Source organism: Chelonia mydas, chromosome 1 (genome assembly GCF_015237465.2).
Source record: "Chelonia mydas isolate rCheMyd1 chromosome 1, rCheMyd1.pri.v2, whole genome shotgun sequence".
NCBI classification, from domain to species: Eukaryota; Metazoa; Chordata; order Testudines; family Cheloniidae; genus Chelonia; species Chelonia mydas.
Genome location: NC_057849.1, coordinates 118,544,618 through 118,616,706, shown reverse-complemented (window position 1 = coordinate 118,616,706; position 72,089 = coordinate 118,544,618). Strand labels below are relative to the sequence as shown.

The window sequence follows — 72,089 nt, the reverse complement described above, 5'->3', positions numbered from 1 at the left end:
TAAGACACGAGAAGTAGTTCTTCCTCTCTACTCTGTGCTGATTAGGCCTCAACTGGAGTATTCGGTTCTGAGCGCCACATTTCAGGAAAGATGTGGACAAACTGAAGTCCAGAGAAGAGCAACACAAGTGATTAAAGGTCTAGAAAACATGACCTATGAGGGAAGATTGAAAAAATTGAATTTCTTTAGTCTGGAAAAGAGACTGAGAGGGCACATGATACAACCTTTTATGTACTTGAAAATGGTTTACAAGGAGGAGGGAGAAACATTGTTCTTCTTAACCTCTGAGGATAGGACAAGAAGCAATGGGCTTAAATTGCAGCAAGAGAGGCTTAGGTTGGACATTAGAGAAAAATTCCTAACTGTAGGCAATTCATTCTAGTGCTTAACCACGCTGAAAGAGGTTGTGGAATCTCCATCATTGGAGATTTTTAAGAGCAGGTTAGACGAACACCTGTCAGGAATGGTCTAGAAGATAATACTTAGTCCTGCCATGAGTGCAGAGAACTGGACTAGATGACCTCTTGTGGTCCCTTTTATGATTCTATGAATACAATAGGGCACATCATAGAACCAGAAGGGACCTCAAGTGTCAAAGGGAGGGTATTAATTGTTGTGCAGCTCTGTTGCACTTTGGCAAGAGGATTCCTATTAAATATTCTTTTCCTACTTTTTAAAATTGATATTAATTCAAAAACACAAACTGTGAAGAAAGAGTTGAGTTTGTTAAAAGCAATTCAACCAAGGTCAACCCCTTTTCAGTGACAAAGGTGTTTTTACAAAATAATTATTCCTCCTTCTTCTTCCCCCCCACCCCCCCCCCCCCAAAAAAAAGTGGTTGGCAGTTTTCCTTCTGTGAAGACTATCTAACTGATTTTTCTAAAGCAATATATAAAATGCACAAAACAATACAGAAGTGTCAAGGTTCCTTCCACACTCTGAACTCTAGGGTACAGATGTGGGGAGCTGCATGAAAACCTCCTAAGCTTACTTTTATCAGCTTAGGTTAAAACTTCCCCAGGGTACAAACTATTTTACCCTTTGCCCTTGGACTTCCACTGCCACCACCAAACTTTATCTGGGTTACTGAAAAAATGTAGTTTGGAAAGGTCTTTCCTCCCAATCTTTGCACCCCACTTCCTGGGGAAGGTTTGGTTAAAAATCCTCACCAATTTGCATAGGTGACCACAGACCCAAACCCTTGGATCTGAGAACAATGAAAAAGCATTCAGTTTCCTTTCAAGAATTCTTTTAATAGAAGTAAAAAAGAATCACCTCTGTAAAATCAGGATGGTGAATACCTTACAGGGTAATTAGATTCAAAACATAGAGAATCCCTCTAGGCAAAACCTTAAGTTACAAAAAACACCCAGAAATATTCATTCTATTCAGCACAGCTATTTTCTCAGCCATTTAAAGAAATCATAATCTAACATACCTAGCTAGATTACTTACTAAGTTCTAAGACTCCATTCTTGTTCTGTCCCCGGCAAAAGCATCACACAGACCCTTTGTTTTTCTCCCTCCTCCCAGCTTTTGAAAGTATCTTGTCTCATCATTGGTCATCTTGATCAGGTGCCAGCGAGGTTACCTTTAGCTTCTTAACCCTTTACAGGTGAGAGGATTTTTAAAGGGGTTTACCCTTCCCTTTATATTTATGACAAGAAGTAATGACTCACTAGGTAGTATTCAAAATGCCAGACATACATTCTGGGACTACAAGGCCCCAATTCAGCAAGTTCCTTCTACATGTGCCTAACTTTAAGGATTAAATCCTGACCCTACTGAAGTCAATGGGAGTTTTGCCAATGACTTCAAAGGGGGCAGGATTTAACCTTCTGTGTGTGCTCAGAGTCAGATCTGCTCATGTTGCTGACAGCTTAAGTTTTTACTCTAGTTCCCCCCAGCAGCAAGATTCTTCTGGGCTCTCACAGTAAATGCCAATGAATGAACTGAAACTTCTATCTTCCATTTCCATTTGTAGTTAATGGAATATGGTAATACGTCATGTTTATTGGTGTTGGATAGCATCCTGTGTGGCAGGTAGTATTATTTATTCTCCTTAATTTCCTCAAATGAGGAAACTGAGACAAAGAGGTCAAGTTCCAAACCTCACAGCAAGTCAGTGGCAAAGTCAGGATTGGCATTCTCTATTTCCTGGCTCAAAATCCTGTTCTCACTTCACTAGACCTGCCTCTCTCACAAATGATAGTGAAAGTGCTAGGTTCAGTTTTGTCAAGACAATAGCATCAAGCAGGAATAAAACACTGTTCTCTTGCCTGGATCTTAGGGGAGATCGGGACTAGCCTCTAACTTGAATTCTCTCTATTCCAAGGAAGAAGACTGTCAAGACTTGAAGAAACTATTCTTTCTTATCTATAAATGTAACAGTGAAAGGTCTTACAGGCTCTTTGGAAAGGAATTGGAGTTCTAGGACCAGATGTGCCCATTCTGTTATTTTTAGCACCATGGGTGTCCATACGAAGTAAGACGTGGGCAGTAGGGACTTAGACCCATATTATCAAAGGTATTCAGGCATCTTATGCCTATTGATTTAAATTGGAGTTAAGTGCCTACAAACTTTTGAGGATCAGAGCCTTTGGCTGTAGCAGCTTAGGGGGATTCTCTCTAGAGTAGGCGTAAGCCTTAGACTTCAGGAAGGAGATAAGATTCTATTCTATATGATGTCTGTTTTCTCAGCAGTCCTTTTGAGTGTCAGACATGACATAGATTTCTTCTGCCAAATTATCAGTTAGCAGTATGTGACAGACTGTTCAGGATATTTCCAATCTTATGGAATCAAGATAAACTTATTGAACTAAGTTCAACCTTATTGAATTAGGGTTAATACTTTTGAGGTACGCTGTATTAAAAAATGCAATTGCATGCATGTTGTGGTATATGTACCTTCTCTAGTAGGAGGAGGATGCTAATGTACTACTTCTGTTATCAGCCCTCTGAAGCCACCAAAGTCAACCCCTTTTCAGTGAGAATAAGTTTTCCAAAATAATAATTCCCCCCCCCCCCCCCCAAAAAAAGTGGTTGGCAGTCTTCCTTCTATGAAGACTATCTAACTGATTTTTCTAAAGCCATATATAAAATGCACAAAACAATACAGAAGTAATGACTCACTAGGTAGTAGTCAAAATGCCAGACATACATTCTGGGGCTACAAGGCTGGATTCTCTAGGACCAACAGACAAAAAAGGATTTATTTATTTTGATAAATAGCCTGGTTTTTAAATAGGCTCAGGGCCTTCTTCCTGATCCAGCACATGGACAGGACCCCGGTCAGTGGAGGACCCCAGTTCTTAGAGCAGGCTTGGACTGTAGTGGGCCTACTGAGGCCTCATAAGACTGGGTGCTTGTTCTGAATTGAAGCTGTGATGAACTTGTAACCCCAAGAAATCAGGAATTTGGGGGTTGTTCAGCTGATTATCTAACACATGAGCTCCCAATATGACCCTGTGGCCAAAAGCGCTAATGTGATCCTGGGATGCGTAAACAGGATACTCTCAAGTAGCTGTAGAGATTTTTACTTCTGTATTTGGCACTGGTGTGACCACTGCTGGAACACTGTCTAGTTCTGGTGCCCACCATTTAAGAAGGATGTTGATACACTGGTGTAAGGGGTCAGAGAAGAGCCATAAGAATTAGAGGATGAGAAAAGGGTGATTTGATTGGTCTATAAATATCTACCTGGGGACCAAATAATTAATAATGGGCTCATCAGTCTAGCAGAGAAAGGTATAACATGATCCAATGGCTCAAAGTTGAAGCTAGATAAATTCAGACTGGAAATAATGTAAAATTTTAATGGGGTGAGAGTAATTAACCATTGGAATACTTTTCCAGTGGTCGTAGTAGAGTCTCCATCTCTGACAACTTTTTGAATCAAGATTGGATGTTTTTCTAAAAAATATTGCTCTAGGAATTATTTTGGGGAAGTTCTGTGGCCTGTGTTATACAAGAGGTCAGACTAGATGATCCCAATGGCTCCTGGCCTTGGACTCTATGAATCTAAATAATGAATATTCATTATTTTGATAGACATTCTTTCCCTTTGTTTCTTAGGGAGCATAAGCTCTTACATGCACAAAACAGCCATGTTGGCATCATTGATTCTAGTTTTCTAACATCAAGACCAGAAGCCTTTCAATCTTACAGAAGACAGAAAGATGATTCCCTATATCATGGCCTTCCCTTCAGCATTTTTCTGGGTCATTCATGTCTATTTTTGTTTTGTTTTTTTTTGGTGAGTAAAAATCTGTTCCTAATGTCTCATTGGTATTCTCTCCATGAAGGGCAACTTGTACTGCTGATAGTTATGGGAATAGGTTCTAAAGCTTAGGGTCCTTCCAGAAAACACTCTATAATTAGACCCCTTTCTTTTAAATCAAGGTGATTCCAGCACAAGCACTTACGTTGACTGCAACTGTGTCAGTATGACATGAGGGGGGAAAGAGGTGATATCTGAAGTAGGCAGTTGCCAAGACATTATGGGCTATAGATCAAAACCAACTTCTCAATGCCACATAAAAACCAAATCAGAGCATGAACTAAAAGAAATAGAGCAATTTTCTGACTGTATTAGAAACTGAACTATTTGAAAAGAAATGGACCAAGTGCAATGAGAGGATTTTAAAAAATGGATATAACTTTTATAATACCATAAATAGTAACTCAATGGCTGGAACCTACTGTATTCCCTCTTATATTAGGGCAAGTCTACACAACAAAATTAAGTTGACCCAAGTTATGTCGATGTACAGCCACCGCAGTAATTAAAGTGTATTTGCATGTCCACACTGTGTGCTCCTTGTGTCAGTGGTTTATGTCCTCACCAGGAGCACTTCCACCAATTTAACTGTCAGTGTAGGGCATTGTGGGGTGGATTCTGAAATGCAGCAATAGTCCATGTAAGCAAGGTAGTCTTCTACAGTTGCACGTTAAGTAGAATAAAGAAAACAGATGAGGAAAAGCATGGGGAATAGCAGACTGGATTTTCACCAGAGGATTATACATCAACCATATTTTCACTTTACAAATAATTGTCAAAGAGCACTGAATGGCAAAACCTGCTCATTGTAAACTTCATAGATTTTTAAGAAAGTCTTGTACAGCCCCGTTGTGATTCACTGTGGAACATCCTGAAATGCTAAGATGTTCCAAGAAAAATAATTCACCTCATCAAGGCTTTTATGTCACGGTGAAACTTGCACAGTTAAAGCAAATGCAGATGTAAGGGAATGCTTTAACATAGGTGTCAAACAAAGATGCATTCTGTCACCTTTCTGTTTGGTATTGACACTCACTGCATTAGGAGCAAAAGTATAGATGGATACAATGTAGGCATCACATGTCTTAATAACAGTAGTCTAGAGGATTTAGCTCATTAGACATTTGGTTTAGTTCTAATTGGAAACACCAAAAATTTTGAAATTTGCCAAGAGAGAAAACCCTGGGGTCTGCAACTCTGGGGCAGTCTGCCTGGTTGGCTCCCTGGAGCCATGGACCCTAGAAGTCCTGGGAACCTGAACTTGGGATCAGGTCACCTGGATGGCTGTCCCCAAACTGCAGACTCTGGATTCCCTAGGGTCATGAATGCATGAAGCCCTGTGTCCCAAGCCCCACAGCCATCCACCTAGCCAGCTGCGGTGTGGCCACAGACCCTGGAAGGCCTGGGGTCCCCTGCCTTGGGGCAGTCCATACACTAGACTGCCCCAGAACCCCAGAGCCTAAAAGCCTTAGCAGTTTGCCAGGGAAGCTGCTGAGGAGCAGAGTGGGTGAGCAAGCAGGCTTCCATTGAAATAAGATGAGCTAATCAGCTTTACATAGAGCCACTTAAATTCATATGGTGATGAATGGAAGTTCACTGGTGTCACAGGTCTAGATGAGTGCCCCCTCCTGACTGCTCACCAGGCCATAGTGATGGGACTCAACTGCTGAATTCCAGGTGTTTGGAATCTGAATAGAGCCTCGGCACTGTCCTTATCTTAGGACTTCTGGATGCCCTTTCAGGGTGCAGATCTTCTAATTGGCATCTTCTCCTGAGAGCTGCAACCATGTGGTCTTCTGCCCAGCCCCAGGAACTAATGATGAGTCCTCAGATTGCCCTGATAGGTTAAACACACCTTCTCGCAGAATTCCACCTGTTTAGCCTTCTGGGTTACCTCTTCAGGGCACCTGCTAATGTAGCATATAACACATACAGACTTCACCCAGGATTCTAACACATTATTGCTCTTTCTTGAAAAGAACTAACCCTACACTCATTTCCCTGCCTCAGTTTCCTCACTGCTCCAGACCATTCTTTGGGCAAGAGGCAAGATCATCTGGGGCCCTCTAACATCCTTCTGCTCCACTGCATAGCTTGGGTTCTGAAACATGGAACTTTGTTCCTCTCTTCTGACCATGGAGGGTCCCTTCCCCTCTTCTGCCCAAACTTTCAGTATGCCTCTCTGAGGGCTTGTCTTCACACACAGTGCTATAGCAGCTGTGTAGCACAACAGGAGAGCTTCTCCCACGGGTGTAATTAATCCAGCTCCCCGAGAGGTGGTAGCTATGTTAGCAGGAGAAGCTCTCCTGCCGACCTAGTGCTGTCTACATGGGGATAACTACGTTGCTCAGGGGTTTGGATTTTTCACACCCGAGTGGTGTAGTTATACCGCTATGGGTCTGTGGTGTAGACCTGGCCTGCGTCTCCCTAGGTGTTATATCCCACCACCAACACCACTGTCTTTCTGTCTTTCCAATTTCTGCTCTCTCCCCTTTCCCCCTCCCTTCAGACAAGAGGAGAAAGTATCTTCTCCCAGCTCAAGCAAACCCATTGTCCCATGTTGCTTTACTCTGAATAGATTGTCTTTGAGTACTAATGACCCACCGTTGTCTCTGATCTGGGATGTACATGCTTAAGGCTTGTCAGCAATGGTGGATACATATAGAAAGAAGGGCATTCACGATGCAGCAATTTTCATGGCAACATCTTCATAATTTAATAATATCAACCAGCATTCATAAGTCATATGTAAGGCTACATTTTAGTCATGGGCATTTTTAGTGAAAGTCATGGACAGGTCACGGGCAGCAAACAAAAAGTCAAGGCCCGTGACCTGTCCATAACTCAAACTTGGGAGGGGAGGGTGGCTCAGGGGCAGCCCGGGAGGCTCCGTGGGTGGGTTTTTTTTTGGGGGGGGGGGTGGCCTGCGGGCATTGTGGGTACTGGGGGGGAGTACATCCTGGAGGGGCACCATGGGTGTTGGGGGAGGGAGGGAGGGAGGGAGAGTGGCATGGATACTGGTGGTATGTGGCCCAGGGGGCACCACAGGTGCTCAGGGATGCACAAGCTGGGGGGGACCACTGTAGGTGCTGGGGAGGTGTGTGACCCAAAGGGGCACTGCGGGTGCGGAGGGGTGGCGGGTCTAGGGCAGGTTCCTTACCCAGCTCCTGGGAAGCGGCAACCTCCAGCTCCTAGCTCCACGTACTGCCTCCGCTCCACCCTAAGCCCTGGTTCTGCAGCTCCCATTGGCTGGGAACTGCAGCCAATGGGAGTTGCGTGGGCGGTGCCTGCGGACAGAGGCAGCATGTGGAGCTAGGAGCTGAGGGAGGGGAGTTCCTGTTGCCCTTCCAGGGAGCCCCCACCCCAGGTAAGCACTGCCCCACACCCAATCCCCAGCCCTGAGTCCCCCCACACCCAAACGCCTGCCGCTGGGGAGCGGCAGGGCCTGAGACTGCCCCAGCAGCAGCCGGTGTAACTGGCCAAGGGGCTGCCCGAGCTGCTCAGGTGGCTCCCGGGCCAGCCATACGGGCAGCTGCAGAAGTCACGAAGGTCACGGAAAGTCACAGAATCCATGACTTCCTAGACCTCCATGACAAACATGGAGCCTTGTCATTTGTACATAGGTTCCCCAAATCCCCACAACAAGTAAAGCATGTGGCTGTACTTCTCTGTGCCAAGCCAAATGATACCAAAACCATGGCTATTTCATTGGAAGAGAGAACTTTGGTCATGCCAAGAGAGATTATAATGCAAAGAGATAGATGGAGGAGTATCAAGTTTATCACAATTCAGGAAAGTTGGAGACTACAGTTAGCTAAAAAGGGCTCTTTTACCGAAGAGCAAATAAGCATTGATTCCAAAGAAAAATCCTGCAACCGTACTCTTTGTATATAGCCTTCAAGCTAGAAACAATACACTAAAAATACATCTGCTGATGAGGTCAGCAGCACTATCCCCTGAGAGGGTCATAAGGACGGGAATGAAATAATAATGCAAAATCAGAAAGAAATGATTGCAGCGCTGGAAAAATGCCAAGATCTTTTGTTGATATTTTCAGCTTTCCTGACCCCATCAAGAAGAGATCTCTGTTCTATTCCTAAGACGCCAAGAGCAGCTGCGTGCTCTCTACAATAAAACATTATTATGTCAGACAGGGGAACAAATCTTATTTTAAAATAAAAATGTATTGGAAAAAACAGTTTAACCGCTATTAAACAAAAACATTTTGAATTTTTTTTAATACTTGTAGAAATATTGTTTCCCAGGTTAAGACAAAGATTTTGTTTTATTCTGGATAATGATGACTAATGAGTTCCTCATTAGACAATTATGTCTGTATTTGTATGTGTGGGTGGGATTGGGCTGTCCAAACTGAATGCAGGGAACCGTGTTTAGCCCATCTGCTGCTAGAACCCTTGATTCATGCCTGACTTGTGCCCTGTTTTCTGAGTAATCCAGCCAGAACCCCTTACGAGAAAGGAAATTTTAGCAATTCAGAGCCCTTTTCACGTAGTGTAGGATACTTCACAAGAGCTGTGCTCCTAGATGTTTCCAAAGAGTAGTAAAAGAGGCATTATTGCTCTGGTGAAGTCAAGAGTTTCCAAGAAGAGTGAAGAAGGGAGTCTGGTTAAAACCTCTGATTGCTTTAAAGTACAAAGGGTTCCATGAGTGTGTGGGGTTGTCTGCAAGTTTATATATGTGCATAACCTCCTTTACAAGGGGCACCCTGAGGCAGTAAACAGCAGGGGAAGAAATAACCTCTGACAGTTCAGGATCTAAGGAAATTCAATCTGCAGAATCATTTAGTTTTATGGGTGAGTGAATCCAAACTATCATCTGTTTAAGTGTCAAAGGAAAAAATAAACTGGGCTTTTCACTTCTGCCACTTTTACTGCTTTCTTCTAGGGCAAAAGCTGCCAATGCGTGTTGGGTTGGCACAGCCTAGTAAAACTGTTTGCACAGTCTAGTCTGTGCTTGGGTGACAACCTGACCTTACTGACCCTAGTTGTCAAGAGGAAAGGCACAACGTCATTTTCTTCACTAAAAAGACACACATGAGGCTAAAACATTGCACCACCCAATGCGAGCTTCTGGAACTGATGGGGTCCTATCCATACTCTTGTGGGCTTACACCTGTGGCAAAATTCCCAGTGACTTCAACTAAAGCAGGATCAGGTGCCTTCTCGGTAACAGTATTGCCAGCCCTAAATGTTCAAAAGTCATGAGTCAGGCTCACCAAAAATCATGAAATCAGATTTAAAATCATGAGATTATGTAAAAATAATAGATTTGGTTTTCTTTTTATTTGCCTTCTGCTTTTTGAGCCTTTAGGGTGCACTGGGGTCACATATTGAAGCTTTCTTCACAGCCACAAGGGCTAGAAACTTACTTTTTGTTTAAAAATGTAGGCTGAAATCATCACATATCCATGTGACTCCAGGAGCTGGGACTTTAAGGAAAACAATAATTATCAGGAGACTCGTGACAAAATCATGAGAGTTGGCAACATTGCTGAATAAGGTTGCAAGAGAGCAAGTGCCCATCCTAGAAAGGGAAAAGCATTTAGAATACAATATAACAGATTAATTGCTAAAGAACCCTGGGTATTGGGTTTTTCAGTGAGACTGGGGTTATTATTTTGGGTGGTTACACCCTTGATTTTCTTTATCTCAGCTGCCCTCCTGATGAGACAACGCTGCTCATGGGGAGCTCAAAGGATACCCTAGCAAGGAACTAACTGGCAGATTCGAAAACAGATGTTTTTAAGTCTGGGTACTTGCTCTTGGGTTTAAGTGTTTGTTTCATTTTTGTTGGTATTTTTTGGGGGGCTGGGGGTTAAACTCACTGAATCCTATTGGTTTGCTAAGTAGAACTAACAATGTTAATAAAAACCAGGCAATTGTGGTGCAGCTTATATCATTGATATTTCCTATGATTCAGAGCAAGATGCTAAAAGTATCCCTGGCATAACACACTGACTTCAGTGGAGTTACAGAAAGGATAAATTTGGTCAAGAGATTTTTGTTTGTTTAGTCACTGCTTTTTAGCACAAAACTATTTTATTTAGAAACATGTAAAATGTTTTCCAGCACCACCAAAATTAGGCTAGTTTGAAGCTTCTACTGAATGAGTTATGTATTCTTTATATTGCTCTGGGTAGTAGTAGTCTTCAGAAAACAGTTTTATTTGAACCAATAATTATTTTACATTAGAGGAACAAGGCTGTGTTTGTTTGAAAATCCAGTGTTCCCATTATTGGGATGAATGAAAGCTAATTACACAGATTTCAATATTTCCTACTTTAATTAAAAATCATCAGATCAGCAGTTTTATTTTAAAAGATTTTTTTAGAATTTGTTTTCTAACAAATTATTTGTTACATGTGAAATTGAGTGATAATTTGAATAAACGTTTTTCTTCAGCTACCTGAAAGAAAGAAAAAAAAAAATAAACCAGGCCCACTCAAAGATTGTTCTTTGTAGATGGCCATCCATAGAGCAACTGTATAATTGATCCTGCAAACACCCGTGTATGTGTTTAACTTTAAGCACATAAGAATCACTTTGAAGTCAGTGAAACTACTCACACGCTTACAATTAAGCATGTGCATAAGTGTTTGTAGGATCAGGGCTATAGTCTGTAACTGCTAATATTCTGGAATGGATGGGTGATCCCACTGCAAGTTTGAAGACGGCAGTCTTCTGGCTAGGATACAAATCACAAGGGCAACTGGTCCTTCTGCTTCAAGGTATAAGATAATCATCAACTCTGTTCAGTGTGAAATTTTCCATTTGGGGTGTAGTATTGGTAGTATTGCATAATTAGGCACCCTGGACTTGGTCTAATGCCCATTAAAATCAATGGGAGACTTTCCATTTTCTTCAGTGGGCAGTGAATTAGGGGGCTGGGCTGTAAGGAAGGGATGACGCTTCCCTCTGAAGCATCTGGCCACTGTTAGAGACCGGATACCAGACAAGGCTAGATGGGCTATTGTAACGTTCCTGCATGGCCAATTGCTAAATTCTTTAGATAGACAATTTATGGAAATCGTTGAAAAACATTCGAATTGGAAGCAGCTTCCCCGCTCTAAATGTATTGATTTATTTATTGAGGCATTTAGCTGAAAACAAGATCTTTGTTTTTCAAATTCCATTGCTCTTGTTTCTTATTCTCCCCTGAAATTCATAATCCAGTGTTTGTGAGAGACATTATAATTGGCTGCTCTGGAGGCACTTTGATTTAAAAAAAAAAAAGAGAGAGAGAGAGAGAGAGAGAGGTGGTCATTAATAATAGAGAATGTATAGTTACAGGACTAAAACAAGCACAACTCTGATAACACATTTTATGAAGAGAATCTCTTTCAGTGCTTCCAAATAGGAAAATATCCATGTGACAGAAGACCACCTCCAAATGTGTTGTGGCAAACAATTTTTGCTAACAGGAGAATAGTGCAAATTGGCAAAGCAAGTAAAAGTGGATATTAATGGAATCGGGAAAAGTACTGTAAATATTTACAAAACTCCAAAATGGGCTCAATCTATCCCAGGTAAGGTCAGCATTTATAGTGCTACAATAATTCCTTTATGTCCCTAATATTTATGGCCCAAAATACATGCATATGAAAAATACATTGGCAATGAGGGTGGTGTTCCCTGTGCTAAAGGCTTGGTCTGCACTGCAGACTTGTATCAGTATTACTACATCGTTATGGAGTGTGGAAAACCCACACCCCTGAGCGACTCAGTTATATGGACTGAACTCCTAGTGTTGACAGGAGGGCTTTTGTTGTTCATGACTGCCACCCTCTACTCTCATTATTAAGGATATACGAATAGGTTCAGGATATTAAGGATATATGAAGAGGTACAAATAGGTTCAGTTGAAATACAAACTGCCCTGTACCTTTGGCTAGAACTCCACTCAAACCATGTCTGAAGCAGTTTGGATAAGTATTTCCCTTCTATGCGTCCTGATTCTGGGCAGGGACCAGAAGTGGAAGTTTGAATCCCACAAAAAAATCATTCTTGTGAAACTTCTGATCTGACTGGAAAGTCGGCATATTGGAAATGTTGTCTGAAAAGTCTGAGTTCCTGAGCAGCTGTTTTGCGGACCAGAGAGATTGGGATATTTTGGATAAGTTTTTTGGGATCTAAACTGAAATGAGCCAGATGTACTTTTTCATACTTACCCATATGTTGGCATTACGTAGCTCTGCAGGCAACTTTTCAGAACTGAAGCTGAAATTCAATTGATTTTTTTCTAATATGATGCTCCAAATTTTCTTCCTGTAGCAGATGCTGAGCTCCTGCTACCCAGGGCTAATGGTATCATTTATTTAAACAGGAAAATAATCTCAAGGTTAACACTGATTCATAACTCTGCTAAATGTTTATTGAGCATTGCGAAAATAGCCAAGCATCCCTTTCTTCACATCTGGTTGGAATTTAAGATTGATTTTCAAACACTTATACTATACTACTAAGGCATGAATGACCATGTGTTGGATTTCCTCTGTGAAAAGGTGTTTGATGTAGTTCCTGAGGACTTGATCTAACTAGCCTAAGTCATGTTTCTCTGTAGTACAGTGTGCTGAACACTGTGGGGCAGGGACACCTTTAGTCTTATTCATGATATGCCAATGACTTTCTTGCTAGAGGCCATCAGTCACTCTGCCTCTCATGCCCTGTACAAATCGAAATTACATCTGTTGATATGCTATCTCACTCTATTTTCCCAAGCATATAAACAGACTTAATTTCAATTTTTACAGGGCAAGAGAGTCAGATTGCTTGATATCCTCTGGCAAGAAAATCATTGGCATATCATAAATAACACCCCTCCCCCTTTTCTTCAGCATACTATATTACATAGAAACATGTGGCACTACAGTCCAAATTCCGCTCTACTGTCAGTGGATATAGCACCAATTAAGCTATGTTTTCCATTTTTTATAAAAGGCGGTAATTACTTATTTCATTTAATTATTCCTCTTATTGGTTTCTTTTGATTTGTAATGCACATTAATACACATCTATCTCAGACTCTGAGCATCTTGCCATTACTTAAAATTACAGAATTTGCATAATCTACACCTCAATCAACTTTATTTTTATATTAAGGAAAGCGTCAAAGCCAAGAAAGAACAAATATAAAGTCTCCAGTGCATATATCTCAATCTCTAACAACAGCCACCTTGAATTGCCTCACAGCACTGCCTCCAGCAGAGATAGTCCTCACTTTTTAAGGTGCAGTACACAGAAACAGTCATAATAGTTACATACACCACTGAAGTCAATGGAGTTCCACCCATTCACACCTAGGCAGAATTTAACCCTTTATCTTTAAGTCTGTCTTCTGAGATTTAATTTCTTACATACATCAAACCATGTTAGGTCAACTGACATTAAAAAATGTATTTTTAAAATGTTTGAATGTATCTTGCATATATTTTAAAGGTTTAAATAACTATATCTTGGGCATTTCCAATGCAACTATCATTTTGCTAGTTGGGTGCCAAGAATGGTCTGTATTATAAACTCTATATTATTTCATGCCTGATGCAGATGAACCTAAAAAATCTTTGTTACTTCAAATCGTTACTTTACGTTATGGCCTTTGTAGTAGTATACACCCTTTCTTTCTCTTAAGCGTAAAGGGAATTTGGCTTGTCTGTCCAGCATGCCATCCTGAGTACATGCAGCATGTTTTCATCTCTAGATGTCTCTAGGCAGGCAGTTCAATGTACTGCCTGCCTAGAGACATCTAGGCAATTTGCATGTATAGCCTTTGAATTTGTGCCTTGAATATAATGACATGGGAAAGAGATAGAAGGGTCACTTGGAAATATTCTTTCACTCAATTTCTTTATTTTGGTAAGTTAGATTTTAAATGAAAAGATACAGTATCAACCAGCAAAGGAAAAGCAGGTTCTTTTTTCCCAAACTGCATTCAAAGAACTTATTAAAACAAGACTGTGTCTTTGTGGCTTAGAGTTCTGCTGTTCACTTCAAACTTTTTCAGTGAAAAAGGAACATAGCTGTAGCCACTTTGCCGCTCTTTTTGCAGTCTACTGAGGAAATAATCTTCTTCCCTAGCACTTAAGAACATAAGAATGGCCACACTGGGTCAGACCAAAGGTCCATCAAGCCCAGTATCCTGTCTTCCAACAGTGGCCAATGCTAGGTGCCCCAGGGGGAATGAACAGAAGAGATAATGATCAAATGATCCATCCCCTGTTGCCCATTCCCAGCTTCTGGCAAACAGAGGCTAGGGACATGGTGCCCCTGTGCATCCTGACCAATAATCACTGATGAACCTATCCTCCATGAACTTATCTAGTTCTTTCTTGAACCCTGTTATAGTCTTGGCCTTCACAACATCCTCTGGCAAGGAGTTCCACAGGTTGACTGTGCATTGTGTGAAAAAATACTTCCTTTTGTTTGTTTTAAATCTGCTGCCTATTAATTTCATTTGATGACCCCTTGTTCTTCTGTTATGAGAAGGAGTAAATAACACTTCCTTATTTACTTTCTCCAAACCAGTAATGATTTTATCGACTTCTATCATATTCCTTCTTAGTCGTCTCTTTTCCAAGCTGAAAAGTTCCAGTCTTATTAATCTTGCCTCATATGGCAGCTGTTCCATACTCCTAATAATTTTTGTTGCCCTTTTCTGAACCTTTTCCAATTCCAATATAACTTTTTTGAGATGGGGTGACCACATCTGCATGCAGTATTCAAGATGTGGGTCAACCATGGCTTTATATAGTATGGTATTTGGTATTTTCTGTCTTATTATCTAGCCTTTTCTTAATGATTCCCAACATTCTGTTAGGTTTTTTTTGATTGCTGCTGCACATTGAGTGGATGTTTTTAGAGAACTATCCATGATAACTCCAAGATCTTTTTCTTGAGTGGTAACAGATAATTTAGACCCCAACATTTTATATGGATAGTTGGGATTATGTTTTCTAATGTGCATTACTTTGCATTTATCAACACTTAATTTCATCTGCCATTTTGTTGCCCAGTCATCCAATTATAAGGGACCTGTAGCTCTCAAACGTCACATGGGCCTGCGTGAGTCTCTCTTCCAACATTTGAATAAGGCAAGAAACACTCAGTTCAAAACCAAAGAGAGAGAAAGATTGGTACACAGGCAGATGGATTATATCTATATTTTAAATATTGGTAACCAAGGGTCCAAGCCAAAGCCCACTAGAGTCAATCATATTCTTTCTGTTGCCTTCTGCAGGCTTTGAGTCAGGCCCAAGGAACACGGTGTGAAACCTGGTGGTTTAAATTAGTATGAGCCTAACCAATCATAACACATGAGTTGGGGTATAGGTTTCCTTGGTGTTTGGATTCTGCCTTCTCCCCACCATGTCCAACAGGCCCCTGCATAGGTGCTGGAACTAGGGGTTCTGAGGGTGCTGCCGCACCCCCTGGCTTGAAGTGGTTTCCATCATATACAGGGTTCAGAGTTTGGTTCTGGATGGCTGCTCCCCCTTCTTTAGGGTGACCAGATAGCAAGTGTGAAAAATCGGGATGGGGATGGTGGGGGGCAATAGGTGCTTGTATGAGAAAAAGGCCCAAATATTGGGACTGTGCCTATAAAATCGGAATATCTGGTCACCCTACCTTCCTTGTATCTTCAGAGGACAGCCTAGTAGGCATGCTGCCACCAATGCTTTTTAGGGGTTCAAAGGTGCGGGAGCACCACCTGCATTCACTGCTGTTGGCCACCTGAACAAATCTGGAACCTGAGCAACACTCCTGAACCCTATGTGCTGATAGCCAGAGAAATCCTGGGGTCTCTTCGGGAGGAGAGAATTTGTGTGGAAAGAGGAGGAGGGTCACAGCAGTCCCGTAGAGAAAATGGGGGGGGATGGAGAGAAGGGCAGCACTGCTCCTAGAGAGGGTTTTTAAATGTGGCTAGAAACTCAGCCCAGGTTCCCAAACCTCAGCAAACCTTTTTGCAAACTTCAGGGAGTTTTGTGTTCACAATGGGTATTTCTACACAGCAGTTGGGAGGTGAAATTCCTAGCATAGGTAAACATACACGAACTAGCTCTGTTCAAGCTAGTGACTAAAATAGCAGTATGGCCGTGGTGACACAGGTGGTTTTCTAGGCTAACCATCCAAGTAGGTACCCAGGGGTTTGGGCGGGACAGCTAGCTCAAGCCACGGCCCATGCCATGGCAGACCTACTGCTATTTTCAGCATGCCAGCTTGAGCAGAGCTAGCAGATGCATGTCTACCTGCACTAGGAATTGCCCCTCCCAGCTGCTATGTAGATACACCCAAAGAAATCTGAAACCAGGCAAACCCCATGGCTTTAATTTTCATTATTTTGTTTATCTCTAGTAGTCAAATAAGGGCTTCTGCTTTGATATTATAGTTTATGCTCTCATATATTTATAGTCATTCAGAATTATTATTATTAGTATTCTAGTGAGTGTATTATTTCATTTTGTGTATAAAAAATGAAATCTTAGTACTACAGGCCCTTACTAGAGCATCTTCTATTGAGTCTTTGCTGAGATGGGTGGAGATCACCTGGTCTTTATGTGATTTGAAATTGTGTGGTTTAGAGGCACAGATTTACAAAGTTATTTCTGCACCTAAAGATGCAGACAGGCAACTCGTGGGATTTTCAAAAGCACCAATAGGAGTTAGGCACCTAATTTGCTTAGGTGCTTTTGTAAATCCCATTAAGCGCCTCTCTGCATCTTTGGGTACCTACATGCTTTTGTAAATCTGACCCAGAGTGCCTAAGGAAGACCTGCCGTAGTCTTGAACAACATACTGTAATTGAATCTAGTAGCATATTGAGAACCATTTGTGTTACATCTGCTAACGTCAGAAATGTCCACTGCAGAAGTGGACATATTTGGCTACTGGCAAGTTTCTAATGTAAATGTAAGAGTTTGCAGGTTATCTAAGTGTGAGTTACTGAGGTGCTACAAAAACTAAAGCAGGATAAAGGGTAATACCCTGGCTCAAATGAAGAGCAATTGAGTGATTTCTTTTCAGAGCCCACTTTATATACCATTTACACAATTAAATATCCCAGCTCAGCAGAAGTTTATGGCCCTGATCTACAGCTGCATTACTGTGACACTGTGATGGGAATTCCTAGATGGTGTGGAGCCAGCATAGTGGCTTTTCCTGACCCCCTTCTAGCTCCATTACAGGAGATATGGTCCAGACCCACAAAGGGATTTAGGCATTGCAACACTGAGCTTAACTTTTAGGAACCTAGAAAAAATCACAGGAACAGCACTGTGGTTCACAAAGCCTGAGTTAGGCCGCTAGACTCCCTGTGCAATGGATGAGGTGAGAGAGGTGCCTCAGACTGTGATCCACGAAAGCTGGCATGCTAGGTAGGGAGCCATTGGGGAGATGTTGATGAGAGGGGTGTGTGCTAAACCCTGCCTCTCTCTCCGGGATAGACACTGAAGTCTGGGCAGTAGGGAGGCACCTGTCTCCGCTAGTGATCCATAAACAGGAACCCGCCACTTGCAGTTAGGTGGCTTAGGCACCTAAGGCATTTCTTGAGGGAATGAGTTAGGTACCTACCTTGCACCGCACAAAACAGTTGAAAGAGGAAGAAGAGGAGCCAATGGCATTGGTGGTGATGATGCCTACCTTATAACTTTTAGCTCTGTGGTTAGAGCACTCTCCGGAGAGATAGGAGACCCACATTCATGTCCTTTCCCCTCCCTGGCAGAGAGGGGGAAATTGAATGTGGGTTTCCCACATCCCAGATGAGTGCTCTAACCAAAAGCTACAAGGTGGGCAGCAGCAACACCACCTCCTCCTCCTCTGGATTTGGAATGGGACCAGATCTGGTGGGTGGTCTCTGAGCACGCCTGCTGGATGAGGCCCCACACGTGACTTAGGCAGACCAATGCCTATCTTCCCCTTGTTCATGAATCACTCAGGGGTTTAGGTGAGAGAGAGGCATCCAGTACATAGAGGGAGGCAGTAATGCTCATGCCCAGAGGCAGAAACGGAGGCTCTGAAGGAACTTTTACTTTGAAAACTTAGGCGCTGCATGAGTTTAGGGGCCTATGGGGTTTGGCAGGAATTTTGTGGAGCCAAAACTGGGATTTAGACATCTATAACTGGGATTTAGGTGTCTAAATATCTTTGTGGATCTGAGCCTATATCCCTGAGGAGGGGAACGCATTATGGCCAGAGTACCCTGCACTCCAGCAACTGCCAGCTTCCAGAAGGCCTCTTGAGAACGTGAACCGCTGGGCATAATTTAATGCAGTCTTGGACCTGCTGCAAATTGAGCTATGGGACTGGATTGATCCTGGGATGGGCGAGGATGGCGATTCACATGGCCTGAAAACTAGCACCACAATTTTTAAAGTTGTTTAAAAAATAATTAAAGACCAAGATTTAGTTTTTACTCTCTCACCCACGTATCTTTTAGTACCCAGTCTTGGTCCCTTTGAAGTCCAATGCCTCTAATAAGTATTAAATTTGCATGGGACCACACTTTAATTAACTTTAATGTAACTCACATCAACACAGAGATTAAAACCTCTGAAAGCAAATCACAAAATAATGACATAGAAGCAGAAAGTTCCTACAATTTGGGAAACATAATTTGAGGATGTTATGTTGGTAATAGTTCTAATAATCTGTTACACTGTACCAATAAACCTACTGTATATGTAAGTCTACTATAGGCAGCTTCACTCCTGCAGTCATCCCAAAGACTTTAATACAGGCCAGTCCCAGCACCAGTTCATTCCCTCGAAATTTAGACAGCAAAAAAGAACAGGCTTTGCATCTGAAAATTACATGTTTTCCACCATAGATTTAAGAAAATTGAAAAAGATATTTTAATAGCATGTGGCATAATGGTTCTTCTTACTTTGTATAGTGCATTCAGAAATAAGGCATATTATTTGGCCTGTCATTTCTTTGTACATCAACAATCACGTGCTGCTGATGCAGTCACTTGAAGAGGATTGCCCGATTGGAGAAATGATGATGAAAGGTTTAAACACCACAAACTTATTACGGTGTTCTGGAACTATGGCTGTGTCAGAGCTGGATTAATTCTGGAGGCAATAGGGCTGTGGTCCAAAGTCATCCAGCTACAGAGGTCCCCAGCTTCACAAACGGCCAGCTATAGAGATAGGTGACTTATCTGTTAAAATCTCCAGGGTGATACCGCAAATTAGAAGAGGAATTCACACACTAAAGCCGTCAGTCTAGACAAAATCCAGCACCTTTCTGTGGAATAAATAAACTGTGCTTCATATCTCCATTACAGTCAGTGCCTTAGACTCTGTAGTTCACAGAATGGGTCACATCTATATGTCCTGATACATGCAAAACTCTTATTGAAGTCAAGTGGAGTTTAACTTGTGTAGGTATTGAATAAAGACGACACAGGCGAGGGCCTCAACCAGATATTTAATTAGTTATCCTATATATTTTACTGTATTCTTCTTTTGTGAAGTGATCTAAATATAATCAAAACAAGTTACTAACAGAAGTTAAAATAGCAATTGTGTTGAATCTGGTTCAGTATACTATAGGCCTTGATCCTACACACAGATAGCCAGGTGCTTAACTTTATCCTGGAAGCAAAGTTAAACATATGCATATGTGTTTGTCGCATGGGGGCCTTACATTGTAGCTACTCTCCTCTGGACTTGACTAGTACTAAATAAATATGAAATCTGTATATTATGCAGCAAGAAGTTATGTATATATTGATGGACGGATGGAGAACACATAGCAGCTGAGAAAGCATACACTGCATGCATTATAAGCAGCCTGCCAGCCACACACTGGCAGCAGATAGAAGCCTCCTTAATCATTTATCTTTTGTGGTCTTCTTCAAGCTGATTAAATGCTCATTCACTGCCTGATAACAGCTGACAAATTCCAATATACTGGAACAAAGCACTCCGTCTTATTTAGTCTCATTTTGGAAAGCTGTTTATATTTTTCTCATTTTGATGAACGCTGCCCCTGTAATGAGCATAGTAATTATTTACAACCTAAAGAAGCGGCAAAATATGTTTGGGTGCAGAATTTAATTAATGACAGCCTGACAGCTGGTGTGAAAGGGGGTGTATGATTCCTAACTTTTCACACAAAACCTTGTTACTAATAGTGGATTGTTGCAAGTGTTAATAAATTTATTCTATGATACAGTTTAAGGCAGCTGGTGAACATTGCAAGACATGTAAATTACAGAAGGTGGCATTTTTTTAAGTAGTATATAAAATGTAAGTAACAATAGCATCACGTGGATATGGTTGACAACAGAGAATTAAGAAGAATTAGTACTGGCAAAATCTTTAAATGAGAAACAGTACCAAGTACCAACAGCAGAAGTCAGTATTGAGACATCTCTTACAGCCAGATCCTGCCCCCCTTACATTGAATAATACCTTAGTCTATGAGTAGGCCCACTAACTACAATGTGAGTAAGAGTGGCAGAAGCTGCCCCTTACTTACCAGTGTGGATGACGTTATAAATTCAACTGTCATTAATTTTGCTGACCACACCAACAGTGCAGAGGCTGCAAAAACTCTGGAGGGCAAAAACCAACTTGGTCTGGAGAGACTGGAACAAGCGGACTGATTCAGAGAGCTCAGATTCAGTGCTAATTTGAGAAAAGTCGTGCACTGGGAACAAGAACAAATATAAACTGGGGAGCAGCTATCTGGAAATGAGCAAGCCCAAGATCTATGGGAGATCTAACTGAATACAATCTGAACTTGAAGTTTGACGCTGTTGGGGGGGGAAAAGTCCATGTTATTCTCAGATGTGTATAGAGGGAATCCCACAGAGTGGTGACAGTTAAATTACTCTAGATCACAGTTCCACCACCTACAAATAAGACATAGATACGACTCAATATGCTTAAACCTCAGGGAATGCAGTCCATATTTTGTACACTATGCTGTAATATAACATCAAGATACTGTAAAGCAAACTTCTTGAAGCTCACTTTCTTTTTGAGCATTAGCTGTGACCACATAACAAATAAGGGATTAACAGTGCTCCTCAGTTTAGCACTGGTACAACTACACTTGGACTATTTTGAGCATTTCTAGTCCCCACACTTTAGGAATGTTAACAAGTATAAGGTGTTTTTTATAAATGAAAACACAATTATTTCCATTTATTTGAAACAGATTATATACAACCATCATTTAATTCTTACAGCTCAGTCCCGTAACACTCACAGTATTTTTACTTGGAGGTTATCCAAGATTTCTACAGATGAAGCTGTATCATTAATACTAGTGACATGTGTGCTACTTAAGAAATGTAGGAAACAGTTTGAAATGTAAAAACTTTATATCGTGAAGATGACCTTCAGAGCTGACGCTTTTCATGTTGGATGGTATAGTGAGGCCAAAAGACCTCCCTCCAGTATTGAAAGGGTTAATGCCCTCTGGTGGGTGCAGCCAAACCCACCCCATCCCCTCACAAGAAGTGCTGGGGCAGGGCTGGAAGTATGAGAGAGAGCAGGGCCCTGCAGCTCAGTTGTGGTTGAACCAGGGAAGGAGGCAGACATCTCTCCGTGCCTTCTGCGGAACCTGTGACTGGCCGCCAGGAATGAAGACACATCCCAACCACCAGAGACAGAGGAGCCCAGGGAGCAACTGGATAAAGTGTCGCCTGGCCACCAGACTGAACAGCCGACACCAGCAGCGATGGAGCACCCTTCACAGAAAGCGGTAGGAAGTAGCTGAGGGAAACCAGATCTTGATCCGGTTGTTCTGCTGCGAAGTGAAGCAATGTGCTCCAACGGTTTCCCCACCAACCCAGTTGCGGGACTACCTGCCACTGTTAGGGCCCTGCGCTGGGACCACCCACCACTGCTAGGGCCCTGGTCTGGGACCTGGTAGAGTAAGGTGGGCCTGGATCTCCCTACCCGCTGCTGCTGACTCCACCCCTGGGGTTGGTGGCCCACTCACCCGAGGCCAGAAGGCCTTGCTATAGACTGTTTCCTTGCTCTGACCCACCCAGGGGGCCAGAGTCCAAACTGCTATTAATTGCTCCAGCCAGGAGGCTGTGAGCTATAGACTGTTTTCCTGCTCTGCCCACTGCCCAGACCTACAACCACTTGCCCTGCCAGGAGGGGGCGATCCCAATCCCAAGACGGGAGACAACTACAGATGGGTGGACAGGCAATTCACCAGTGCAACCACTTTTCCAAAAGAACAGTGAACAGCTTAAATCTTTGTTTTAATAGTTCAGCATGCATGGCACTTTGGACTGCTTTCCCTTTGGAAGTATGAAGCCACGGATGATGGGGAACCAAGAAACAGTGGGTTGGATTCCACATGCCTCTCGGAACATTGCAGGGTGAGGTAGGAGTCAAATCTCATACCTGTTCCAGTGGCTGAAAATTTAGAAAGAAACTAGAGGTGTGTGAAGTCACAGACTTTCCTGTCCCCAACATGGAGAAACAATAAGGCCCCATATTTTTATTATGTCTTTGAGTTTCACTGTACACCCCTGTGATGAAGCCAAGGACTGGAGCCTTTGCAAAGTATGTGTAATGCCATTAAAAACAATGGAGCTACACCTTAAACTTTATTTTACAAGCTCTGGTCATTTGGTTTAAAGGATGGTCCCAATGTTTATCCTTTTCAAATAAACAAAATGAGCTTTTTCTTTAAGCACCAAGTTCGTAGCTGGGAACAAAAGAGTTAAAAAGAGGCTGCTTCATTAGAATGGTATTTGCCTAATTACCACTCTGCCTGCCATTATGCAGCTGCTTCTGTCTGCAGGTGTTACACACTGGGCAACAATTTTGCATCAATACTATTTTTTTTTTTTAAAAAAAACCAACAACATTAACACACGTAGTAAGAGGCTACATTTTGAACGTGTCACATTTGGGCCTTCGTTCTGCTCCATCTCTGATCATTTTGTTCTACTTGCTGGTTCCTTTGTAGCCTGGTTTGTGAGTTTGTACATTGTTCTTGTACAACCTGAGTACTTTCTTTATTGTTATGCAGTGATTATAGTAGAAGAACAGAACTATTGTTTGCTTCTGCCACTGACACTCTGTCCTTGGACAAGCCACAACCTCTCTGTGCCTCTCTATGCCATTTATAAAAGGGTATAAATTCCCCATCTTACAAGGGTGCTAAGAGGCTTAATTCATTAATATTTGTAATGCTTGATGAGATATTCTGATGGAAGGTCCTGTAGAAATGCAAAATGATCGTTGCTTAATGTCCATTTTATTTTAAAAGAAAAGTACACACTTTTCATTATTTAAAACTCAATATTCCAAGTACAATAGTGGTTACATAATGTAACCTATTATGTATCATGTACCATGGGCAAAGGGGTTTCCTGTGGGATTGGTGGAGAATGATGACATGAATGACAGCCATGCACCCCTTCCCAACCTGTGCAGCCCACTCCCCTCGGTGAATCCTGTTGAAGGGGTTTTCATGAGCTCATGAGGGATGACTGTATGAAGCTAACACTCCCAAACCCAAACCCACTAGGCCCAGATCCCACTCACAAAAACAGGGGGGGGATGATCTCGCCCAACATCTGTCTCCTTTTATTCCACTCCTCCTCAGTTTTCTTTTCAATATGCCTTCCAGGAAATAATAAGTGAACAAATTATAACATGCAGACAGTCACACATTTAACACAATTTAGGATTCTTTACTTAACTTTGGCTTTCAAATAACTCCTATCACTATTAATATTTCTTCCTTTTGCATTCTTGCCCTCAAAGTTACCACTCCCTTTTTTATTTGTTTCTCAGAAATATCTTATACTCCTTCAAGAATTCACCCAACTAAGTACTATATCAGAATACTCCAGCAATTTGAACATAGGCATGGAGGATATGTATGTAAATCAAACATGATCTACATTTTTATAATGATTTTATGATTTTCTTTGCAGCTTATCAAGATCATGTTTTCTTGCCAATATGGAACAAGGAACTTTATTAGCCTAAGGGAAACAGTATGATCCCTAAAGCTACTCTTTGAGTATGTGCTTCTCTCTATTTCACTGTGAAGTTTCTGCCTAGAACTTTTCCCAGTCTCCCTCTCACCTGCAGATTAAAAGAAACATTACAAATGTCTTCATAGGATCCCACTCTGGGAATCTTATCACCTGCATCTCCAAGCTCTTCAGAAGCTGCTTCTCCACCCCTCAACTCTCCATGGCTCTGCCTGCAGCCACCTATCCAGCCACACTGCCCAGCCTCTCCTTGGAGGGCAGCTCCCAAGTTGCTCCCTGAAGCCTTACAAAGCCTGCTTGCCAGTTCCTGTTTCTGATCTCCGGTGCCATCTGAAAAGTGTTGCTGTTTCTTGGTACTGTGAGTTACAGAGCCCTTTTCTGACAAGATGCTGATCTTCTGTGGTCCATGTAGAGCTGGTCAGAAAATGGGATTTTTTTTTCCTGTGGAAAAGGTCTGTGAACATGAAAAAAAAATCATCAAAATTTTGCATGGAAAAGTTTGACTTTTTCACAAAAAAACAAACTGAAATATTTCAGTTGAAAACCAAAATGTTGCCATTCGGGAATGCTGCTGTGGTGCCCCATGCTTCCATTCGCCTCTATAGACTGGGCTTCCTGGTTGGACTATATATCCCATGATGCACTACTGTCTCCCCACCTGTTAAGGCAGCTGCATCATGGGACTCCCTGGCCAGGGAACATTCTGGGGAACACAGCCCATAGAAGGGAATGGGAATGTGAGGAAACCAATGTACAACTCCCATGAGGCATGATAACCCCTGCAATAGGCCTTTTCAAAATGACTTAATTAGTCAATCGTAGTTTATTGCAATCTTGTATGTATCTGATTGTTTTCTCAAGATGCAATCATGGACATGATTCACATTACACTGAGTTGGTTATGGCTTCAACCTGGTTCTACTTTGCTTTACCAATGCTTGTGTTTACAATGGCTCTGCTATTTGTGGCTTTGTAGATGCTGAGGCCAGTAACTAGTTTCCTGGCATGAATATACGTTCTCTTGTTCCTTGAGGAACTCAGCTTCCCATTAGGCCCTGCAGGAGCTTACATTGAGTCAATGTGTTATGCAAATTTAGCACTTCTCTTACTCCAGGTCTGCATCTGACCTAATTTACACCACCAACATCAATAAATTCCTCTCACAAGCTACATTCTCTTTGGGGGCTAATTTATTCACCGTGGTGTATTTTAGTCACAATAAAATCCTGGGAATAGAATATGTCTTCTTTAACTCTGTCAGACAAGCATTTTGAGTGTTATTAAGGGCAATTTATAATGGTTTTCAACTGAGTTGAGAGCAAGAGTGCAGTAATCTTATATCAAATTGTAAGAGATAATGTAATGATAATGAGGAAGTAGCTTATCATCAAGAGTCAAAATAATATGCAATAGTTTGTTAAAGAAAAAATATCTGAAATGGGTCTGTGACCGGGTGTACCTACTTGCACCAGCCCCAAAAAGGTTAAATGTGCTTTGCAGGCTGAGGAAGCCCCGCCCCTCCAACTCTGGTGGGCATGCTCAGCCTGGAGGCAGAGTATAAAAGGAAGCAGCCCAACTCAGTCTGGGCAGGTTGCTGAAGGGGAAGGATGCAGGCTCTCTTCAGGGAGCTGCTGTAGGCACCAACTACAAAGCCACAGCATACAGTGCTTCAGATGGACTCTAGGCTACCTGACAAGCCTGGAAAAGAGACCACGCTGGCAGGAGCTACACCACTTGAGGATCCCAGGGGAACCATTGCTGAGGGAGAAAGGGTAGGAAATAGCCCACGGGACTTGAACTTTTCTCTGGTGAGTGAACTGGGGAACCACTCAGCATGTTTCAGGAGGATACCTGCTGACTTGGTGGTGAGCACCCCCACCACTGCCAGGGCTATGGGCTGGTACTTGGAGGAGCAGGGAGGGCCCAAGTCCCCCTACCTTGGGCCTCACACTCCACTAGATGGTGACCCACTTCCACAATGAGTCAATAGGCCATATAGTACCCCAGAAGTGGGTGCCTTTATTGACTCTGACCTTTAGGCCATGCTGCCTTGAGTGGAAGGGCTGCTTTATTGACTGGCCATTGGGTCATGCTGCCCTCCCTGTAAAGGGCTGTGTTGTTGACTCTGGCTATCAGGCTCCACTGCCCCAACTGGAAGGGCTGCCCTATTGACTCTGGCCATTAGGCCGTGCTGCCCTGAGCGGAAGGGCTGCTCTACTGACTCTATCCATTGGCCCACGCAGCCCTGTGTGGAAGAGTGACTTTATTGACTCCAGTCACTCGGCAGTACTACCACATTTTTCTAGTAAGGGTCATCCGCATAGGACCTAACTGCGGTACCGCCTCTGCCCTTTCTTTTGACCACATGTGACTCGCCACCCCATGACAGGCTGTACCTACCCTGTGACAAGGTTAATCTTCATTAAGTTTTCAGACTGCATTTAGGGGTACTCTAAATTATACCCTTGAGTTATGCACACAGCTCACATTAACATTAGTCAGATGTATTAAGAGAAATGTGCCCCTGTAGGTGTCACACTCCCTGAAGTGCTATATTGTAACACAGTATTTGTATCCCCTTTTCTATAAATATTGTGTCTAGGATATTCTCTGTATCGAACTGCTCCTGCTGCCATTGAAGTTAATGGACATATTGAGTCCATGAAGGGGAATTTGGGAAAGCCAACAGAATACTGTAGATGTTACAAAAGAACAATCACAATGAGTACGGTAATCAATATGAAGTCTATGATTTATTTATAATAGACAAATGAGAAGTAAAACTTTTTTACAATGCAAAAATAGAAGTGAAATGTGCCTATCCATAATATATATTGAACATTTTACCTTCCACACGGAAGAACTTTATTATTATTCGTTATTACTATTATTTGGTATTAGCATAGCACCTAGGAACCCTGGTTATGGATCAGGACCCCATTGTACAAACTGTAGGAACTGTACAAACACAGAACACACTTCTGTCTATTACCACCTTGAACTACTGGTGTCTGCATGTTTTGTGTTGTATGATGTAGTAGTTAAGTTATTTATTTTTTTTTTCTTCTTTTTAGGCATGCTTTCTTGCCTCTTTTTTTGTTTACAAAGTGACTGACCAGAATGTTTTTTGTTAAATATCTAACTAAATCAATCAATCCTTAATGCACCATGTGAAATTATACCCTGACCTGTTTACATTCTTGTCACTATGAGACGAGCCTTACTCGCCTTATCTACGCTACCCATGTAGGCATTTAAGACAAGCTTATCACCATGGTATCTTAGCCTCTTTCTTGTAGTATATAAGCACCTACGCAGGAATTATAGGGCAGTATGGCTGGCGGAGCACTCATTTGGGAAAATAGGAATTGCCATGCCATACCACACCAAATCAAACCAATGGTCCGTCCAGTCCAGTATCTTGTTCCAACACTGGCCAGTATTGAAAAAATGGACGATTATGGAATAAACTTGCTCTTAGCAGAAACTTTCTTTCTAATCCTAGGCTGTTAATAGCTGATTTATGTCCTGAATTGAGAGATTTTTATGGCTTTGGTAATGTTGTATCTTGCCTTATATATTGATATTCTCATTCTGCATAATATTTAATAATTTTTTAATCCTGCTAAGCTCTTGACCACCAATGATAGTGATAGCAGCGAGTTCCAAAGGTTAGCTATTCATGGTGTAAAAAAAGTTATCAGCTAAGCTTTGTCCTTGAATATGCATGCACAGCTCCCGTTTACTTCAGTGGGGCCCTAATCTGCATATCCAGTGTCAGTTTCTGCAACAGGTGTTGTGGTTGTGGGAGCATGGGGCTCAAAGGAATTCAATTTCAAGATTTCTAGGATAGTGGTTCTCAACTAGGGGTATGAATATACCTGGGGGTATGCAGAGGTCTTCCAGGCGGTACATCAACTCATCTAGGTATTTACCTAGTTTAACAATAGGCTACATAAAAAGCACCAGCAAAGTCAGTACAAACTAAAATTTCATACAGACCATGACTTGTTTATACTGCTCTATATGCTATACACTGAAATGTGAGTAAAATATTTATATTCCAATAAATTTATTTTATGACTATGGTAAAAATGAGAAAGTAAGCAATTTTTCAGTAGTAGTGTGCTGTGACACTTTTTTTGTATTTTTATGTCTGATTGTGTAAGCAAGCACTTTTTAATGAGGTGAAACTTGGGATACACAAGACTAATCAGATTCCTGAAAGGGGTAGAGTAGTCTGGAAAAGTTGGGGGGAGGGAGGGGTTTGTTTGGTTGGTTTTTTTCCCGTAAAATACCTTTAAAAACCAAGTTTACAGGGAATTTATGTATTTATATTAACAAATGTCCCTTGTTTATCAAAATATTCTAAATTCCTTAGTGAAAATACTCGTATATGGACTATTCAGTTTTTAGTCAATCCTGTTTTTTAAAGTTTTCTTAATGACTGATAGTTTATATTTGGTAGGTAAATAGTGACATCTGCTGGTGAAGGTTTGAGAATGAACCCTGAGTACCTAGATTTCTCTCCCAACAAACTCAATTACATTTATAACAATTGTATGAAATCCCATAAGAAATAATCCCATTATTTTTCCTTCTTGGGGACATAAGAGTATTCTTTTCATTTCCATATTTGTTTTTCATGTTTATCTAATAGTTTTATTTTGGCAAAGTCAGATCTAAACAATACTTAATGGTTGGTTTAATGATACAGATCATTAAAACAACACTGCCTTTATGCTATTCATTAGCCTTTATTTAATTCTTTCAAGTGCAGCAAGGTTTGGTGCCTTGATGTTCATTAACCATGTCAGGCCAATGACCCCATTGGCTCAGGAAACTTTATATGGGGCTTCTAATGATGCATGATGAAAGGCTGAGTCCTGCTCATTTAGCCAATCTGTTGCATTCAATGGCTCTGTTCTTTTGCTTCCCCAGAGTAAGAGCTCCTCTGATTTCTTTGTCTCCTTTTATTACATTATTATTTACAATATGGCATATTCAAAAGTGAAGTATCATTGTGGAATTGCTCATGAAAACTACCCTGATGTATGCGGGGGGGCTGGAGGCGGGGTTTGCTACTGAGGTGGGAAGACTCAACAAAAATAATGTAAGCAGCTCCACACAGAAAGCTTGGGGTGGGAACTGAACACTAGCCTCTTCTATTTGGCCCTGAGGCTGGGTTTTCAGAGGGTGAAATGAAGCCCTTTCTCAATCCTTGTATTAACAGTAGTGAAAGCAGGGAGGATCCTGGTGAAGAAAGGACTGTTGAACTGGGTGGCCAGGAAAGGGCCAAGAAATCTGTTTAGCACAGGGAGATAAAACTACTCTTGCTATCAAACAATGCTGCATCGGCAGGACAAAAGCTGTCACCTAGGAAGGGCAGGAGGACTATCAAGCAGCCCTATGCTAACAGAGATGAAGGACTATGAACCCAGGCAGGGCTGAAGGATTGTTTGTGTTTGAGGTTTTTTAATTTGCAGTATTGTCCTCACCCAGCACTCAGAAATCTCATGATTTCAAACATAATTTTGTGGTTTTTTTATTGGCCCTCTGTTTTCTGAGCCTTTTGGGGTTCAGGTGTTTCATGTATTCAAGCTTCTCAGCAATCTTGAGGACTAGAAACTTACCATTTTAATTATAGATGAGATTCTCATGCAGTTGTTTGATTCCAGCAGCTAGGCTTTCAGGAAAAGACCGAGATTTGTGATTTAAATAGCAAGAGTTGGCAGTACTGTATTTGACTCAGAAACGGAAGACTCTGATTTGGCCACAAGGCAAAGTGTCCCTACCAGAAGGGACATGGAAGCAAAAATTAACCTGCTGCCAAAGGGAGACCATTTCCAGGGAGAAAATCAAGGAGGCACCAATGGGGAAACTGAGTCAGCAGTGCCTGAAAAGTGTCTGCTATAGTGAAATCTAGTGTATATGGCTTGCTTTTCAATATTATATAGAGTATGTTTCTCCTCTTCTTCTGCTCCAATCATTTGTTATCCACTTCTAAGCATGAGCTCTTGGTGAGAATATTATTGGGAGGCTAATCAAATTATATTTTTCTGATATGAAATACCTGTAATACTTTGTGTGAGGAGGCTGAATTATCTGTAAAATTTCATTACGTGTGGGTTTTTCAATATGTTTTGTTAGTATTCCACTCTCTATTCATCGCACTAAAATGATGAATTCACATGTATGCTGTGATCACAACAGGTACTCTCCACTGTAGATTTCAAAGTTACTGCACTGCTAGTGAGCACTCACGTGGCTGGAGGGTTGAAGTGATGGTGCAGCACTACTGTTAAATGCATGAACACTCAACTCTGACTGAATCTTGAGACAGGTAACAACACAGCGACTCCTATACTAGCATTACATACTAGTAGCTTGACATGAGTCTTATGGTGACACTTCCATTGTTCTGAGGGGTTTGAGTCTCTCAAATCGGTATAGTAAATAATGCCAAACTAATGTGAAAAGTACTGACTGAGAAATCTGCTCTCTAGCATATCCTGTGTAGATGTATGCACCACAGGTACTGTTACTGTATCTTAACATGTCTAGTCTAGTACAAGTATTGCAGCACTTCCTCTTGGGCAGTAGCTCAAACTTTTTTTTACTGGTGACCCCTTTCACATAGCAAGCCTCTGAGTGCAGCCCCCTCTTAAATATATTTAAAAAAAGTGTTTTAAATTTATAACACCATTATAAATGCTGGAAGCAAAGCTGGATTTGGGGTGGAGGCTGACAGCTCACGACCCCGCCCCCCCCCCCCGCCATGTAATAACCTCATGACCCCCTGAGGAGTCCTGACCCCGAGGTTTGAGAATGCCTGCTCTAGGGTGTACTCTTCACAGATACTATATTCTATGATACATGGATTCTGGTGTGCAATCTCTCTCTCTCCTACAAGGAAGGTCACATTGTGCTAAACAGTTTCTGGCTCTACAAGGGATAAGATCATAATAGAAACCTTGTTAAATGTTAGTGTTCTATGTTACAGGTGTTAGTGGATGGTGACAGCATCACATTATTAAATAGTTCTAAGCATCGTTCAAGGTTTAGTTTAGAGATATCAGTTTGCTAAATTTCATGGTAAACCACAGTAGGAAATTCATGCCAGAGTTTGGAGAGGTATTTGTCCCACTATACGTGAGAAATGGAGCTAAAACAAGTTATAAAGCTCTTTAAAATTGAATCATTATGTAAAACAACTTAAACCAAAACGTTTTTTTTAAAAAGAGGCTATCACTCTTCTATTTTCCTGGACAACCCTTTGTAGTGGGGAGAAAAAAGGGTTAGTGGTGTATCTCAGTTCCAAAATGTGAAAAGTCACTTTTCCTGTTTGGTTTGTTTGTTTGGTTTTTCACACACACACAAAAAGAGACGGGATAGTAAAGGTGAGAGAAATACAGCTTCTGTTGGTGTTCTCAGGATTCCACCTGGCAGGTCAGTCACAAATGGATGCTCTGGATTGGCAGGTCTGCAACAACAGCTGTTCTGGGGTCAAAGTCATCTCCTGGTCTGGGATGTCATCTGGCTAATCTGGTCCCTCTCCTTCATCGGTCTCTCTTAGGCTGGATAGAGCTGGTAAAGGAGAGGGCTGTCATCCCACTGGGCTGATGCCATATGGTACAGTTGACCTCAGGATCAAGTGGAAAGCCAAGAGACCAGACAGGAGGAAAAATAGTGGGGCAGAAAGGAACACACAAGGGAAGGGGAGATAGAGCAGACTCTCATGTGTCTCTGGCTGGAGCCTCCGCTGTTGTGGTGGTGGCCTGGTATCCCCACGCTGATGTGTTGAGGTTTGGACTTCATGATGATGCGATGATTTTCAGGATCCACAGACAAAGTCCCTGCTTCCCTCTCCTCCATGAATCCCTCAATCAGTCCATATGTTCCTGCCCCTCAAATTCTCTTTTTAAGGGCCCCCAATGAGTCAATAGTCCACCTTTTCAGTATTGGGTTCACCAGTTAGGTCTAACTCTAACATGCCAAGTTTGGTCTACTAACTTCCAGTCTCACACTCTTCTCATTTACCAGGTCTGGCCTCAGCACAGTCTTTGAGTTATAGGGGTAAAGACTTTTTGTTTAAACTAACTCCAGTGTTTCTGTTTCTCACTTTTACATAAAATTGTTTATAAAGATCAGTAACAGGGTGAGTTGGACTCACCTTTTCCCATCAACATTTGTTAATACAGGTGATTGAACATTTTGTATTCTTCCATCCAAAGAATAGCAGAAGTAGAAAATAGCACACTGGGAATGTCTAACCTGCAGTTAGACACCTGCAGCTGGCCCGTGACAGGTGATTCAGGCTCATGGGGCTTGGGCTAACAGGCTCTCTAATTGTGGTGTAGATGTTCAGGTTCATGCTGCAGCCTGAGCTCTGGCACCCTACTCCCTCGCAGGGTCCTAGAGTGAGGCTTCAGCCTGAGCCTGAATATCTGCACTGCAATTAAACAACCCCTTAAGCCCAGGTCAGCTGACATGCGCCAGCCATAGGTGCTAAGTTTTCAGGCCTCTAAGGGTATGTCTACACTGAAATTAATTCGCTCTTAGCTTGCCTTTCTGCTCACAGCACTATTGCAAAAAGGGGAGTTGTTTTGGCTGGCTAAGTGAGACTCTTCTTAGACAGAAGGCAAAAAGATAGAGAAGGAAAATGACACTTCTACAGGTCTATTAGCAAAAACCTAAAGTTTACATCCTAGAGACTATTCAAGATTTAGTCAAACCTGATGGGAGGTAGTGCTGTCATCTGGTTCCCTTCCTCTCTGGCCAGGGATGAATACGTCTTTCAGCTACATGGCTGGGAACCTCATCCTATTAAAACTAGCTAATCAAAATACACTCCTTTTGGAGATTTCAACTATAAACTCTTCTCCCATTTCCCCATGCCGAATCTGAGTGAGTGGCATTACAACTTGTGCACAGGGTCATAGCACCACTCAGGTCTGACCTGGCCATACTTCTGTCGTGACAAGGGAGTAATCGGGCCAAAACTGAGTGAAGGTGAGGGGCCCCCTAACTTCCATAGTGCACAGGGTCCTAACATTCTCTAATCCAGCCCTGCTTCTCTTAGCTTAAAAAAAAAAATTCTTTATTTAATTCTATATTTTGGAACAATAGCACCTATTCACAGAAAAACAGCAAAAGCAAGATACTTCTTTGGAAGAGATTTTAAATTGTAAGAACGAAGACCAACATGATTTGTTAACTAGCTATACATATGACTAAAATACACGAAGTATTCAATATCCAGCAGCACTACTGGTGATGAGTGACCAGTCATACAAACAAACAGGACACATTTAAGCAAGAAGATTGAATCTGAGAGACAAATTATACAGTCTTTATTTCAGCTGAAAGAGAACCCTAAGTAAAGAGAATACTGCCCCTCTTTCTTCTGTTTGTGACTACATTTTTTTTCAAGGAGGAGAAGTCTTTGTTGAACTAACAACCAGTCAATAGTAGTGACAGGATGTTTTGTATTTCTAGTGTATGATAATACAGCTCTTGGTTAACTTCAAAGTAATGAGTGAATTTGATGTATATTTGTGCAGTATAATTAACTGCAGATAAGGGAAAAAGCTGGAATTACTGGGAGGTTTTTTGATTATCATATGTTTTGGTAAATTTTCCCCAAAGAAAGCCAATGAAGGACATGTGTAAAATAGAGGTAATATAGTTCCCTTTCATATCATAAATATTTGAATATAAGGAATTGCCTGTGTGTGGTATGATAACCTTGCCTTCCCCTCCACAAGGTAACTTTATTTAGCACATCCAAAATCATAGGCACACCTTCCTTTTTTTTTTTTTTTTTTTTTTTTTTTTTTTAACCAGTGTACAGCTTTCACTATCGGAGGAGTTAGCATGTTAGCTGGGGAAATAATAATACCATTGTTCCTTAACCCTACTTGTATGGGCAATTCATTGCAACCTTTATGGATTTTTATCACTTTTGCATATCTTAAATATTCAACAATACTCCCCTTAAAAATATTACACTGATTTTGGATTTCTAATGGATCTTCAGAACATTTTAAAACTTCATGGTCTCAGGAGGAAATTTCCTCCTTTTAAAAAACAAAAAAAAAAAAAAAAAAAGACTGGTTCTGCAATATTCAGGGCTTGTCTTCTCTAGAACAAGAGATATATTAACCCTGGGTTCCTCCTTGGGTTCACCTCAAGTAGATAACATAAGATACAACTTGTCCTTTCTGCACTAAGGTTTAAAACTTATCACACATGTTTAACTACCATGTTTATAAAATATTTTTATTTTTTTCAGTAAAAGCATCACAATGCAAAACAAAAACCAAAGTTGAACAATATAAACTTAATTACCATCTGTAACATACAGCATACCATAACATACATATGCAAAAAAAACATTTAACAACCTTAGTGTTAAACTATAAAATATATTGTGATTGTATGAGTACAAGATCAGGTTTTCCAATATATCATAGAATATCAGGGTTGGAAGGGACCTCAGGAGGTCATCTAGTCCAACCCCCTGCTCAAAGCAGGACCAATCCCCAACTAAATCATCCCAGCCAGGGCTTTGACAAGCCTGACCTTAAAAACTTCTAAGAAAGGAGATTCCACCACCTTCTTAGGTAACGCATTCCAGTGTTTCACCACCCTCCTCCCCCACTGCAACTTGAGACCATTACTCCTTGTTCTGTCATCCGCTACCACTGAGAACAGTCTAGATCCATCCTCTTCAATCACCTGAAAGGGGGTTCCAAAAGCAGCTATCAAATCCCCCCTCATTCTTCTCTTCCGCAGACTAAACAATCCCAGTTCCCTCAGGCTCTCCTCATAAGTCATGTGTTCCAGTCCCCTAATCATTTTTGTTGCCCTCTGCTGGACTCTTTCCAATTTTTCCACATCCTTCTTGTCGTGTGGGGCCCAAAACTGGACACAGTACTCCAGATGAGGCCTCCTCAATGTCAAATAGAGGGAAACGATCACATCCCTTGATCTGCTGTCAATGCCCCTACTTATGCACTTGCCAGCGTTCAGGGATGTAGCATTTGCTGTACCTGGCTGATCAGTTTCTTGGCTGCATTCTGACACCAGATGTTAAGTGAAGGAATACTGGCCAGGACTGGTAACAGTGCCAATATTATTGGCTTCAACGTGGCTGTGATAATTCTCATGGTATGCTTACGCTGTGTGTCTATTAGTCTAGTGTGGCAGAGTTTTTAACCAAACTGGGACACAATATTTTCCAACTGAATAGCAGACAGTAGCTGGTTTCTGTTCTCGATCTCTTGCTCTACTTTCATAGGACTGGAGGGGACCTTGAGAGGTCATCTAATCCAGTCCCCTGCACTCATGGCAGGACAAAGCATTATCCAGACCATTCCTGACAAGTGTTTGTCTAACCTCCTCTTAAAAATCTCCAGTGATGGAGATTCCACAACTTCCCCAGGAAATTTATTCCAGTGCTTAGGAAGTTTTTCCTAATGTCCAACCTAACCTTCCCTTGCTGCAATTTAAATTTAGTGAGATAGTATTTGTGAGTGTGTGATCTAGAGTATCCCTAGAAACACTGGTGTTGGATCATGTGCCAGCCACTAACCATTCAAAAAGATGTTAAACTCAAGCTGGCTCTGAGCATGATGTAAGTGGAAGCATGTTGTACTTGGTTTCAGTCTCCATTCCTTGCCATATCACTGTTCACGTTCTCTTCATTTCTTTGGAGGTCACTGTCTGTGGCAGGGTCCGTCAGACAAAGTTCACTGAAACTGCCTGCATCCTCCGCTTACATCCAGTCACGTACTCGGTCCACCACTTAGCTCCTCACCAATCTTCCGCAACCTTGCCCCTACACTGGCCTTTCAGGCCAAGCAAATATCATCCGTGTACATGAACCATCTGGAGATTGTATTTGGTTGGTCATGTTGTGGTGATTGGGCCTACGAATTTACCCTAAATGTGAGCTCAACTTACTTTATAAACTTTCTCATATTTTCTTTAAAAAGTGTCACTATAACTATAACCAATAAATGCTGTTGGCAGAGGAAGTGGGGAGTGCAAAAGGGAGACAGACTGAATTCAGTCCAAACAAAAAGGCCTACTGATATAATGCAAGGATTGTGTTAAGATCATGCCTGGTGAAAAAGAGGAAGTGGAAATTAGTGAACCAAAATTGGTATGTTGGAAATTAGACTTCGGTGGTGAACAAAATTGAGGGAAGGTGCTAATCCTGAGAGTTGGCCTGAGCAGACTGTGCCAGAGGGAGGGAGCCAGATGACATTGCCAAGTCTGGTTAAATCCCAAATTACCACCTGGGTGTGAGATGTTTCTCACACACCCCTCCAAGTGTCTCCTTTTTCTTCCCCACCTTATTTGTTTTCTTTGCTCTACCTCCTCTTTTGTCATCTGTCTAATAATAGTCTGGTGTAGCCAGCCAAGACTGCATATTTTGCAACATTGCTGTGAAGGCAGTTAAATGCAATACATTAAACAGCTCGCTGCTGGTACAAGTTTGCCAGTCTTGGAGTAGTTAATAAGACCATGTGCTGTGCTTGTTTTTCCAGCAGAAAGGTTGTAACTGAGAGTCAACACCAGAGACAGAGGCTTCATTTTTTTTACCTTGTTCTTGTCTTTCCCTATATGTGTGTCTCAATTCCATATGTAGGAAATGGAATCAGACTTTAACAGCAACAGCAGGTCCAACCCTTCTTGGCTAACTTGTCTTTTCTTGAAAAGCAATGGTTATAACCATCTTTAACACCATCTAAAAGACTGTCAGGTGGGGGGCGGGGGGTTAGTTCTTCCTGAAAACTCTTCAGCTAAAGGGAAAGAGGACAAGGAATGCTGTTAAAATGACAGCTTTATTTAATACTTTAACTGTTTTTTTCTTTTCTTTGTTTTTAATAAAATGTTTAAAGGATTTTTAATGGGGTTTGCCATGGTACTAAGCAAGCTGAGATCTCTATATACCAAATCACAAACATAATTCAAAGCTGTTGAATGTTCAACAGTCCATTCTTCTGGGATCTCTAGGTGCTGATATTATGGTGAAGAGCCACCTGAAAACATCAAGTCAGTTGCCATGACAACCTGTCTAGGAAGAACTCTTGACATCTTGTCCAGCGTAAGATTGTGTCAAATGGTGTCATAGACTGTTGTAAGGTCAAAAAAAAAAAAAAAGACCACTCCAGTTTTCTTTTTCTCTTATAAAATCAAATCAGCCAATGCTTTACAACAAGGGGGAGGTCAACACAGACAACACAGGTGGGGGAGTACAAAAGCAGGGCGGTGGGGGGGAAGGGTGGAGAAAGAAGGGAAGGAGGTCTGGACTGGCCATTGGGCATTCCCTAGTCAAATGTTTCTAAAATTAGAGCGGTGAAAAGTGACCCTAAGTCAGAGGTCAAAATACCATTATTTCATTCTGTACACTGATTTACTTTTCCACCTCTACAAAATCACTTGCTTCGTGATCATGGCTGCTCTTGGGAACCATGAACACTGTGCTGACAAGGGACCAAAATTTGCAGGTAAATATCCTAATGCATAATCTTATCCTAGTTTAGGCAGGCCCTCAGAAGAAAAAGCCCTTGGTGTACCATGAACAGTACTGATAAAATTCAGTTGCATTGCTTTATTTTATATAATCCAGTCCCTCAAAGCCCAAAAATAGTGCACATAGATTGCCCTTGGGAACAAATGATCCAGTACAAACTTAATAAATTGTGGCACAACTACCTCTAGAGGTTTGATAGTTCCAGTCCAGAATAATCTACTTTAGACGGTGGCCAGCCTTGCAATAGGCTCATAAATAAACCTTCACTTAGAATATTGTTAAGACAACAAATAGAAAACGCTGTTATCCAAGTGTTATTTGGATGGGACTAAATGTTTCATACGTATCTGAAGCTTTGTATTAGGGGATGGCTATTTGGTTTTATCTCTGGTTGACATGATGATGAATGAGAAGAGGGCAATGGAGAAAATGCTAGTGCCAGCTAGGTTAATGCCATGCGTTGGTGAAAATATAGAACAAAAAATTACTTGCAAATGAGCATAATTACAAATTGGGGTCACAAATGGGAGAAAACTGATAGCTATTCTGCTGATGTCTTATACTATCCAGTTAAGATGGTTGAAATAATGTCATTATTGGGTTTTGACTTTTCTAAAATACAAAAAAATCCCCAACTCCACTGGCCATAGGCAACACAAACTATGCCCCAGCCCTCTGAGTGTCTCCCTGGAGTGTCCAGCCCTTGTTCCTCTAGACACTCGCAGTATTCACAGATTCGTCGCTTCCAAGGAAAGAGCGCACCTCTTACCCATTCCACCTCAAAAAGTGATTTAACTTTAAAATTAGTCATTAAATATTCAAAACCACTGGAAAGATCTGGTGTGAATGAAACAGCAGTTAAAATTGGCATGAACAAAGATTGGATGAACATGGATATTATACCTAAAATTCTTAAATATTACCAGCTTGTATAAGATTAATTCAGTCTCTTGACCTTATGTAAGCCTGGATCAGACATTTGAACTCAGAGTTACAATCTGTGGCTTCTATCTCCAACTTAGTCTCAGAGGTTCCTAGAATGTATGTGGGTTTTTTTTTTCACCTTTTGAGTTGTTTGTTTTGAAGAGGCAGTTAATGGACTTTGAAAATCAGCCTTAAAAAGAATTATTGTAGGTGTTTTCCAGTTTAACTCTGAGGATTACAGTAAGGAAAATACTATAAGGAAATGAACACTAATCTTGTAGAATGTGAATGAACCCTGAAGCTTTGGTTCATTGGGTCAGGATTGCTTATGCCATACTCTGAACTCCTCTTTCCCCATCTATCAAAGTATGATAACTTAAAATCCTCAGTAAAACTGACAAACTATGTAACAATATTAATACAGTTTTTCAAAACAGAACTTGCAAACACTTCTCCCAAACTTAATTACTACTCTTTAACTGGTGAAAGATAAAAACACACACACAATGTACTGACTAAGGCACACAAAGAGTACTTTTGTTGAAAAGCAATAGTGCAAATTATGGTCTGTTGTGCCAGCTGGGCACACTGCATGGAAGAGGCAGTGCAGAGGCACACCCACCCCATTGAATGTTTTGGGGAGGAATTTGAGGCATAGTTGCCCAACACAGAGCTGATCTGTTGCTACACTCATTTATTGACATGCTCATGTGCATGGGATGGGTCCTGTTCCCTAAACTGATGCTAGGGTGGAGTTGGGGGAACAGGGCAATAGCCTCACATATCGTCTTTGCCCGCTATTTAGGGTGCTGTTCACTCCTGTGGGTGTAAGGAAGGAGCTGACCCTTCATCTTCCTGAGTGCAGTCACTGCAACTGTTCTTAGCCCTTGCAGAGGGTGAGATGGAGGTCTCCAACATGGGAACATGTAAAGACAAGGTTGAGTCTGCCACTAATGCAGACAGAAAACTCTGCAAAAACATGTATCCAGACTGTCAGTGTAAGATGGTGTGCAGTGGGTATGAAACCTGCTTCACAGAATTCTCTTAACAAATTTCAGACCTTTCTTCTATGGATTCCATAGAAGAGAAAAGTTCCACTTTAAAAAAAAAAACAAAAAACTTCATGCTTGCATAGTTAATGCTTTTCCAGAGCACTACCAGTCTTCCGCCCATGTGAGAAAATACCACCATGGCCTCTGTATGAAGATTCTTCTGAGTTTTCCTGAACTCTAGAACTTTCTCCCAAAAGCATCCACAGCTAAATCAGCAGAATTGCATCCACCAGCAGAATTTTTGAGTTGCAAAAAATGTTTGGATCGGGCTCAAATTTCAGGTGCCCTTTAGAGAATTTCTTCTCCATTCATCCCCACATGATGCTTTTGAGTCTACTTAGCGCATGACTCAGCCTCCTCAGCTACACATGAGGCCAATGGTTTAATGATTCAACAAGCATAACCATCCAATCTCCAGGAGGTCCCTGAATCCAACCTACAGCTCTACCAGGGTGTGTATATATTAGACTGTTTGCCCGTATTTGACCCTCTTTGTCATTATAATGTAAAACATACAACAATCATCTTGACTGGAGCTGCTTCTGTGAAATCCTAGAAAGAATGTATAGTGACTGTTCATCTGGGGGTTTTACCATGTACGGGCCTAAAAGTTGTGGGTGCTCAGCACTGCTCAGGCCGTTTCCAAAATAATTATTGCAGTACAGCCTATCTCTATTCAAAGGGGTATACATTGTATCTGAGGGAAGAAACTGGTGTGATCTGGAAAGGAAAAGGAAATAACATAAAGGTAAAGAGAGTGTTTAAAGAATAAAAAGAATGACCTTGGGGCTTAATAGAAAGCAGGGAAGCTTTGAAGGAGGTTTTTTCAGAGGTGGCATATGGTCATAAATTGCTAGGAAGTGCTACAGTGTTGATCTTGATTAAAGTCTTGCAGACTGTTGCCATATCAACGCAACGTAGAAGGTGATGGAGTGGCAGCTTGAGCCATGAGTGGGAAGGAAAGGCATTGGTTTTTTTATTATTCAAAGTGGATGTAGTGCTTGTGAAAAGTGCCACAATGACAAACCCGGAGACTCAGGTTCTTTCTTTATCTCTGGAACAGCGTGCCCTAAGCAGTGGCAGTAAACTTGTAATTCAACCTGTCCCACACCATTGTGGGGAAACCCCTTCTAGGGCTGAGATGGTACTTAGGTCTCTATGGCCATTCAGTTCTTAATTACTGTTAACAAGAATCTCTGAATAGTCCTGGCGGGATTCAATGTTGCTAAATATTGATTTCAGCTGAGACACACTGAAATCGATGGCCGGGGGGGGAGGAAGCAGTTGGTAACAGTGAGTGCAAGTGTAGCCCACCCCTTTGCACCTGCAGGGATCTGATGTTACCGGCCCTGTAGCAGCACCAAGAGCTCCCTGCAGCTCTGCTGTCATGGCCCCGCTCCCTCACCCCTATGGCAGAGGGTTTCAGAGGGCTACCTGTACTGCTGCAGGTCCAGTGACAACCAATCGCTGCAGGAATGAGATGTGGGGAAGGCTGAAGTCCTGGCACAGAGGAGCAGAAACCCCCCCAGCCACGACTGTGAGGAGGAGGACAAGCTGTGGCTACCGCAAGACCATCCCACTGCCAAGTGGCTCTGTCCCCAGGCAAGAACCATTCAACAGCCAGGTGGCCTCCCTTGCGACCTGGGGCACGTCCTTCTTTTTCCAGTCCTGGCTGGGAGTCTCTGCTCTGCTGAGCCTGGACCACAACCCCCACCCCCACCCCCGCACCTTGCAACCCAGTGTCCTGGGCCTCTCGGCTTTGCAGGAAGCCTCATGCAGCCCTACTTCCAGCACTGCCCTAACCCCAGCCTTTCCCCTCATTTAATTTCCAGCAACTGGGTGGTGGGGGAGAAATAAAACTAGTTAAAAATCAGACAAATCTTAAAAATAAAAATCACTGTGAATCATCAAAATTAGACTTGGCAGAGCCAGATTTTTTTTTTCCCTCCCTCTGTATAAACCTGGGGTGAAGGTGGGTTTTGGAATGTAGAATAGTAAACATGCTGAGATCACATGGCTGTTTCATACAGATTGCCCAACAGCCAATGGCAATGATTTCCAGCCCATATATTCCCCCACCACCAGGGTGTGTGTGTGTAAGAGTGAGCCCACAGCTCCCAGAATACTCCGGTTTAGGGTTGAACTTTTTTTTTTAACTAAGTATTTTGTAAGAATGAACAGGATCAGGGGTTGTTAATCTTCATCCCAACTGTCTTGCCAAGAAGCAGTATATGGGTCACCCCTAGGAAGGGGCCAGAACCCCAGTGCTCTTCAGTTTCCACTCTCTCCCACCTGGTAGCAAGGCCAGTCACCTCACTGGTTAGACAAAACTGTAGGTGGGAAACATGAACTAAGTTAATTCTACCTGAGGTAATTTTAAGAGTGGGAAACCAGTGTGATAACCACCATGTTAGGTGTAGGGGTGGAGAATTCCACAAATAGCTTCTCCTGTAGGTAGTGTGCATCAAGTCAGAGATGAAACAGGATTTGTTTAATATAAAGGGGCTTCTTTATTAAGGCTGTGTGACATATATTCAGTGTTTTGTACAATACCTAGTACAGTGGCGTCCTCGTCCATGACTAGGGCTGCTAGGTGCTACAGTGATACTACCACTAGTAATTCAGTACTGTCCACTAACAGTGCCTCCTCCAGAATAAGCAAAGATTGCTTGTGCTGCCCTATGTAACTGCATAGGGTTTCCTTAAAGAAGAAATTCTTTAATTGCCTATATGTCAGTGCTAACAGCTTGGGTAGTAAACCTGAGGATTGGAATTGCTTATCTCTGAATATAAACTCTAGCTAGTAGGTATTACTGAAACCTGATGGGATGATTTGCATGACTGGAATGTTAAAGTCACTGAGTATAACTTATTTAGGAAAGATCAAGTGGGCAAAAGGGGAGGGGGACTGGCAGTTGGTCAAAAATGAGTGATAACTCCAAAGAAAATTATCCTGAATGCTTATGGACCAATAACGGATAAAGCAGAAGATGGGAAATTAGCTGGTGTCTATAATCCGCCAAATCATATTAGAGAACAGAATGAACAGCTCCTTGAGCACCTATGTGTAACTGGGAAAACATGATCATGGGGGACTTCAATCTGAGTGTCATATGCCGGAGGTCTCATGCTGCTATTTCTGAAAACACCTTGGAATTTCTAAAAACTATTATAGATGAAAATTCTATTCCACAACACTCAACAAGTGTTAGAATTCCCCTGTGTTGGATCCATTTTAGATCTCATCTTGACTATTAAAGAAGAATTGATCACAGAACTAAAAGTTAGTGGTTGCTCATGACTTGATTACATTTGTGGTGGTCAAACAGAATAAAGTCCCAACCAGTTATATGTACTTGGTGCTTTAAAAGTGACAATTTCGCAAAGCTGAAAACAATTATGAGGCAAATCAGCTGAGAGAAAAAAATTGGACATGAAACTGTGGAATCATAATTGGGAATTAATGAATATTTTACTAAATGTCTCAAAATTTGTAATCCCACAACTGAGAAAGAAGGCTACATGGGTTTAAAAAAACTGGCTTAGAGCAAAAGTAAATGTATACATGTGTGTGTGCAAAGTGGAGGGGAGAAAGAGAAGCTGATAGTGATGAACATAAATTGGAAGGTAGGAACTGTAGAAAGTTGATAAAGGAAGAAAAGGGACATGAAGAGAAATCAGTGGCCAGCAGAATTAAAGACAATAAAGATTTTTAATATATAAGGAACAAAAGGAACCCTAACAATAGTATTGGTGCATTATTAGATAGTTCTACGATTTCTATCAATTGGAAAAGGCAGAAATATTCAACAAATATTTATGTTCTGCATTTTGGGAAAAAGCCAGATGCTAAGATTCCTATATTTCCATTCCAACAGCAACTCAGGAGAATGCTAAACAGCAGCTTCTAAAATTAAACATTTTAAAATCAGCAGGCCCAAATAACTTGTATCAAAGAGTCTTAAGACCTTGGCCAAGGAGCTCTTGGGATAATTAATGTTTTTTTTTTTCAATAACTCGTGGAAGACTGGGGAAGCTTCAGAGCACTGGAAGGAAGCTAATGTGCTCATATGTAAAGAGTATAAATGGGATGACTGAGTGTGATGCTTCCTGTGAGTACCCAGGTTGTGAGGCATATCACTAGTACCTGCCCTTAGAACAAGGAAGCTTTGTCTGTCCCTGCTGGGGGTCTGTTCCCCAGCTCCACTGGCCACAGGCAACACAAGCACTCCCCTCTAGACCTCGCCGGCCCCACTATTACTCTACAGGTTAGATATAGGCATTCACCAGCCCTCTGAGTGTCTCCCTGGAGTGTCCAGCCCCTGTTCCTGTGGACATTCACAGTATTCACAGATTTGTTGCTTCCAAAGAAAGAGCACACCTCCTCTTACCCATTCCACGTCAGATCCCAGCTCCACTTAACATATAGCACTCAGACATGTTTATGATGAAATCAAGCGTACATTTATTTAACAAAGCACAGAGATTTCGGTAGTAGCAGTAGAAGTATTGGAAGCAAATGGTTATATATGAAATAAAATCATAACATGCATTTCACAACCTAGACTAAATTAACTAGATACTCATGTCTTGTAGAGTATTGTCCACCCAAAGTCCTGCAGCATTTTACAGTCAGGCTTGGCTGTGATCCGCCCTTCATGAGACAGACATGCTATCAGCTTGTCTCTTCAGTGAAGGACCCCATCGGTTCTTTTGCCCCTACAGATATACCCTAACAATCCTTTGTCTTGAGTTGTAAACAAGACACCCCTTCCTGTTTGTTTCATCTTGTGAATTTCCTCTCATGTAGATTTTGCAGCCTCTTCTTTTGCCTGGGGCTTAACAGCACTGAGGCTCACTTCCAGTTTGTTTTATGTTCCTGAAACCCCATGCTTCAGGGTTTCATCTAGCCACCTACAGAGGTCAGAAAAGGGTTCCCCTTCCCCCAATGTATTTTTAAGCTCCTTCTTCTGAAGCATCAGGAATGGCCTTAGCTGGAGATGGAACTCTTGGCAGGGTGGGCCAGGCCTCTGAGATGGCACTGAGTATGCTTTTTCTCAGGTGCGTGGCTTGTCAGTTCTTGCTCACATGCTCAGGGTCTAACAGATCACCATATATGGGGTTGGGAAGGACTTTTGCTGCAGGTCAGATAGGTGAAAAAAACCCAAGTCACTGCCATTCTTTGCAGTATGTAGGTGCAGGTCACTTACCAGGATTATCTGGGTATATCCCATTTACTCATTTCCCTTCCATTGCAGGTGCTTCAAGCACTGGGCCACTTCAGTCTCTCCTGTTCTTTCCCTGTGGCAGACAATTGTCTAGTCTCCTGTGGGTCTCATTTTCTTTGTCTCACTTCTGTGGCTGGGTTTAGTGTGTGGGTGCTGGTGGCCTGTGATCTACAGGAGGTCAGCCTAGATGTGTAGTAGTCCCTTCTGGACTTAAACTTTATGACTCTGTCTTTTTTATTGTGACAAAGTTCCTCTTTGCCGTGGTGGGGCCTGTGCTTATTGGTGGATTTGCTCACCTCAGAGATTCACGGCAGCCCTCAGTTTGGCCACTTTTGCTAGTGGCTCAAACCTGCCATTCACTCAGCTAACCTCATCACTGGCCAGCATGGGGAAAAGAAAGGAAAACAATCTCCGCAGTCTCTGTTGATCCACCTAGTGGATCGGGGAACAGGCCAGGGACCTTCCCCTCTGGTGGGACCCACAGTCCAGGTCAACTCCTCTTACGTCCAATGGGGGGAAAGGGATGGGGGAAACCCGGGCCCACCCTCTACTCCGGGTTCCAGCCCAGGGCCCTGTGGATCACAGCTGTCTACTGTGTTTCATGTAACAGCTGTGTGACAGCTACAACTCCCTGGGCTACTTCCCGTGGCCTCCTCTCAACACCTTCTTTATCCTCACCACAGGACCTTCCTCCTGATGCCAGATAGCGTTTGTACTCCTCAGACCTCCAGCAGCCAGCCTGCCCTCTCACTCTCAGTTCTTTGCGTGCCCCTCACTGACTGAAGTGAGGTCCTTTTTAAACCAGGTGCCCTGATTAGCCTGCCTGTCTTAATTGATTCTAGCAGCTTCTTAATTGGTTCCGGATGTCCTAATTAGCCTGCCTGCCTTAATTGGTTCCAGCAAGTTCCTGATTGTTCTGGAACCTCTCCTGTTATCTTTCCCAGGGAAAAGGGACCTGCTTAATCTGGGGCTAATATATCTGCCTTCTATCACTCTCCTGTAGCCATCTGGCCTGACCCTGTCACTATACATATATATATATACACACACACACAAATAGGCCTACAGTGTGAGGCATATAATACCCAAATGACCAGACAGGAAGACGGGTGTCTGCTAACTCCTAACAGACAGGAACATTTCCGAGGTATGTCACCTCCTGCCATAACTCCAAGATCTTACTACGTAATTTCCAGTATAAAAATATAACTCCTTAAATATTATGATAAATACATTTTGTAACATCTGTGATGACCTGTGGGCTATTGGCTCTCAGTAGAGACTTCACATGCTACCCTTCGGTGAACTATTATGCATATATCCAAGCTAGGGAATTCCTGTACACATCCCTAAGTACTTCCTGTGCTCTCTGCCAGTGGGCACCAAGAGGTCCCTGGATCAGCTTGAGTAATTATAGGCCTATCAGCATGACCTCAATCCCAGGCGTAATAAAGGAATGTCTGGTACAGGATATGATTAAAGAAGAGTAATACAATTAATGGAAATCTACAGGGGTTTATGGGGAATAGATATTGTCAAACTACTTAGATGTGGAGGGGTGCGAGGTCTTGGGATTACATGTTTGGTTGAAAAAGGGAAATAGTATTGGTTATAGCACACGTATTCTTCTGTAAGATGTTTGACTTGGTACCATATGACATTTTGATGAAGAAACTAAAATGAACAAATTCAACATGGCACGCAATAAATGCATTAAAAACTGGCTAAGTGATAGGTCTCAAAATGTAATTGTAAACAGGTAATCATGACTGAGTGGGTGTATTTCCAGTGGGATCCCACAGGGATTGGGTTTTGGCCTTACACTCATTAATAGTTTTATCAGTGACCTGGAAGAAAACAAAATCATTACTGACAGTTTTTAGATGACACAAAGATTTGGGGAGGTCACTGAGGGAGAGCAATTTGGAACTCTTAGTAAACTGGGTGCAAGTAAACTGTATCCATTACAATAGAGCCAAATGTAAATGTATACATCTAGGAACAAAGCAGGCACGCTATATTTACAGAATGGGGGACTCGATCCTGGGAAGCTGTGGCTCTGAAAAAGACTTGGGGGTCGTGGTGGATAATCAGCTGAACATGAGCTCCAAGCATAGGCGCCGACTCCGTTGTTGCTCCAGGGCTGGACCCACTGGGATAATCAGTTGTGGCAGCTGCAAATCAGCTCTCGCGCATGCGGAGCCCCACAAACCTTCGGCAGGCGACTGAATTAGCGGTTTCTAACCAACCAACTGTCGTGCGCCGCTGCCTATCAGCTGTTTTGGCAGGGAGCCAGCAGAGGAGCAGCATGTGGCTGCAGCTGGTAACCCAGCTCCCACGGCAGGTAAAAGTGGTCTTTCCAGGGCAGAGCAGGCTTTTACTCCTCCCTGAGCAAGAAGTTGATCTGGCTGTCCTGGAGGAGCTGGATCAGCAGCTCCTCTCTCCCCCTGGGCTGTGGGAAATGTAACTTCCCCATTGTGTGGGCTGCTGCTCCCAGGCTGGGAGCAGGAGCGCTGTCTGGATTGCTCTGTTCTCCCCACCCCTTCACACACAGAGGGAGTCTTTAACGAGTTTCTCAAATGCCCCCTCAGGCTGCGCGGCTGAGAGCCTGTGCGAGTTAGAAATCCCCCCAACCACCCTCCCCCCAGCAGCAGTGATAGCAGCTCCTGGGCCAGAGGGGCACTCAAAGCACTTCATGTGGAATAGTTCCCACCCAGCTGATAGGATGAGACCCAGGAGAGTGCAATTTCTGGCTAGCCTTGGCCGAGAGAAGGGACCTGGTGAGTGCTGACCTCAAGTCTCTTCCCACAAAGCTGATCGGTTTTATTTTCAGTGTCACAGTCAGTGCTTCCCTGAGACATTTCAATTGCTCTTGATGGAAATCAGAGGAAGTATTATTGTACATACCTCTGCTTCTCAATCTTTTGTTTTGAAATAGTCAATGGATCTTGAGGACTTTTTTTTTTTTTTTTAATTAACAAACCTCCCGAAGTGCTCTTAATTCTACCTGGTTTCAGAGTAGCAGCCGTGTTAGTGTGTATTTGCAAAAAGAAAAGGAGTACTTGTGGCACATTAGACCAATTTATTTGAGCATAAGCTTTCGTGAGCTACAGCTCACTTCATCGGATGCCACAAGTACTCCTTTTAATTCTACCTGGTTGTTACAACCTTAGAACTGGTCTCTTTAGTAACTTCCTTAACATTTGAGTATGCCCTTGAAAATGACATTGTTTAGAGGACAAATTTTCTTTAAATTGTGTCATATTGTATTTTCATTAAGCCACAGTTAATCGTCCAGTTCAGTCACTGTAGATACATACTCAGGATTTCTTATTACATTGTAAAACTGAACTGTTTCCAGAGCTAAAACAGGCTTTTAGATCAGTCATTTGTAAATTTGTTTTTATGTTTTGAATCTTTATACCTTTAATATCTTGAACTGGAGTGTGTTTTCATTTGTGCTGGAGACATATCAAATGCATTATATAAATAGATTACAATGTTTTTAAGACTTTATTTCTAATTGCTGAGTAACTTAATTGGAAAAGAAAGCACACTGCCACTGGAAAAAGATGATAATATTTGTATCTACTGGAAATACAACCACAGGCATCTTAGAGCTGATAGGAAACAAACAAAAGGAAGTATTTCTTCCCACAATACATAGTCAACCCGTGGAACTCATTGCCAGGGGATGCTTTGAATGTCAAAACCTTGATACATCCATTGCCCGCATCATCACATAGGCATGAATAGATTTAGCCTAGGAGGCAGGGAAGCATTTGCCCCATTTGGAAGGTGGGATCTAGGGCACCGAGAGATGACGTGACTTTCCTGAGACTAAGTAGAGAGTCTGTGGCAGAGCAGAAAATCAAACTCAAAACACCTGAGCCCCAGGCCTGTGCTTTAACCAGTAGGCAACCTTTCCTACCCTGAGGAGGGGAACCACCTGTGTCACTTTTGAGTGAGTGGGTGGAGTCAGGTGCTAGACCGAGCCACCAGGAGGGGGGAGCAGAGAGAGGCAGAGTGGGGACAGGGCCTCGGGCAGAGTGAGGGTGGAGCCTCAGGAAGGGGCAGGGCCAGGTGGGGCACCCACTGGCAAAACCAAAAGTCAGCACCTAGGTTCCAAGTGCAGTAGTGTGGCCAAAAGAGCTAATGGGATCCTTAGATGCATAAACATGGGAGTCTCGAGTAGGAGTAGGGAGGTTACATTTGGCACTGGTGTCACCAGAACTAGAATATTAGTCCAGTTCTGGTGTCCACAATTCAAGGAGGATGTTGAAAAATTGTGGCGTGTATAGAGAAGAGCCATGAAAATTATTAAACGATTGGAAAACATGCTTTATAACAGGGGTGGCCAAACTTACTGACCCTCCAAGCCGTATATGATAATCTTCAGAAGATAAAGAGCCAGGGTGCATCTCCATGATCAGCTGTGCTGGTGAGCTCTTCACACTGATCAAACAGTAAATGCACATTCAAAAGTTCCTGGGGCTTTAACAGGGGAGTGGCTGTTTCCTGTGTACCTGGCTGACAGGCAGTAGAGTTGAAAGTGCTCTCCAGAGCTATCACAGTGGAGCACTGTGGGACACCTTCTGGAGGCCAATTCATTCGAATTCCACAATGCAGTGTCTACACTATCCCCATGTCGACCCATGGATGTCGAACCAAGCGCTACGCCTCTCGCGGAGGTGGAGTACAGAAGTCGACTTTACAGGCCACTTAGGTTGGCGGAAGGGACTCGGTAGTGTGTAGACGCAGACATTATTAGATTGACTTAACGTGGCTTATGTCGACCTAAGTTTGTAGTGCTGACCAGGCCTTAGATTCTCATATTTTCCTTGGTTGAAAAATGCACAAACCTCCTGCACGTCACAGGAGTTTTATGTCCCCTCTCCCTCCCCGCAGCAAAAAAGTGCTTGACTTTACTGAACTTGAATTTTAAAAAAATGAATAACTTTTGGTAAAAAAAAACAAACCATTTAATCCAGCTCTAGTATAGAGTCTGTGACTAGTCCTCTGAAGGACCACTGTGGTATTTCTACAGGGTTTTTTTAAGGAATACACTTTAGGAACAAGTCCAATGGGATAATTGAGTTAATCCTATTACTGCTATACTGTAAGATTACTGTGTATTTTCTATAGAACGTTCTGACTAGAGGCCAAGTTTCACTAAGGGCAAGTCTACACCACAAAATTAAGTCGACCTAAGCTACAGTGATGGATAGCCACCACAGTAATGGAATCAGTTTTACACATCCACACGTGGATCAGCTCATGTCACTTAGTTGTGTGAGCTTACATTCCTGACACACATTATTTCTTTTGACTACTTATATAGTACAATTTTCAATGTATTTGGGAACAAATGCTGACATTTTACCATTAACTGCGCTAACTCCAACAAAGTAATCATTAATTTAATGCATTTGCTAATTACTTTTCAAAAGGTTAAAGGTCTTCTATTCTCTTCCTTCTTGAAGAAGAGCACACACTCAGAGTTCTTTTGTTATCATAGAAGCCTATTAATATCCTTTATGTACCTGGAATGGAATTGCTATTCAAACTACAGTAGAACCTCAGAGTTAGGAATGGAGGTTGTTCATAACTCTGAAATGTTCGTAATGCTGAACAAAACATTATGGTTGTTCTTTCAAAAGTTTACAACGGAACTTTACTGTGCAGAAGAAAAATGGTGCTTTTAACCATCTTAATTTAAATGAAACAAGCTCAGAAACAGTTTCCTTATCTTGTAAAATGTTTGTTTTCTAAACTTCCCTTTATTTTTGTTTAGTAGTTTACGTTTAACACAGTACTGTACTGTTTTTTTGTGCGGGGTGGTTTTTTTTGTTTTGGGGGGTTTTTTGGTCTCTACTGCTGCCAGGTGGCGTACTTTCAGTTCCAAATGAAGCGTGTGGTTAACCGGTCAGTTCGTAACTCTGGTGTTTGGTGTTTGTAACTCTGAGGTTCTACTGTATTTCCATACTTCTCCATATACTGTTTGCATCATGCATGTACTACTTTTCTCTGTCCTGAATTTTTGATGCACTATACTGTTAGCCATGAATGATGCAGTTATTCTTGTATTAACTTTGCTTAGTACTTTGCCAAAAGTTGAGGGTGTTACAGGTTTTTAAGCAATCGATTTTTCCTATATGACCTCTTTTAAAGGACTGGATGAAATGCCAGTTACCTTGATCAGTCTAGTTATACACTCTACATGTCTGTCTGTTTTTTGGGTAGCAAATAGAAATGATCTTTGATTCAAACACTCATCTTCAAGTAGTTTTCCATTCTCTTGGAGATCTGGTCCCTGGTTCATTATCTGTTACAATTACTTTTGCAGATAACCAGATCATTCCCCCTTGATCCATGCACAAAGTGGACCCTCTGTATATGAGTAGTCCCTCTTCCATAAAGAAGGGCAGCTCAGCTGCTTCTGAGCATGGTTTTCCCCCCTCTCATTCTCAATGTGGTACAGTACCTGTGTTGAGGGAAGAAGTGGAGACAGGGTAGGATGGAGGAAGAATGGACAGGCTCAGGAATGGGAAGGGAGGAATGTACATCACTGCCCTTTGGGCACTTTGAAATTATTCAGAAAAGATAATGCAACTGAGGGCCACCTATTCATCCCTCATGTAAATTTTTCCATGAAAAGCGCTGGTCTGGGCCAAGGACAATTGTGAAGAAGTTCATTAGTTCTTTGTAGAAGTAAGCAATATAGTAACCAATATTGGACAATGACCGGCCTGTAAAATAGTTGGGTAGGCCTCAAGTAGATACAGAAATATTGCACTGTCCAGTGGCATGCTGATGAGAGTAGTGTTAAGTGACCTGTGAGCTCACTCGTGGGTGTTGCAATATCCGGCTCAATGTATATGTGGGGCTTCTAAGGGACAGAAATGAGAAGACTCAGGCTGAAGTGCTGTACGTATTCTGATGATACTTGGCTCTGTGTGACCATTTCACTGTTTTCCTAAAGTTTGCATGATACTGGAGCTTGGATTAAAAACTCAGTCTAGATAAGACTGAAGTGGTCCTGGTAGATAGAGGAGACGGTGAAAAACTTGAGGAGATAGTGGAAGGGATATCTGCTCCTTCTGTTGAGAGAATATGCCATCTTTTGTGACTTGGATTTGCACTTTAGGGGTCTTGCGAAAAGAATATTTGCTATTTGGTTCTCCAGAAGTAGCAAAAATGGCTGACTGCTCTTTTTCATCTGAATCTGCCAGAGACACTGCATATCTTCCTACTGGCTGTGGCAGCATTTTACCCTGTGCATAATAGAATTCTCGACCTAGTAGACAGCATAATTCATTCATTAAGAGTTGAGTGAGTATGTCACATCTCTAGAAAATGAACCAAGCTGGCCACCCATCAGCCTGGCTCTCTTTAAGCAGAAAAGAAGAGAAGGTGAAGCCATGACTTTGAAAACCAGAAGGAAAATATGAAGGAGAGATTGTAATGCACCAATTTGAAGAAAATGCTCATTGGTGATAGTAAAAGGAAGAAAGTTATTTTTTTTAAATGAGAGTCTATAGAAAATATTGAAATTTAGTCCCTGCATCTCAAATAAATAGAAAGATCCCATTTCAAACAGGAAACTGAAAAACAGAGCTGTTTTCTATACATCTCATTATCTTAATAATATCACATTAGACTTGGGGGGGTTATCCTGGACCTATTGAAGTTCATAGCAAACTCTTATTCATTTCAGTGGGATCATAAAATGACTTTATTTACAAAATCAAAAGCCAGGACAGTTTTATGACCTTTTTTTTTTTTAAAGGTTTGTGAAATAGTCATAGAAGAGACAAAAACAGGCTGCTTTTTTTTTAAGTGTGTGTGCTTTCACTACTACCACTTCTGACTCACTAGTGACACATGCATGTTCCTCATAGTGAAGGCGTTTCCCCCGCAGTAACTTAGTGTTCTGAATGAGTATATTACAATGACACGTTATTGGTGTCACTGCTTCACTCTGAGCAAAAGGAGATCTTTACATTGCCATTATTGTAAAGGGGCCTTGTATAAATGAGGATCAGGCCTATAGTCCATTTATGGGAGCATGTCCGAGCCTTTGTATCATGCATCCATGAAAACTGCAAATATATATCAGTAATGCATAGAGAAATTGACCCACAAAAATCCTTTGAAGTCAAAGGGTGTCACTCAGCTCAGACCAGACACAACAGTTGGTTGTGCAAAGGAACAAGCTTTCTTACATGATCGTTGCCTACTCAGACTTCTCTGCTGAACCTGGCAAGGTATAAAGCAGATTCAAAACCAAAAATTAAATGAGACAAGTCAGATATCTTTAGTTCAAGAGCTTTCTGTTGTTTACCTGGCACCCTGCCTACCCTTTGAGCTTGACTGTGCCCTTTAGATCTGCCATGAAAAGCTTGATGTGAAAGTTCAAACTCTTATCTCTCTCTACTGGTAGGAAACTCAAATCCCAGGATCCAAGAGAACTGTTGAAACAAAATAAAATGGAGGGAGAGAAAAACTGCTGAGTGTCAATGAGTGGACAAATAGGGTCAGGACTGGGCTGGACTAGTCTATATTAGTGAGAGGGAGAGCAGAAAAGGAAAAGCTGAAAGGAAATGCTAGGAATTTACATTCAGCCACAGTGCTGTTTTCAGAAGCATAAAAGAGCTAGACAGTCACCTAAGGAAATTAGAAGAATCCTCTTTATGTGGAAAATAATTAGTATGGAACCCATTAGAACAGGCAACAGGTTGCAACCACTGTGGGAAACCCCCAAACCGCGGTAAACTGGCAAAGTCAGTGGAACTCTGCTGATTTACTTTATCTGCAAATGTGGCCCTCGGAGCATTCTGGTGTGCGCTGATGACTACTTGTTGCTCTAGTCATAACATTCTCAGTGCTATCTTGTGCTTCTCCATCTCTTTGTTGTATCCACCTGTGTGTCTCTTCATATGTGCACTGTTAGTTCTTTGGGGCAGGGACTGTCTTTTCGTTATGTGTGCACAGCACCTACCATAATGGGAGCTTGATCCCTGATTGTGGTGGGGGAGAGGGTTGAGGTACTACATACAAATAATAATCAGAGGAGATTCCAGCAAAAGTCACTCTCCTGTCTAACCTTAATTGACACACAGTTAGCTTAGGCAATAACAGTGCTTTCGGTGCCAGGCCAAAACTTTGTATAGATAAGCACCTTTTTTACAAGGTCCAGTCAGCTTTTAGAGAGAATTATACTGCACAGTTCACTTCTAGAGCCAGGATTTCATCTGCAGTTTCTCTGGCTATAACCTGCAAATATGTCTCAAACTTTCCCTTGCCATTTGCCACTGTTTGCAGGGCTGTGCATGTAAAGTATGTATGAAAGTTGCTAAGGCGTGAGCCCAGAAAAATACAAAGAACTTTCTTGTGGTGTGTTTAGTGTTACTATGATATTTAAAAACAGAATAAACTATCATAATATTGTAACACATTTATCGCCACTTTTATATATCCTAGTTGCCACTATACTTCACATCATGACAACTTGGAACATCTTGATGCTAGCAGGGATAGAATTCAGAGCCTCCTTTTCAAAAAGCAAAGACCCTCTACTACTTGGTCAGGTGGAGAATTGTCTTTAACACTTGGCAGTATAGGATCTATGGCACAGAGCTGTTCTGGTATGCAGTACAGGACAGTGGCGCATGCACACGCAGTGGCCAGTTCATTACAATTTTCTTAAAATAACCGGACTTTGTTTTCCACTTAAACAAAATTACCAACATTTGAAAATCAAAAGCATGAAAAATCAAACATCAGCAAGGCCTCTACCATCCTCCACTTCTGCACACATAAAATTGCATGATCATATATTTGTTCACACACTTGACAAATTCTAATACCTGACATTCCCAGAATTTCTTCTGGGGGTTTCTGGACACCACACATCGGCATGACTCTCATCACTTTGAGAGAGGGTGCAGAATGGTTCCTTCGCTGTGCCATCCAAGAAGGTGGAGATTGGGTCATGACCCTGGACCCAGCACCAAGCCCCAAGAACCTCATCTCCCACTTCTTAGGGCACCACATGGAGCAGGAGCCCCTGCCTCCTGAAGACAGATGGGTTAGGCTCTTCCTGTCCAGAATCTGTCTCCCCTCCCCTCTGAGATAACAACCTTCTCCTGCTGCTAGCTCATGTAGTTAGTCCTGGTTTAAACACATTTTTGTACCCATATAAACAATTTCAGTTAAAGTGAGGTAAGTTTTTTAAATGTATTTATACCATTTAGTAATAAGCACAACCTTTGATGTGGATGCACTTATACTAGTAGAAAGGTGCCTTTATACTGGTATCACTTATTCCCCTTCCCACACAGGAATAAGCTGCACTGGTATAAATAAGCACATTCATACCTCTGCCCTGAGCCCACACTAGAGAAGTTGTACCACTTTAACTATACCAGCATAGTCAAAGCAGCACAACTTTTGTGTGCAGAGAATGCATTTAGTCTTGTACTTCAGGTGGTAGCAGTCTGTGTTGCAGTGCCAGAGATTCAGATTTCAAATTTTGATGATTATTCATGATGGGGAGGTTGTTACAGTTGCACATAGTGGAATTTTAATTTAAACTTCTCTCCTTTTTAAAAAAAAAAAAAAAAAACTTAGGAAATTACATACAAAAACCCTCTAAGATCTTTGACCAGGGACCAGCTTTTTGTTGTGTGTTTGTGCAGCACCTAGCACAATGGGCTCTTCGTCCATGACTGGAGCTCCATATGTGTTATTTCAGTATGAATAAAAATGATATGTTAAAGTTATTTTGTTTGCAAAGTCAAGCACTTTAAGTCAGGAAATAGAAGACTTATGGTTCCCATGAAACCTTAATTTTACCCCTTGAATAACTGCATTATGATACAGGTTTTAATCCACAAATCCCTGTATCTTTCAGTGCATTGATTGGATGCACAAGGGGGTCAAATTAAAGTTGCACAGGCAACCGTAAATCTGGTCTTTCCTAATTTATGAGCCCTTGACTTGATGTGCTTGATGGAGCTTTGTAGGGTTTTCAGTGGCCCCTTGGTTAAACTTCTGCAACCAAACTGAAGATATGGTTGCAATGAATTCTCTGCTGATGATGGAGTGTATCCACTCTTGTTAGCTATATCAGGCCAGACATTGTTTCTACCTCTGAAACTTCAGAAGAGCAATTTTATTTTTTGCCTCTGGAATAAACCAGATTGCACCACGTGTCAGGTATTTTCAATACATTTTTCCAGTGGAGGATCCTTTTGTTTCTAGTCTTTCACTTCCTTCCCACATTTCAAATTACACCAATTGGACAAGTTGTTGTACTATCAATATACTATGTATAGTTTTCAGAAACAAGGTGTAACCTTGCCAGTAATAAGTGCAGATTAATGTGTTTCTTTACCACATTGATGGATCCTTCCTTGGTTATAAGACAGTGTCTTGTTTATTTTATTAGTTTTTAACAGGCAAACAAATGAAAAGTTTCCCCATCCCTTCACTCCACCCCACACAGTCCTGAAATAAGGGTTTAAGCACCAGCTAAGGTAAAAGGATCTTGTGAGCGCACCTTGTTGAAATACTGGCAGTACATCAATGCTGTCCTCTGATATAATACTCTTATACTCACATGATGACTTTCATCCAGCTGCATCCTAAAATACTTCTGTTAATTGATTTTTAAGAACTATAGGCCATATCATCCTCCTTCCCATTTACACAAGTGCAAGCAGAATCAGGCTGGTTTACATGGAAGGAAGGCAGTATCGAAATGTCATCAATTCCCCACTCTCCTTCCACCAAATCAGTATGTGCCTCTCCATGCACACACCACCGGGTTGGAGCTCTGGCTTTGGGATGAGGGGGAGTGGCCAGCTGGCAGGCTGATTAAGTCAGTTGTCATCGCACTATGCAACATCATTCCCCCAGACATTCCAAAGAACTTAAATTGGAAATTCCAGCTGGAACTTAATACTGAATTTTCCTGTATTAAGTCCTCCTCTTTTGGAGGAAAGGGGTAAATGCAGGCTGGAAGCCAGTGATAGTATGGTTATTTAAAAACCTGGCTATCACATGATAGGGTGCCCTAGACAGCAATTGACAGGGACTGATCCTTTTTCTACATAGATGCCCTAAGATCCATGGGATTTTTCCCACAAAACCTGAGACAACTGCATATTTATGTAGACCCCTCCCCGTCTGTGGGGTTGATGTCTTGAGAACTCTGTGCAGTTCACCCCCACAGAGTTTCTCAAGTAACTTCTCCCACTCCTTCATCCCCCCCCACCCACTGCAAGATTTCCCACAGAAAGGGACAATTTAATCATATTGTTCATGACTGAATTACAGGCAACTAAACTACATTAACTGGGGCCTAATATGTGAAAACGAGGCCGTTGGCACTCTCCCAAATGTTTGCTAATTCTCTTCCTGAGAATTCTACTCACCTCAGTTGACCTACTCTTGCAATGTACTCTATGTGCTTTTGGTCTTGAGCCATATACCTAGGAACCATTTCTCATGCCACAGAAGATATTAGTTAACTAGATATTTTCATACCCTGAATAACATGCTAGTAAAGCTAAATTGAGGGGCCTAATGGTGCAAACCTTATTCGTGGGAGTAGCCCCACTGACTTCAGTGGACCTCCTGGTGTGAGTGAGTGCTTTCCAAAGTGAGTAAGGGTTGCACAATCAGACCATGAACTTAATACTTTTTAAAAAGCATAGAGCAATTGCAACTCTGGGTTGCTGGGATGGGCACCAGAAATAAAAGGAAGGAGCTTGTCTTTCCTGTGTTTTCAATTACCCCGCTCTGGGCCCCAGGCAATGTGAGGGAGGAATATGCCTGATTCAAATGCAGAGGGGAAAAGAGCCAGACTCGGTGGAAGGACCCAAGGGGGTGGGTTGACTAGATTGGGACAAGGAGCCTGGGAAGGGATGTGGTGGACACGTGACCGGGACTGGAAGCTGGGGGATAGAGAGGTAACTGGGAGTTGGGAGGAAGGGGGAGACAAGGGACTGGGAACCAATGAGATGGGGGGAAGAATGTGGAGAGGGGAAGAGAGACAGATCAGATGAGGAGCAGGGGCTGAAATTAGGATTTGCTGGGCAAGAAGAGTGGGGACAAAGAGCTGGGGGTGGAGGGAACGGGAATGGTTGGGAAAGGAAAGTCTGACTGGGAGCAGGGAAGATAAGGCAGAAGGGATCAACAATTGCAAGGAACGAGCAGAGAAGTTTGTGCACACCAGAGAACACTATCTCCTCTGAAATCTCTGCTCCATCCTTCTGCCAGAATCTACTTTTTCATTTCACAAGACTTCCCCTTTTCAAGCCTTTTGGTTTATTTTATCTGTAATCAAAACACTCAACCACTCTCTAATCACAACAGGGGTTGCTGTATTTTGAAAAAGCACTGAGTTTGGGCGCTTAATAGTACTTGGCTTTGTGCCTTGTGTCTAATAACATACCCAGGCAAGCTTCCCCACTTCGTTAAAAGATTTAAAGATTAATGTTAAAGGGCATTCTGCACAGACATCATAGAACCTTAAATTAAATTATAAGGCTGGAAAAAAGCCACTTTGGTCATCCAGTCTGAACCCCTTTAAAGTCCAGGAAAATGTACATTAGAAAGGTGTGAAGGAAATACTTCTCCTAATAATCATTGCCAGCTCAGGCTTCTCCACTGAAGCTCTCAGGACAAATTTGAATTTTTACATACAAGCTATATCATTGCCAGGAATAATTGATCTGAGATCATGTTTTCAAAAATGCTCAGTATTGGCAAAATTATTTTCCCACTGACACCAAATGGGAGTTTTGTTAGACCAACACCTTTGGAAATCCTATCCCAATCTCTTTTTGACTATCTGCAGTACTCCCAACTCAGCTATTGCTCTTAGTAGTCTGTTCCACTGCCCATTTGCTCTGATTATGTGAAAACCTTTTCCTAATTCTTCAACTAAATTATCCTTCCTTAACTTCATACTATTGTATCTACTCCATTACTCTTCTGAGAATCTGAATAATGCCCTTCTTTGGTCACTTCTGTCACATTTGAGTAAGTATAAAACAATCAACTGTTATACCAATAAAATAAAAACCAGCAGGATCTTATTAAAGGGGGAAAGGCAAAATGCCACATTTATCGTGAATACAGAAAGAAAGCAGTTAGTTATAGCTATAACATTCCATTCAATTTCATATTTATTCACACATTCATTTATACACACACTCACACACAGGTTCTGCAAGGTTGTTATCATAGTTACCAGCCTTAGAGTTGCTCATGCCAAGCCACTGGCCAGGTGGCCTGGACATGAGGAGGGAGCAGGGCCTTGTCAGATGCTCATCTGATGCTCCTGGAAGTTGGTTTGCAGAATCAGACCCCAAAGTTCTCACTTTCTAGAGTCCATTTTTATAGGAATTTCTTCCTATGCCAGTCTATGGGAATTGCTTCATCATGCTGTTGCTGAGTCAATCAGCAGATGTCACATTCCTGACGGCTCCGTGCTGCCAGATGTTATCTTGTTCTTTGGTTCTCCCATCCTTGAGGCTGTTGGGTGGATTCCAGTCTGCCCTCCAGGGGTCCTCTGATTATTTCCACTTGACGCCTTCTTCAGCTGATGGACACTGGATTCTTAGGCTGGCACCTCCCTGATCATTCAGTTATTATCCACACCAAGCATCCATCCACATACATCCTTTATCTCTTTTTTAATCACAATTGTTAACAAAGCGAGATGAATACAACAAAAGGGCCGGGAGTCTCTGGGTGCTGTTTCCATTGTTACACTATGTTAAACTATGGGGAATCAAACTCATTTGTGATTTTAATACAGAACTTCTTTAATATGATCCAACACAACCACTATGATGTGTCATGAAAGGATGAGCAATCAAAGTTTCTCAAAGGAACAAGAGCCTCTGCTTGACAAATAAAGGGGAAAAATTAAGTGGAGTATCATAAATAATATTCACTAAATGGACTCCTTTTATCCAAATCAAGTGTAGATGGGGTGAAGAGCCCATCTTGCATCTTATGGTGGATTCGACTCAAAGGTGTATAATCGACTGTAAGTGTACTTTACTGAATCCTTTACTGGTCATCTCTGCAAACACTGAAGAACTCACAGGAGGAAGTAAAACAGGACATCCTCGCCAGGATGTGCACTGACTACAGATGTCATGTGCTTTGTCTCCAGGAGACATACAGAGGGCCAAATAACACTAGGTCATGGATTCCTGGGATGAGATTAGCCATAGCGTTATCTTCATGAAACCAGAGCTCACTGTCAACACAACATCTATGACGGAGTAAAACGACATTGAAGTCTGGACCATCGATATGGACAACATCTCCATAACATCCATTTATAAGCCCCCAGGGGAGAGGTTTGCCTTTATGAGCCCAGGAAACCTAGACCATGGCAAAGCACACATGATCACTGGTGACTTTAATAGCCACTGTGTCACATGGCGTTATAGCGAAAACTATGGGAATGGCGACTTGGTCGAGATGTGGGCTGAGGCATATCACCTAAGCCTGATCTATGGCTCAAAATTACCCAGGTCCTTTAACAGCTCCAGATGGAGGGGAAGCTATAATCCAGACCTCACCTTTGTTGACAGCAACATAGAAATTATGTGCAAAAGAGAAGACGAAAGGCAACAGAATGGGAAAGAATTAATCGAAGGAATAGACATGACCCACACTAATCAGAAAGCCTGGTTGACCCTTCACAAGCTGAATAATGATCCAAAAAAAGTAGAGCAACACCACAATATCATAGCTAAATCAGGTGGCACACTGGTTTCTGCTCAACAGGAAAGCTCTGAACAAGCAGCCTACAATACTAATTAGATGACAAACTCATCTGGAAGAAAATAATTTCAATGCGCTGTTAGAGGGCTTATTCCTTCACTCTCCCACTTCCTCGTCCTTCTCGCATGAACAGAGAGCAACAATACCCAAAGTCCGAAGGTGCAAACAATTCAATGTTTATTGGGGTGAACTTCCAGGAAGCTTAAATCCAAGTTCCTTTTTCCTTATTTTCGAATCCCAACTTACTTCCTGTTTGCCCCTAATTTATATAGTAATATTCTTAGCTATACCTTAACCAATTATTTTATTGAAATTTACCTAACCAATCCTAACATATTGTAACATGATTAGCTAACCAATTATATCCCACCACCTTAATTAGTTTACACCCAGCAAAATTAATTATACAGCAGACAGAAACAATCACAGAACCAGACAGAGACCATGAAAATAAAGAATAGCAAAGTGGGAACTATAATGACAAAACAATACAGAAGTGAGGATTTCACAACTACATCTATAAAGACATAAGGGTTTCCCAGCTGTGTCTATTGATAAGTGAGTTCTTACCAAACAGAAAACTATCAAACTAAATTTCCTTTTACATCTTCTAAGCTCTTCCCTTTCTCTGGAGGTGATAGATCGGATCACCTTTCTAACAGCCTCAGATTGACTAGTTTGGAACGTGAGGACGTGACCGGTCGCTTCCCAGCTTATGGCTGCCTCTGCTGCTTAGCCAAAGGCATTGGCCTAAGAACAGGGCCTCAGACTGTCACAGTGAGAGAAGGCCCTTACACAGATTCTTTCTTGTATACCTCTATTACTAGCTAAATAATAAACATATACCTAAATTCTTAAAGTACAGGCCTTTACAGGCAGGCCTGCATATCTGTATCCTAACATGCACCATATACAATAGATGAATTAATTAACGCCAGAATAAGTCACTTAAAGAATAGCAAAGCAGCTGGACTCGACAACATACTCATGGAGCAGATTAAGAACTTTGGTCCTACAACCAAATTATGGGCATTATGCTTTTTAAACAATTGGTCATCAACCCTTAGATTACCTAAATTATGGCAATGACCCCCTGTAATCGCTCTATTGAAGGCAGGGAAAGATGCCTCTGACCCAAAGAACGTCAGGTCAGTATCACTTCTATGCCACCTTTATAAACTCTATGAATGTCTTATTCTCAGTCACCTCTCACCTCATATCAAACAGCATCTAGTACCAGAACGAGCCAGATTTAGACCAAGAAAGTCCTGTATGGCCAAATACTAAATATCATCCAGCATATAGAAGACGGATTAAGAGAGGGATGTGTGACAGGTTGGACCCCCCTTTTGGGGTGCCACCTGATATATTGGGGTCCCACTGAGCCTGCTAGTTCCACCAGCCTGGGCTCCCTCACCCTGTCTTTCTGCGTGCACACGCACACACGCACACACACAGGTAGGGACACACCCAGCTGTAGAATCACACAGAGTCTGCAATCAGCTCTATGTGCAAAGATTCAGCTCAGGGAATTGCCCAGCACTCTGTTGCACACACCCTCTGGAGTGTAAACCCAAAATTTTATATTGTCTTGTACTGTATAGAGATCTACACAGCATAGAAATGAAATTTGTTCCCTTCCTCAATATGGAGGAAGACATGCACAGCTTTTAGTCTCTCTCCCCCACCTCCCCCCCACCCAGTTATGAATTGCACAAACTGGTTATAGAATAAACAAAAAGTGAGTTTATTAACTACAAAAGGTAGATTGTAAGTGATTATAAGAGATAGCAAACAGAATAAAGCAGATCACTGAGCAAATAAAACAAAACACATAAACTAAGCTTATTACATAAAAGAAATTTGCTACAAATAGTAATGTCTCACCCTAAATGTTGTTCTATGCAGGTTGCAGAGTTTCTTTAAGGTAAACTGCACTGCTTGCGGCTTAAATCTCCAGGTAAACCCTTCAGAGGCTGACCTGTCTCACCTGGGCTCAGCCCCTTCCTCCCTCTCCCCCATCTTAGTTCCTTTGTTTCTTCAGGTGTTTTCAGCAGTCTTCCTTCTTGGGTGGGGAGGCAGTGGAAAAGAGCCAAGATGAACTCACCCCCCCCCCCGCCTTAAATAGGATTTACATATGGCGGGAATCCTTTGTTTCCTAGTATGACCCCCACCCCCTTCCAGTAGAAAAATAGTAGAAGTCCAAAATGATGTCCAGTAGCAGGTGACATGATCCTGACCCTATAGCGTTAAAGCAGCATCCCAGGAAACTTCTCAGGAAGGTAGGAGATTAACATCTTCAAAGTCCTATTGTCCTTCCTAATGCCCATCCAGGCTGTTTGCATACTGTCTGGTGGGCATTCCCCGGGTGAAAACACAGTTGTAATTATTACATAGTCAATATTTCTAACTTCAGATACAGAAATGACACATGCATACAAATTGGATAATCACATTCAGTAAATCATAACCTTTCCAATGATATCTTGCATGACCCATCTTGCATAATACATACCTTAGTTATGCCATATTCATATCATAAGTATATCTCTATGAAGAATATGGGGTGTAGGATCACACGATGATAACAGCGGCATACGGTACGATACAGTCAGCCATCAAAACTTGTTTGGCAAAGTCTATGATATGATGCATGACTACCACCTAGTGCAGCTCATCCAATCACTTCAGAGACCAGACGTTTTTACATAAAACTGTGCAAGAAACAGAGCCGCTGGAGACAACAATGAAATAGCCTCCCATAGGGCAGTGTGCTGGCACCAACCCTCTTCAACATATATACCAATGACCAGCCCATACAGAGCAATATGAGGAGCTTCATAGACACCAATGATCTAAGCATCATGTCACAGGAGGACTTTGCCACTATCGAGAACAGATTGTGAGCAACCTCTCAACTTATTACAATAAGAACCAGCTTCACACCAACCCAACCAAGACACAGGTGACTGCTTTTCACCTATGCCATCGAGACGCCAAGCAGAAACTACATCACCTGGGATGGAAACCCACTGGCTAATCACCCAAATGCTGTCTACCTGGGGGTGACATTGGTCTGAACACTTTCCTTCAAAGCACATGTAAAGGAGACAAAAGGAAAAGTTTGTGCTTGCAACAACATCTTCCGAAAGTTGGTCACCTCCAAGTGGGGAATCAATCCAGCTACTCTGCAAACCACTGCTATTGCTGTGTGCTACTCCATAGCAGAGTATGCACGTCCAGTGTAGGAATGATCTGTCCATGCCAAGAAACTAGACCCAGTTCTAAATGACAGCTGTCATGTAATAATAGGATGTCTAAAGCCAAGACCAAAGGATAGCCTGTAATTACTGGCTGGCATTGAACCACCTGATATCAAGAGAAAGGTAGCAAGCCAGAGGGAAAAATCACAGCAGATGGAAGATCCAAGGCATCCATTATAGTCACACAGGAGTAACCAAACGCCTTAAATCACTAAAGAGTTTTATCAGCATTGTTGTGGCTTTGGATACGAAAGCTGGCAAGGCACTACTGAGGCTTTGGAATGAAAGACTACGCGCAGTTGGATGCGCTGAAATAGATCTGGAACCCCAGGAGGATCTTTCCAGAGGGGTCAATACAAACTGGTCAACATGGCAATGTCTGAACCGCCTGCACACGCAAACTGGCAGATCAAGGACTATCATGATCAAATGGGGCTACTCTAATAACATGAATACATGTGAGTGCAGTGAAGTGCAGACCATGGAGCACCTTCTCATTTGCCGAGACCTGTACAAAGAGGACCTCGCTGTAGTGACGGAAAGAGTCATCGCTTGTGCACAGTTCTGCAAAAAAATCTAGTTTGTGACAAGGACACGAGAAGAAGAACTGAATCTTTGGTTGTTTCTGGGTGCTGAGACAGCAGTGGTAGCCAAGATTGTTTTTATCATCTATATTTGTTGAGGGGATTCAGGGCTTTTCTTTGAGATGTAGCCTTTGCCATAGTTATCCATAGGTAACTGCAGTGTGTTTATCTTGGAGGCAAAGACCACAGCTATTGCAGAATACAGATACTCACTTACTTGGGATGTCTCTCACAGGGACCAGAGTATAATGATGCTCCATAGACTTCGCTAGCTTCTAATTCATTTTCCAGGTGCAAATCAAAAAGGTGGTTTTGATCTGTCAAGCCCTTTAAGATTTGGATCCGATGTATCTTAGAGGACATCACGTTCTTCATGTTTTAACCTCACAGCTCATCATCTGAGACATTCTAGCTAATGGCTTTCAAGTTTATATGTATGAGGCCTCAGTGGAGGGCCTTCAACTCAAACTCACTCCCTTGGTCTGATAAAGCCCAAATTTATTCAACGCTATGATATGTTACATGTCTTATCTACTTAGCTAGACTTTTTCCATGAATCTGCATGGGAAAATTAGGTTTTCTGGGTGTTGTTTTGTTTGTTTGTTTTTGTGGGACAGTTTTGTTCATGCTTTTATTAGTTAATATTGGTTTGACTGCTATTCAGTGTTGATATTTGTGTTGCTCATTGTAAATGCATCTGGTAGTTGTTTGGTGCATCATATAAAAGGACAAATAAACAAGTAAATATTGACATTAACCCTACTGACCTAATGCCCACATGGAAGTCCAAATTTCAACTGAATTTGAGATTGCTCCCATTCAGTAGGGAAAAAATGTAACTTTATTAGACATTATGATGAAACACTGCCTAGATACAAACTCTCCTTCATTATATTATACCAGTGCAAGAAACCAAAGGAATCCTTATTAAGCATGAGTTCATTTAATAGTAGATGTGTAATCAAAAACTTCTATTCCTCAGATACAAACTGAACAAATTTGAATAATATTGGGACTGGTTAAAGAAATATCATATTGTTGCCCCGTCTTCTGACAAGAGTGTCACCATCTGGAAAGCAGTAGCAGGTTTTCAGGGCACTGGAGGTTGGTTTCCCAGTGGATGACAAATCAGTAATGTGGAGTCTGGATATACTCTATGTTTTAACTTTTTTATGAACACAGATACACCAGTCCTGAAATGAGATGGTCAAATAGCACGCAGGGCAATCCATTCTTCCAGGAATGTCAGCTCAACCCCAATGCCTAGTCCCCAGTGAGCACCTTTTCTTGAAGAATTGACTTAATCAGAGACTAAGGCAGAGGGTAATTTCTCCTGCTGCTTGAACAGCTCCTTCTTTCTTGATACTGCATAACTCAACAGCTACATGCCATGTCTTCCCAAGTGTCAAAATTTGCTCATACCCTTAGTTTTCCAGTTTCTTTCACTTACTATATGTCTGCACTTCAAGTGGGGGTGTGATTCCCAGCTTGAGGAGACATACTCACTCAAGCTCTTGTCGGGACAGACTAGCCACCGAGTACATACCCATCCAACACCTTAGACAGATATTCAGGATGGCTAACGCATCCTGCCGCTTACACCACGATGGCTGCATTCTATTTTTAGCATGCTAGCTCAATGAGAGCTAGCATAAGTATGTTTCCTTGAACTGGGAATCACAGCTCGAAGCGTAGACGTACCCTATGCGAAACAGAAATACCTGGTGATGCCTGCCATAGCAATATGTAGATCACCTGAGGTGCTTACCAAGGTTAGAGCCTAGATTAGACTACAAATCCTTCCTTATTAACCCTAACCCAAAATTTGAAACAACGCTATGTGAATGACTAGTGAATTATTCTACTGGCCCACTAGACCATAGTACAATAATAACCTGTTGGGTTACCTAGACCACAACATGTTTTTAAGTAAATATTAGCAGCTATTGTTTATTAAATGCTCATTACTAGGGTAAAAATGGCCTCTGTTGGGTACACAGGCCCGCCAACAGCAATTCCGGGCCCCAGGGCCGTCCCTGGCGGGGTGCAGGGCCCGGGGTGGAAGTGATAAATCCGTCACTTCCGGGACCAACCATGCTGGCCAATCGCACCAGCCCATGGGGGCCCCCCCAAGAACAGGGCTTGGAGCAGTCGCGCACACCTAGGAGCCCTGTGGCCCCCACCCGAGCAATTTAAAAGAACCCAGGGCTTGACAGCAGTTGCCAAGGGCCCCTGGGCCCTTTTAAACCGCCTGGGCCCCTGGGCAATCCCCCCAACCCCCGCATCGGCAGGACTGTGTGTACATGAACTCTTCTAGAGCACTTAGTCTAATATAAATTTTCAAACCTATCCTTTTAAATGTTATGGTTCAGCCTGTTTGTTTATTTTTCATATATAGAAGTGAATGCAAAATTTAAAAATAAAAAGCAAGGTAAAGATAAAAATCTTTGTAACTTACTGAGTGAAGGAAATAAAAATTTAAAAATGAGACAATACATAGGTCAAATCCAGCTCTCCATACCCGTAGCACTACTTGCCTAAGAAGGAAAATTTGGCTCAGGATGTTGCTGCGTATAACAGACTAAAGTTCTTATGATCTACATAAATAGTCTATAGTTAAATTGGTATGTTATATAGCACTTGCCATGGTAACTACACTTTTTCATTGAACAGCACAATAATGGTAATGTAGAACATACATGAAATGTCACAGGGCATCACTTACTGAGATGGTCTGTTTGCTTTTCCCTTGGTGTAAATAACACATGACTTCTGTGAAAAGGAAACAAAAGGTTGTTTGCTTTGTGGTTTTTTTTAAATGACCAATGTTAATGATCTTTTGTTTCTTTTATGAAAATTCTAGATGAAGAATTGTTCCATTATCCCTTCCTATCCACATAAACGTGAGTATTGTCAAAGTGGGACTGAGGTCAGATCAACAAGTGGGGTAAATCAGCATACCACAGATATGGCCCTAAGTGTTTAAAAACAATATTAAAATTAGTTTAAAATGACCTTCATTGCACTGAGACATTCAGTTCAGTATTTCACAAACTGACCACAAATTCTGCCAATGAGTGTTCTTTCTGAAGAATAATTTAGACATGGTAGATACAGTATTCTGGATAAATATTGCCTATCTAGTAAGCAATTAACCCATATGGCTCACTTATAAATACTGTATCTATAAAAGTATTGTTGCCAACATTAAAAAGTAAATAGTATTACATATTACCCTAACACCTTGATTCCAGTTTTCACAAGTGATTACAAACACTTGTTATGTCAAGCAAATTTTAATTGAGAACTCTATATAATTGTAATAATGGTTTTGGAAAATTGGGAGCCTTGGCAAAGAAGTCAAACCAAAGCATTTTAATTCCATGGTAAAGGTTTGTTTGTGTATACATCTCCTTTGGGTCCTGTAAGGAAAAAGCTACCTTTTTGTTTTCAGGGGAGTTATTTTTTCCAATTTCATGTTGAAGCGTATAACATTATCAGTGTAAACTGAATTAATCAGAATAATAATTGAAAATCAGGGAATATTTCATTTAGCAAAATAATAACATATTGAATATGGAAACACTAATTTAGATATTTTTGTTAATGAATGAACTGTACAAAAGTAAATATTGACCTGAAACAATGTATTGTCTCATTCCTCACCTATGACAAAAGAGAATCTTCAGCATCATCCAGTTGTTTTGTTTTTAATTTCAAGTGAGACAAGGTAGTTTATACTATGGAGTAGAAAACATCATTCTAAAATAGACCTGCATGTTGTCAAATGGATTGATTCATAAAAATACATTTTTCTTGACCTTGACCCCAACAAGAAGCTCAATTAATGTTTACTTTTCACCTCCCTTCTTGTCATTACAAGCAGCAGCTTTTGGGTTCAAAATCATTCATATGTAGATTTACCAGTGCTTTGGCTGACCTTTTTCATTTTTGCAAGCATTTAATTGTCCTCTGCAAATAAAAAAAATGCTAACTAAAAATTAAATCCACCACTAAGCTTCCATACAAAAACTGAAATTAAATGGCTGATCTCTGGCAATATAATATAGCTCAGTAAGATGTTCTTCCAATGCTGGTAACATATACATTGATTTTCAACATCTGTTTTAAAATAGTGAAGCTTCCAAATGAGGTGCTTGTTAAATCCCCAGCCACTTGTGCAGAAGCACTAGTCTATTTGGTGCCTCTCTTAACAGAAGTAAGGTCAACTCAACCTTTCAGGATTATGATACAATCCCAAGAGCACAGAATCACTTCTGGTCTGAGTCATATCAGTGCAAACATGGCAACAAAGTGCTTCATATTTCTGTCTGTAATTGCTAGGCTCTAGGGGGACTGAACATTTACTGGTCAAAATTGACTGTTAGTCACAATTAAGTTTTACCATATTTATTTGGGCCTGATTCTTATTTACACTAAGATCACTTTACAATGTTCATTTTACATCTACTTAAAGGCCCCTTTACACTTCTAGAGCAGTGTAAAGTGGCTTTAGTGTTAATGAGGTTCAGTCTCATTTATTTCTAAGTACTGCAATGTAGGTTAGTAAAGAGGTTAGCCTGTAGGTTTACTGGTACTCTGGTCTTTAGCTTCCAACAATATATAAACAAAGCTAAATCAGTATAGATTTCACACTGATTTATAAAAACAGGCAAGAAAGTTTGGGATCTCTGAGGAAACAGAGATTGATTCTATGCATCTTTTGTAATTACAGCAACTGCGCATGAGTTCATTTCAGAACTGGACACCAAGCTGAACCGAGGTACATTTCCTGACTTTAGGAAAATGTGTGCTATAACACACTAGGCAATGGAAGGACAGTGAAAAAGGGGGTTAGAACTGTCTGCAGCGCTGGCATTCTATGCTAATACATATCCTCACTGTACACTGCATGGGAGAGAAGGCTGAATAATAGTGAAGAATTTACAATTCAATTGCAAAGATGTCCAAAGAAAAATGTCTGGGTAGTCAGCCATGAGACTTAAACCTTGTCTACAGGGGAAGGATTTTGAAGATGCCATCAGTAAAGAGGAAATACAGAAACATCTGTGCTCTGCTCTTTCAAGCAGTCTTGCTGAGATGAGGTTACTCTTGACAGGTCCAGGCCTGCTGCCAGAGAGAGGTGGGTGTGAACTACTTTCTCTGCCTTTCCTCCCAAATGTGTTGGTGTTATTATTTGTATTACAGTAAATCCTAGAGGCCATAACCAAGATCAGGGCCCCTGTGCGCTGGCACGGTACAGAAGCATAGTAAGGAATAGTCTCTTCTCGAGAACTCACTTCAACAAGACAGACAAAGGAAATACTGTTGTCTGCATTTTACAAATGAGGAACTGAAGCAGCGAGAGGTGAAGCGACTTACTCCGGATCAAACAAAATCGGTAGTAAACCCGGGAATTGACCCCAAATCTCCTGAATTCCAATGCAGTTCCTTAACCAAAAGATCACTTGTGTCCCTTGGGCGGGGGTGGGGGATGAGGAATAGTTGTTTCTTAGGCTACGTCTGCACTACAGCCAGGATCGACGCTCTGAGAGCGATCCACCGGCCGTCGATTTAGCGGGTCTAGTGAAGACCCGCCAAATCGACAGCAGATGGCTCTCCAGTCGACCCCTGTACTCTACCCCTGACGAGAAGAGTAAAGTAAGTCTCCCATCGACCCCCCGCGGTGTAGACCCCACGGTAACTCGACCTAAGGTACTTCGACTCCAGCTACATTATTCACATAGCTGGAGTTGCGTAGCATAGGTCGACTTACCGTGGTAGTGTAGACATAGCCTTAGACTCGAGACACCTGCAAGAAATGCATACAGGAGACATTCCCTTCAATGAGACTTCAGTTCTCCAAGATGGAACTGTAACGATGTTGGTTCTGGTGGGACCCAACTGAGAGTGCCAATTCAGGACAAATTGCTTTAAGCAGGGCAGTTACGGCCCAAGGCTGGGGTTTCTATGCACACCAAGGCAAACCAAACCAGCCTGACAGAGAGGACTTTGGTTTTACCCCACTGGCTAACCACAAGTCACACAAGCAATTCCCTTAGACACTCCAGTTTCCCAGTATCACCACCAGTCCCACTCGTCATGGGGACGAATGGTTATGAAAAACAATACCCCAGTAAAAGAAAAATGGTTCTCTCGATCCCAAAGGACCGTGCCCCAGACCCAGGTCAATATACAAATCAGATCTTACCCACAAATCATGCTGTTGCCAATCCTTTAGAATCTAAAATCTAAAGATTTATTCATAAAAGGAAAATGAGAGCTAGAAGTGGTTAAATGGAATCAATTACATACAGTAATGGCAAAGTTCTTGGTTCAGGCTTGTAGCAGTGATGGAATAAACTGCAGGTTCAAATCAAATCTCTGGAGTACATCCACAGCTGGGATGGGTCTTTCAGTCCTTAGTTCAATGCTTCAGTGTAGCAAAGTTCCTCCAGAGGTAAGAAGCAGGATTGAAGACCAGATGGAGGAGCTGCAGCAGCTTTTTATATTCTCTTGCCATGTGGTCTCTCTTTCTTTGTCCTAAAGACAAGCATTCCATCACATGGCCTGGAAAAACCTCAGAGTTCTGTCCATAGGCATGTCCCTGCATACCTTGCTGAGTCACAAGGCATGTCTGCCTTCTCTCAATGGGTCAGTTGTATAGCTGATGGTCCGTAATGGGCCATCAAGCAGGCTAGGCAGAGCTGACACCAGCTTGTCTGGGGTGTCACCCAGAAGCATAGCATAAGTTTGAAATACAGACAGTATAGAGCCAATATTCATAACTTTAACTACCAAAAGGATACACACATATAGACAGCATAATCATAACCAGCAAACCATAAACTTGTCTTAGACACCTTATTTGACCCCCTTTATACAAGATTTGCTGCCACTGCAGGACCTTGGTTGCAACAATGATCTATACAGTCCCAGATTATGTCAATAACGTCATAGGAACAAAGATACAAGTAGCTCAGCTACTAGGGTAAGGGTTGTGACACTTTCTCCTGACATCACTGTTTGCTGCTGTTTTATAAGTTTTCCCCTTTGCAGCAAGAACTTAAGCTAATTGGAGGCTTATGTGACTGAAGCAAACATGCAACTCAGTCATAGAGTCAGTACATTTTCTAGCAGATGCAAGTATCTGCCTTGTGTGTTCCTAGGCTGTATCCCAGGGTTTGTACAACAAAAACTGTAGCAAGTTGGTGGAGCTTAATCTTTCTATTTGGTATACTACCATACCATCTTAAAGGTAAAATCCAAAATTGGTTCCCATATAAGAGCTTCATATGAGCAGCACAATCAAAGGGGTATCTGATCTGATTAAATGTGGGAGTCAGAGCAAAGCTACAGAAGCTACACTGGAAAAACAAAGTTAATTACAGTGGAAAATTGA

At 41.9% G+C, this 72,089-nt stretch overlaps 1 long non-coding RNA gene across 1 annotated transcript; it reads left to right on the top strand.

Moving 5' to 3' along the window:
* The first annotated feature begins 25,874 nt into the window (after window positions 1-25,874).
* Window positions 25,875-69,733, top strand: LOC122463987. The gene is made up of 4 exons (XR_006287793.1): window positions 25,875-26,082; window positions 26,877-27,004; window positions 67,551-67,590; window positions 69,423-69,733. It is a non-coding gene; the product is annotated as an uncharacterized LOC122463987 (long non-coding RNA).
* Window positions 69,734-72,089: the final 2,356 nt, after the last annotated feature.